This window comes from Lagopus leucura, unplaced genomic scaffold (assembly GCF_019238085.1).
Source record: "Lagopus leucura isolate 7727_CA_CO unplaced genomic scaffold, USGS_WTPT01 Super-Scaffold_100048, whole genome shotgun sequence".
Taxonomy (NCBI): domain Eukaryota; kingdom Metazoa; phylum Chordata; class Aves; order Galliformes; family Phasianidae; genus Lagopus; species Lagopus leucura.
The window spans coordinates 944,413-1,010,812 of record NW_024962294.1 but is presented as its reverse complement, the minus strand read 5'-3'; the positions used below and the strand labels follow the sequence as shown (position 1 = coordinate 1,010,812).

General features: G+C 58.3%; 8 protein-coding genes across 17 annotated transcripts in view; 5 read left to right on the top strand and 3 right to left on the bottom strand.

The window, feature by feature from the left end:
- The window catches only part of SFPQ (splicing factor proline and glutamine rich), a 14,472-nt gene extending 9,239 nt beyond the window's left edge, over nt 1-5,233 (top strand). The window contains exons 10-13 of one of the 8 annotated variants that reach the window (XR_006181334.1): nt 3,938-3,982; nt 4,200-4,272; nt 4,741-4,808; nt 4,929-5,233. Coding sequence is in view for 2 of the 8 variants with exons in the window: in XM_042885017.1 (XP_042740951.1) it covers nt 3,938-3,958 (21 nt within the window). In the remaining 6 variants the exon portion in view is untranslated. Of the gene's footprint in view, nt 1-3,937; nt 3,983-4,156 lie in introns of all 8 variants that reach the window. The other 7 variants (XR_006181336.1, XR_006181335.1, XR_006181333.1 and 4 more) reach the window with 7 other exon arrangements.
- Nucleotides 5,234-7,807: 2,574 nt separating this feature from the next.
- TMEM35B (transmembrane protein 35B) lies at nt 7,808-8,668 on the top strand. The gene is made up of 3 exons (XM_042885233.1): nt 7,808-7,931; nt 8,018-8,198; nt 8,298-8,668. The coding sequence occupies exons 1-3, from the start codon at nt 7,824-7,826 to the stop codon at nt 8,426-8,428; spliced, it is 420 nt and encodes a 139-aa protein (XP_042741167.1). The 5' UTR covers nt 7,808-7,823; the 3' UTR covers nt 8,429-8,668.
- A 1,590-nt stretch (nt 8,669-10,258) lies between these two features.
- LOC122187477 (platelet-activating factor receptor-like) lies at nt 10,259-11,281 on the top strand. Its single transcript, XM_042885002.1, has one exon. It carries the CDS (start codon nt 10,259-10,261, stop codon nt 11,279-11,281), a length of 1,023 nt encoding a protein of 340 aa, XP_042740936.1.
- Nucleotides 11,282-13,392: 2,111 nt separating this feature from the next.
- DLGAP3 (DLG associated protein 3) lies at nt 13,393-37,153 on the top strand. Its single transcript, XM_042885076.1, has 12 exons — nt 13,393-13,447; nt 26,232-26,320; nt 28,869-29,946; nt 30,683-30,888; nt 31,551-31,665; nt 31,783-32,017; nt 32,394-32,734; nt 33,050-33,135; nt 33,789-34,213; nt 34,431-34,522; nt 34,643-34,786; nt 35,157-37,153. The coding sequence occupies exons 3-12, from the start codon at nt 28,927-28,929 to the stop codon at nt 35,373-35,375; spliced, it is 2,883 nt and encodes a 960-aa protein (XP_042741010.1). The 5' UTR covers nt 13,393-13,447; nt 26,232-26,320; nt 28,869-28,926; the 3' UTR covers nt 35,376-37,153.
- Nucleotides 37,154-37,856: 703 nt separating this feature from the next.
- On the top strand, nt 37,857-38,977 carry SMIM12 (small integral membrane protein 12). The gene has a single exon (XM_042885146.1). It carries the CDS (start codon nt 37,951-37,953, stop codon nt 38,230-38,232), a length of 282 nt encoding a protein of 93 aa, XP_042741080.1. The 5' UTR covers nt 37,857-37,950; the 3' UTR covers nt 38,233-38,977.
- A 5,223-nt stretch (nt 38,978-44,200) lies between these two features.
- GJA4 (gap junction protein alpha 4) lies at nt 44,201-47,077 on the bottom strand. 2 transcript variants are annotated; one of them, XM_042885096.1, is made up of 2 exons: nt 46,997-47,077; nt 44,201-46,251 (listed from the first exon to the last, which is right to left on the bottom strand). In XM_042885096.1, the coding sequence occupies exon 2, from the start codon at nt 46,229-46,231 to the stop codon at nt 45,200-45,202; it is 1,032 nt and encodes a 343-aa protein (XP_042741030.1). In that variant the 5' UTR covers nt 46,232-46,251; nt 46,997-47,077; the 3' UTR covers nt 44,201-45,199. The 2 variants fall into 2 exon arrangements, with proteins under 2 accessions (XP_042741030.1, XP_042741031.1); XM_042885097.1 differs by lacking the exon at nt 46,997-47,077 and adding an exon at nt 46,672-46,789.
- Nucleotides 47,078-49,000: 1,923 nt separating this feature from the next.
- Nucleotides 49,001-52,817, bottom strand: GJB3 (gap junction protein beta 3). Its single transcript, XM_042885131.1, has 4 exons — nt 52,710-52,817; nt 52,229-52,388; nt 50,191-50,983; nt 49,001-49,644 (listed from the first exon to the last, which is right to left on the bottom strand). The coding sequence occupies exons 3-4, from the start codon at nt 50,946-50,948 to the stop codon at nt 49,629-49,631; spliced, it is 774 nt and encodes a 257-aa protein (XP_042741065.1). The 5' UTR covers nt 50,949-50,983; nt 52,229-52,388; nt 52,710-52,817; the 3' UTR covers nt 49,001-49,628.
- A 4,195-nt stretch (nt 52,818-57,012) lies between these two features.
- On the bottom strand, nt 57,013-59,398 carry LOC122187577 (gap junction beta-5 protein-like). 2 transcript variants are annotated; one of them, XM_042885199.1, is made up of 2 exons: nt 59,318-59,398; nt 57,013-58,151 (listed from the first exon to the last, which is right to left on the bottom strand). In XM_042885199.1, exon 2 carries the CDS (start codon nt 58,125-58,127, stop codon nt 57,252-57,254), a length of 876 nt encoding a protein of 291 aa, XP_042741133.1. In that variant the 5' UTR covers nt 58,128-58,151; nt 59,318-59,398; the 3' UTR covers nt 57,013-57,251. The 2 variants fall into 2 exon arrangements, with proteins under 2 accessions (XP_042741133.1, XP_042741134.1); XM_042885200.1 differs by lacking the exon at nt 59,318-59,398 and adding an exon at nt 58,244-58,310.
- Between the last annotated feature and the right edge of the window lie 7,002 nt (nt 59,399-66,400).

Sequence of the window (66,400 nt, the reverse complement as noted above, 5' to 3'; positions counted from 1 at the left end):
TAAATCTGGCTTGGTTGTAGCTGTATAAGCAGAATCTCTAAAATGAGCCCTGCTTTGAGTTGCACGTATTCAACAGGCATGACAATTAAATAGCCAACTTCACTTCAAGACCTTTTAAAGGTAGTGTCTTAAAAGCTGGCAAACATGTCAATGTTAAAACGTGATCAAGTTATGAAACGTGGGAGGTGAGAAGCTCATGTTCCTTTGATCTGTTTGATGAGGTTTTGGACTTTTTTCAGCAAATCAGATCGATGTAACTGAATCATGAAAACAACTAAGAAAAGTGCTTGGTTGGTCAGACCTGTTCCTGGCTGGGTCTGCCTTGCATAACCTATTTTTGTACTGGACTTGGAGGACATTGGCTGTTGCAATTTAGCTTTGTTTTAACAAAATTTGAGCCCTTTTTGACACTTGATATCTAAAAACTGCAGCATGTAGAAACTGGTATCTTCATATCTTCACACTTTCTCAAATGAATAGAAAATGATCCCATCTTCTGGTGTAGACACACTAATCATGTATACAGCTGATGAGAACCTGAAACTGCTTTTGAGATTTTGTGGTATTTTTGTGGTAGAAAAATTCTTGGCTTCTCCTTGGCAACCATTTATTGTGGCAGCAAGCTTTTGCTGGAGTTTCTGAGACTGCAATTTACACTTAAAACTAGTGGCCTGCTACATAACTGCACTTAGCCAGCATTTCTGCAGTTCATAACTGTGAGGAACGTAGTACCACAAATGGCAATGGACATTAGGACCCGGATGTAGTATTCCTGCTTGCTCCAAGATTCTCATTGCCGACTGCATACAGGTAGGTAACAAGCAATATAATATAACTTGGTGACTTTCTATGTAATCTTATACTGTGGGTATTCTGACATCACACTTCTGACTGTGGAATTACAGTGCAGCACTCTTCATACCTGTATGTTAAACTTGCATCAAAGCTGCGTGGTTTTCGGTTTTAAGCTTCTGCCTTGTTCAAAGCCAGTAGGCAACGACTTACTGTGGTTCTTAGCAAAGTGCTTTCAGACCCGATTCCTTTGTACGTGTGGCTCGGCCTGTGTGCATTTCTCTCAGTTACGGTGTGACGAAGATGTTCTTGGAGGAGCTCTGTGGGGAAGAGGGAGCGTGGTCTTGCACTCAGTGAACAAGTCGACCCAGTGCTCTCAGTGCATAGAACAGGGCCGTTCAAACTTTCCGCAGTGACAGTGGCCCATTTGCAATGCATCCCTTGATGTAGAGTCTTGGCTCGGTAGGAAATGTGTCAGTAATCGCTGCTGTAGCCCTGTGTGAACTGGTAGCCAAAGCTCAGTAACGTGGTCAGCTTCAGGATGGATTGGGAATGCTTCTCAGGACATACATATGACTGCTTGAGTGAATAGCCCTGTAAAATTTCAGTAGAGCTTATTGGACATCTCAGTTGTCTTTGATTAATCCTCGATTGGCAAACAAAGTACATTTCTCTGCCTTGGACAGCGGTGAGGTTCTATACTTCTGCCTCTCAGTCATCTTGGTAGCGTGATGCTCATCTTCATTTCTCATCTGTCTCGAGGATGTGATTCTAAACTCTTCATTAATAGAAATGCTGAATGTAGCTTTTCAGGATTAACATGTTTACGTTTCCAGACATCCAGACATGCTGATCTCCAGCTCTTTTGCATGAGTTCTTGAACCTGAATTTCAAGGTCCCTTGTTTCAGCACACGACCTGGCTCGTCTGATCAGCTTTTCGGAGGCGCTGTGATGTGTTTTCCTGCTTGATCTGCAAAGTTCTGCTTTGCATACTCGTTTCTGGTATTTTGGACCAATCTGTGTTATGTTCAAGAAAATACTCTTGCTGTCCAACACGCAGTCTGCTGGTCAGCCTTGCCCTGCTGTAGTTAGCTTACAGTGTTCCTCTGAAAGCAGCCAGCTGCACCTTACATCTCAAGACTGCAATGCTAGGCCTTTGCTTAGAGCACAGTGAGTGTAGCTCAAATCTGACCAAACAGGGACACAGTTTGTCACAAAGTCAGTTTGATTTTTATTTATTTATTTTTTTTTTTGGTGGTGGCTTACTCTAAACCTGGGACTGGAATTCAGCAGCAAAACTGCTGACAGTGAGCATGCTGTCATGTAGTAAACTGGAACTGTTAATCTTTAAGCCGATGCTCAGATGGAAGTAGTATTTCCAGTGTGCTCTGGACGCTTGACTTTACCTGCAGGAATGTCGTGGAGGGGTTTTGGGCACATCTGCTCTATTCTACATACTTAAACTTGGTAGGGTTTTGACACTCTTGGAGCAAGCAACCTGTGACTGAACCATAGGTCTCATACCAGCTCTGACTGCCTGCAGTAATGAAACTCGGTGTGGTAGATAACTGAAAAGCCAGTCTGTAACAAGCGCGTACCAACCAATGGCATTGAAGTGCTTGCATTGTGTTTCATCTTGGTTTTCTATCTTGGTGTGAAACACACTTTTTCTCAAAAAGATCATCTGAAGCTCAGAAGTGTGGTGTCAGAATACATATGCGTACCTGTTAGGCCCTCAGGCCAGATTCTGGTGCTGTCAGGAGAGCACAGCATAGCGTGTATGGGGGCTTTACTGTAACATTAAGCATCCAAAGTGTTGATTTGCTTGCAGTTTTCCCCATAGCTAAACACTGAGGCCTGTGAGTAGTTTTAGGACTTCAGCAGTAATGGGGTTGCATGTCTCTGTTAATCATTGCCAGCTGCAGTGACATGATCAGGAAGGCCAGTGTTCTGTTCCATCACGTTAAATAAGGCTAAGCTCGTTAGAAAGGATGCATAAAAAGTATTGCTGCTCTGACTAATTACTTGGCTTCTTCCACTACTAGGAAGTTTGGAATCGGCTAATTAGCTTCAGATTTCTCTCTCTATACCAGCTAGTGGGGCTCTTAAATAGCTACTTACTGGAAAAGGAAAAAAGGGAGGATTGGCCTTCTCCCACTTCTGTCATTGCTGCTAGGTAATGATTGACATGTTAGGACTTGGCTGTGCAATCCCGCAGTGGTCTGTGAAACCCCATCTCTATAAATGTTGCTTCTGAGCACCAGTACTGAAGAGCTAACTGGGAGGGCTGGGAGGAGTGTGGCTATGGAAGTGAATCTGGAGTGTTAAAAGGATGCACAAAGATATAGTATCCCTTATGCATGGTGTTTGTTGCTATGGCATAGAAAACAAAATGTGCATACTCTCTTTCTGCTCCCGAGGGCCATGATAAAACCCAGGTGGTGGGTTGGAGACTAAACTTGAACTTTTCCCTACCTGGTCAAATCCCACTGTGAGCATTGCGATTCGCCTCCCAGCTTGAGGTGTGCACAGAACCTTGTACTGCTACATCCTTAGTTGCTAACCATTGAAGTTTGCCCTCAATTAAGCTGTAAGTAAAAGGGGGGGAGGTCAGAAGGGAAGAAGCTGTCGCTTAGAATAAAAGCAGTAGACTTCCAGTGCTAATCTCTAGTGTCTTCCTTTGGCTTTTGAAGCACTTCTAGGACTATTGAACTGGGGGCTGCTAGGAATAAGGGGCACTGCACTCCTTCACGAAGCAGAAGGAAGAGGGCATTGTACAGGAGACAAACTAGGCTCAAATAGAAGAAGTAGCTTGATTGGAATCCTTAATGCCTTCACATAAGGGATAGTATACCTCTGGCTGCAATCAAACCACATTGTACTCAGACTGGTGATTTACGGTTTGTGCTCTGACAAGGTGCAGTTCTTCAGTCAACTACATGCATTTTCCTTCACTTCTTTACAAGTGCTTAGGCTAGCCTATTTCTGCCCCTTATTCTTCCATTTAATATTTTGGAATAGTTTGTAAGTTCCCCTTCATAACTAATCAGTCCACGTATCTGAAATCTTTGCTTTTTAAGTTAGCTTTGAAATGGTTAGAAGTTTCTGTATGTTATTGTAATAACTTCACTTGTTATCCTTTAGGTGAAGATGCGAGCTGAGTGAAACTGGGGTGCTCATCCATGAGAGGTAAGCACAGCCCTGTCCTGTTCTGAATGGGAGGAATAACAAAATGGGCAGCTGGTGTGCAGTCAGTGGGAAACAAGCAGCGAGTGTGTGAGATGTGGGACTTGGTGTGGGGCTGTGACCTGGGTTTGGCACTTGGGAACAGTGGTCAGAAACACCTTTCTGTTTGTATGACAGATTGCAGACCTGCTGTTGATAAAAGCTGTGATGATTTTTCTAGTTCAGGAGCTGAGCATGAGCACATCCAGCGTGATGTCCCGTGATGTGAGTGGAGCAAGGGAACAAGGCAACAAGTAAGTAGAGAATGCCCTTAGGCTGCTGATCTGTTAGAGCAGCACATCGCAAGGGGATGTGTGGGGTAATTCCTGCCTGAAGCTTCTGTGATTGATCTCATTTTTATATAAAAGCTGTATTTCTTTCGTGGAGCCAAGGTATAACTGTTGGTTTAGGCTTTTCAGCCATGCAGCATCACGCAAAACCGTTTTCTGAACACTGCAGGTGGTCAGGGCAGGAAATGATCATGCCTAAGATTGAGGCTGAAGTGGATGGGCTGGGAATGGGGTGCAGTGATTGTCAGCAAAGGAGGAGAGCAATGAAGCAGATAATTAAGTGTTAAAGTTGCTACAAAAGCTGTGTTTTTGAAATAGTTAACGAACACTGAACTTAACGAGAAGGAGCAGGTAGTGGTTTAGGGAAATAAAGTAACTTGTAGAGCTGGAATTAATGACATCTTCCCTCTAATTTGCTACTTAAACTACAAGGGGAGCTGCAGATTTGTTTAAATCTTGAGTGGAGAGTAACATGCAAAGTTCTGTAACACGAGGGAGGGGTAAGTGACAACCCAGACGTGCTGCAGCTCACCCTGCAAGTCGTGAAGGTGATGAGATTCAATCAGTGAACTGATTGAATCCAATGTGACTTGTCACTGCTGCTCTTGTTTCTTGGGTAGTGAAGCACGAAGCCACTTCAGATCTTTTAAGTTTGAAGTAGAGGACGATGTGGATGCTGTTCATTTCATCTCAAGCCTAACAAGAGACCTTAAGATTCTAGAGAGAGTCTGTCAGGTGCATGACCTTCCTTTGTGATGCACTGATTCCCTTTCTGTGTGGCTGCTTGTGATTTCTGGTGGCGATTTCTATGTTCTGGCTAACGGCACGCTTTGTACTTGCAGAAGAAGACGAAGCCCAAATGCAGTGAAGAGGAGCCAGGAACGTTCCAGGAGTTTTTAAAAATAAAGTATTTGAATTTTCTTAATGCTGCCTTGTTTTGTTGTGGAGTGCATTCAGCAGGTGAGCCGTTACGTTCTGTGTTGAGTAACCGCCTGCAGTGCGAGCCTGTGGGAGGGGAATGCAGGATGTGCTTTGAGCATTGGGTGAGGAAGGGGTTCAGGCACTGGGCTTCACGTGGCAAACACACGAGGCGACCGCCCTGAGCTGAGGGCTGGGACGTGTCTGTTTTTCACCTGCTGTGCCCTTGCCCTGGCCTTGTTCTGCCAGTTGACCTACGCCAGCTGTGGGGTAGCTGTGCTTCCTGACCAGCGTGCAGCCGTGTGGGCTTTTGTGAGAATGACTAGCTTGATTTTTTCCTGGATTCTTTCCCCTGAGGCACTTGAGTTGATGCTGGAAGTTCCACCCGTTCCATCCCCATCTGCAGGGCTCTGTGTGCCTGTTGGATTTCTCAGTGTTTGCACGTTGCTCGATTGGTTTGTCGTCATTTACTCAATGACTGCAGCAGTTAAAGCTGGATGCCAGGGTTGGAGTTCCCTGAAAACCAGAGCAGTGCTTTTTTTTTTCTGCTCTTAAAGCGCGAGTTTCCATGGTTCAAATTGATTTTCTTGGATAGGACAGGTGTGATGCATTAAAGCCACTCTGCATAATTGCACTGGGGAAGGTTGGCGCTGCGCTGGAGCCGTGAGCTGTTGTGTTTCACATCTTGGTGCAGTGAGGTGAAGGATTTGTTGGTGTTTTTGACATCTCTGCATTACTGACAGCTGTCAGATTTCCAGGAGGGGTTCTGTGGTTCCTGAACTGCAGTGCAGTGACTGCAGGAGGTGCAGTGGTGCTGCGTTACGTGCTGTTAGCAGACGAATTTGGTGATTAGGTTCTGCTAATTAGATTCATCAGTACTGTGTGATGTTCAGAAAGTTAAACTACTCCCCTCTTAATTTAGACTTCAGTTCTAACTGAGGAGGAGGAAGCCTGAGGAGAGAACTGGAGCTGCCTTACCTGCAGAGGTGGCTCCTGGTGGTGTTGCAGCGCTGGGGCTGAGCGCCTCCTGCCCTTGGGATCAAGTGCAGCATCTGCTGTGCAGGCAGCACCGCCAGGCTTCCCTCGTGTTTACTGCCCAGCAGAGCACCGCATGCTGGGGGGCGTCCCTTTGGTCAGCCTGGGCCAGCCGTGCATCGTGCTGCTCATCCCCCTGCTGGCAGGGCAGCACGAGAAGGGGAAAGGCCCTCAGCCCTGAGAGCTGCTCTGCAATGGCTCAAACGTCACTGTTCCAACCACTGCTGCTTCTTCAAAGAGCATGAACTGCACTGCTGTCTTGTCTCCATGGCTGCTGTCCTCTCATGCAGCCTTTTTTCCCCTCAAATTCCTGCTGTTTTCCACTAACTTGCCCTAATTCTGCTTCCCCCTCAGTGACATCAGCGTTCACATCTCTCTTCACCTCCTACACCTTTTATAAGCAAACGGTGGTTTTTATATTGGAAATTGATGGATGTGCTTTGGAGGGCTGCACAAAGCCCTCATTTTTTCTCTCCCTGTTGCCCTTCTGCCACCTGAGCCACGACTCGCGCTGCGTTTCCATCAGCGCACGCTGTGCCGGCAGCTGCTTGTTGTTCCCTGCCTGCTGGAGCTGAGGCGTCAGTTCTGCTGTTTCATCAGCCTGATCAACTCTATGTGCAAAGCGTGGGATGGAGGGTGGGCGCCTGTGGTGTTGGGGTCCGTGCTGGACGGAGGGCTGTGCTGGGAGCAGTTGGAGCTGGGATTGCTGGCTGCTGCTGGGAGGGGGATGGGGCGGTGAGATGCAGAACGAACGCGCCTGGGGCAGCTGCTGCTGTCTGGCCTTGTGCTGAATGGGGACGATTCCTTTAAGGCCCGACAAACGATGAACGACTCCTAGAAGGGGGTCCTTGAATCTAAAGAGCGGGATCCCAGGTGGGGCTGGACGAGGGGTTCGGTGGAAGAAGGAGCCGCGTTTTGTCCGCAGCTGCTTCCCGTGAGGTCAGGGCTGCGCGGGGCGCTGTTATTTATTGCTGAGCTCTGAGTCATTGCGGCGATGACGCGCAGCCGAGGGGCAGCGCTGCTCCGCTCCCAGCACAGCGCACTGCCGGGCCCGGGGAGCAGAGGGAAGCAAACAGACGCTGCAATGATTTTGCTCTTCTGCACAAAAAAACTGCAGCCGGCTCCCATCTGTGCCTCAGCCCTGCTGAAGGAAGGCGTTTTTCGCAAGCAAAGGGAAAATTCCTTCCTCTCCGCGCTGCTCTCCCGCAGCTCGCTCCTGTGTGTCCCTGCAGAAGCGCTGGATCCTTTCTGCACTTAATGAAGCACTGCCGCGCGTGCGGGGCCTGGAGCTGCCGACCCCAGCGTTGCAGAGAGGGCCAGCTCTTTTTCTTTCCCCTTTCTCGCGGGCCGCCAGAGCTGCGTGCTGCCATCGGTCGGTGCTCCAGCAGGGCAGGGAACAGCAATGCCAGCAGCGGCTCGGCACCGGCACCGCTGCATCCCGAGCTGCGGGCAGGGATAGGAGCACGGGTAGGGGCAGGGATGGCAGCGGCCGGAGGACGGCAGCAGCCGGAAGGGCCGTCCCGATCCGCTCCGCACCGCCCCATCCCCGCCCCATCCCGGCCATGGCGGCGGCGTTCCGGGCTCTTCGCGTTCTCCTAGGGCTCTTCTTCCTTCTCGCGGGCTCCGTGAAGCTCTCGGAGCGGCTCTCGGCCGACTCGCACCGCCATATGGTGAGGGGGTCCCGGGGGGCGCCGCGCCGCACGGAGCTCCGCGTGGGCAGCGATGCCGGAGCCGTGCCCTGCGCTGCGCCCTCCAGCAGGAGCAGTTCGTGCGATTCGCGGAGGTGTTCCCCCTCAGGGACTTTGGCTTCTCCCCCTCTCCCGGCTCCTACCTGACGGCCGTCGGTGCGGTGGAGGCGGTGGCCGGGCTGCTCCTCGCCTTCGGGCCGCAGCTGCTGCAGGAGATCAGCAACTTCGTGCTCAGCGTCGTCATGATCGGTGCGTGAGAGCCGGCGGGGGGGGGGGGGAGCGGGGAGGGGGTGTCGGGGATGCCCTCCGCCGCCCTTCGCCCCGTGCCAGCGTCCCGTGCCCCCCCAGGTGCCATCTACACGCTGCTGGCGCTGCGGGAGCCGCTGGCCATGTGTGCCCCCGCCACGCTGTGCCTCGGGCTGCTGCTGCTGCTCAACGTCCGCGGGCACGCAGCGCCTGCCAAGGCCAAGGCAGAATGAGCCGGGACGGAGCGAGGACGGCGGTGCTGTGACGGGAGGCCGCGGCCGTTCGGTGCCGTCGGGGCGGTTTTAGCGGTGGCTCTGCTTGCTGTGGAGCGATGTGACCGCGCTGCTGTGTGCTGTCCCGGCTGCGGGATGGATGGTGACCGTGGCACTGCCATCACTGCGGTGCTGGGCTGGCGCTGGGCTCCTGAGGGAGGGGGGTTGTGGTTTTTTGGAATAAAGCCTCTGTTTTTTTCATGCTTTGCCTCCTCCGTTTCTGTCTCCCTCCACGCTGAGCTGCAGGACTGGGGGGTCCCTGAGGTGTGGCAGGGGGTGCTGGGCTGCTGGAGCAGCGCCTGGGGATGATGGCAATGTGGATGTCATGCAGGGGCAGCGTCTGCATGGGATGGGAGCCCTGCGGTCACCCCGCAATGCGCCCAGCTGCTCACTGCACATCCAGGTGGGACAGCAGCCGTGTCCCCAACCCCACCCTATTTCAGCAGAGCTTCTTGAGCACCCTGCTCTGTCAGGGCACATCTGCCCTCCAGGATGCATTCAGTGCCCTGTGGTGAGAGCTGGGCACAACCCCGAGGTCACGTTGGAACCCTGCGCATCAACCATCAAAGAGGCTGGGACACGTTTGGGGCAAACTGATCACAGCACCTCCAGTGGGGGATCCTGACCCAAAACAGCACCCAAGCATTGCTGTGTGAGGCAGCAGGGAGGGGGCTGCCTCCTCTTTGTGGTGCTGGGGGGACCCGGGGCACTACTCCCACTGAATCCCCCTTTGAAGCAAATGAAGGCACAAAGAGGCAGATTCCGGCTTTGATCCCATTTGGTTGCCCCCTCCTCCCCCTCCTTCCCCCCAGCTGTTGAGTGCAGAAATTTGACCTCTGCTGCTTTCATGTGGGGCCTGGGAAATGGGCCTGGAGGTTCCCCCCCGTTCTCCCCAGCCCACGCTGGCGCGGGGGTCTTAGCATGGCTCCAGCGTGGCCTCCCCCATTACAAACACACACAGGTGCCTCCTCTCTCTGGCTGCACTCACTCCTATAGGGGTGGAAATGAAGCACTCCCAACCCACCCAGAGCATTTAAAGCTCCCTGCAGCCCAGCTCTGCCAGACGACTCAGAGCAGCTGGAGGGGACGCGTGGTAAGCAATCAGCTCAGTGTGACTGCAGCATCCTGCTGAGCAGGGATGGGATGGAGCTTGGGACCATGCCCTGAGTGTGGGGTGCAGGGCTGGGTGGGTGCGTCCCCTATTTGCCAGTAAAAGGGAAAAGAAACAGGGATTGTTAAGGGATCTGGGGATCTGCAAGGCAGCTCAGGCCCACTGGATGAACCCTGCATTGATACAGTGTTCGATGCTGCACTGAGTCTGGCCCTGCTGTGCTGAGAGCCTCCCGCTGGGTGACTCAGAGCCATCGCTGAGGTGTGGGCAGCTGTGATGAGAGGTGAAATTGCTGCAGCTCTGTGCTATGGGGATTACAACAGAGAGAGGTTTTCCATGCCCAGAACTGGAGAACGGCGATGAGTCCGTGGGTGCACAGTGCTGGGAGAGCTCTGCAGGGCTGGGGCTACAAACTGCCCCATGCTGTGACCTCTCCCCATCGTGTGCTCCCCTGTGTGCTGACTTCTGGGTGGGATGTGGGGCGATGGGGGCACGGCAGAGCAGGGGGATCAGCGTTACACCCCACAGCACTGAGCTGGAGCCAGTACAGCACCTCCGGGTGCTGCCATCTGCAGCTCAGCCCCATGGCCACAGCACAGCTGTGCCTGCCGCTCTCAGAGTGCGCCGTGCGGGCTGTGTGGGGGGGGGGGGGGGGGGGGGCGGGGGGCAAGAGCGTCTCTATGGAGCCAAGCCAAGCCCTGTGCTGGATTCCATCTCCTCAGGACCCTGGGATGAACATCTCGGCGCCGGCCACGTGCGTGCCCAGCGACCCGGTGCAGTTTGTGCTGCTGCCTGTCGTGTATTGCCTGGTGCTGTGCGTGGGGCTGCCGGGCAACCTGGCGGCCCTGCTGGTCTTCCTGCAGCGCGGCAAAGTGCGCAAAGCCGTCCGCATCTACCTCATCAACCTGACCCTGGCCGACATCCTCTTCAACCTCACGCTGCCTCTCTGGATCCCTTATTACCTGGCTGGGGGGGATTGGATGCTGCCAGAGGCCGCGTGCCGCCTGGCTGGCGCCGCCTATTACCTGGCGACTTACAGCGCCGTCACCTTCATGGCGCTCATCAGCGTGGATCGGCTCAGCGCGGTGCGCCGGGCGCTGCCGTTGGCGGGGCGCCGTGGGGCAGCATTGGCGTGCGGTGCGGCGTGGCTGCTGGGTCTGGGCTGTGCTGCACCCGCCCTCAGCTCCCGGCAAACCTCACCGGCGCGTGCCGGAGCCACCGCCTGCTTTGAGCAGCACACACGGCAGCGGGCCTATGCCTACGCCATGGTGGCTTTCTTTGCTGTCGCCTTCGTGGTGGTGCTGGGTGCTTACGCCTCCATCGCCCGCTCGCTGTCCGACACCGCCGTCCCCTCCTCGGGGTCGCATCGGCAGCAGGCCCGCACCATGGTGCTGGGGATGCTGCTGGTGTTCTCGGTGTGCGTGGCTCCTTATCACCTGATGCTGGCTCCCTGGGTGGGCAGTCGGCCCCCGACGCCGCCCTGCGGGCCCCCGGCCGCCCTGGATGTGCTGCACGTGCTGAGTGTGGCTCTGCTCAGCCTCAACAGCTGCCTCGACCCCCTCGTCTACTGCTTCTGCATCCGACGCTTCCGTGCCGACCTGGGAAGGACGCTGCGTGCGGCCGCTCATTGCCTCCCGCTGTCCCCATCTGCCCCCCACGGCTCGGCTCCTGGTGGCCGTGCCATCTCCTTCACCTCCACATAGGGCCAGGGGGGGTTGAGGAGCTCCGTTCATCGGGGGCTTCTCACCTCACGCCCCCATCTCCATCCGCCCCCGTTGTGCTCTCAGCGCATCCCCACGCAGTGTGGGCGTGTGGTTCCCTTCTCACATGTGCACAGCACAGTGCTGCCATCCCCAGCAGCCACGAGCCACAGTGGGGAGCAAAGTCCGAGGGTTCCATCCCCTCCTGGGGGTCCCTCGGGGATGTGCACCGCTGAATTTACTGCACCGCTTTGAGTTGGGGCCTCCCGGTGGGGCCACGCAAAGCCCCGTCCCTCTCCGTGCCCTCGGCATCACTCCTCGGCCGGATTAAAAAGGAATGAGCCGACAGCTGCCCGCCTCTCTTTGCCGAACGCCGGGACGCAGCCGGGCAGGGGCAGCCCCGGCCCCCCCCTCCCCGTTCTCACCCGTGGGCCTCGAACCCCCCCGCGCCTTCTCCTCTCCCCGGGGAGCCCTCGAGCGGCAGAGGCGGTGCGGGGCCGTGGCGTTGCGGGGAAGGCGGGTGGTGTTTTCCAGCCCTGTTTCGTTCTGTCGCCGCCTCAGCCCCGCGTCCCCGGCACCGCGCGAACGTGAACGGTGGGCGCTGCTCTGCGGCCGGGGGGGCTCCGGGGGAGCGGGAGGATGACGGAGGGGATGGGGGGAGACGATGGCACGGGTTGCCCCACACCTGGGGATCTCAGCCCCCTGGCAGGGCTCTCGGCACGGTCGATGCTTTGGGAGGACGTAAAGCAGCGGGCGGGGGGAGAGGGGCTGCGCGGGGTCCCGCTGCTACAGCATGGCCTCGGCCCCCAGCCGCGCCGTCCGGCACCCCCAAAACCCGTGTCTTTCTCCCCTCACATCCCTCTGGTGACGCTGCTGGGGGCAGAGGGGCTGCGCTGCATGGATGTGGGCACTGCGCTGCGGTGGGGGGGATTTCCACGTGCCGCAAACCGAGGCAGGAACATCCGCAAGGGGCCGGGGTGCGGCTGGGCGCCGTGCTGTGCCCGCAGCTCTGCACGCTGTGCTGCTGCATCTCAGCACGGCCCACTCGCGCCCGTGCCCCACGCCGTGCCGTGACCCAGCCCCATCGGCAGCCCCGTTATTCGCCTTCAGGAGCACGCATGAAATTTTAATTGTTTTATGTAACTTCGTGAGGAGGTCGGCAGAGCGCTGCTGGTCCCCACGTGCACCAGGAGCTGGGGGGTCGAGCATGGAGATGGGGGCAGTGTGCAGGCCGGGGGCTGTGCTGGCGAACCACGGCTCCCTGTGGCCCTATTTGGTGTGGTGGGATACGATGGGACCACTGCTGTAAGCTGTGACAGCACGTGGTAACAGCGGCCTGCGCAAGGACCGCAGTGCTGGGATGTGGGCACAGGGCACGGAATGTGGCTGCTTAAGAAAACAATTTAAGGGGGAAAAAAGCCTCAAAACCAGCTCCAGGAGCTCGCAGGGGCCGTGCCGTTGCCCCACGTCCAGACTGGTGGGTGGCTTTGGGTCAGGGCCGGGCTTTGCCACCATGCCACCGCCGCCACTGCACGCAGCGAGGCGTTCCCCACCCCGTTGTTCTGCTGCACTTGTCCCCTGCGAGTGCTGTAATTATTATTATTAGCAAATTACAGCTCCTGGCACGAGGGCCTCTGCGAGAGGGCGGCTGCCGCCGGCATTGTTGGGAGGGGGAGGGGGCTGAGCCCCTCGGGGCTTCCCGGGAGGGCAAAGGGGGGTCCCGGGAGGAAAGCCCACGGGTGGGAGGGACCCCCAAGGCGCGCAGCTGCCCGTCCCCGTGCGCGGCCCCGCGGGTTCCCCCTCCCGGCCCGGCTGAGCCGCACCGGAGCGGGGGGTCGCGGGGCGCCGGGAGGCGGCGGCAGAGCCGCACCGGAGCCATCTTTGCGCCGCCGCCGCCGCCGCCTCCCGCTCTGATTCCCGGGGAAAATCCACCGCCGCGTCTTGGCTGCGCCTCGGCGGCCGCGCTCCGCTCCGCGCTGCACTGCGGGGCCGCCGCCACTCGCATGCTGCCTCCCGCCGCGCTTCCACGCGCGGGGCGCCGGCCCGGGCCGAGCCGAGCCCAGCCGAGCCGTGCCGAACCGAACCGGGCCGAACCGTGCCCAGCCCCGCAGCGCCGGGCCGTCGGGGGGCCGCCCCGCACCAGCCGCGGGATGTAGGCGGCGGAGAGGGGTAAGGGCGGCGGGCTGCGGGGGCACCGGGTGGTTGCGGAGGGGTATCGGGGTGGGCACCGGGGGGGCTGTCCGGGGTTGGTGCCCGGGCTGCCGACGGATGCTCGCGGTGTTCCCGGCGGCCCCTTTGCCTCTCCTGCCGTTCGCTTCCCGCAGCCGCTCCCTGCGCGGTATCCCGCGGGGGTCGGTGTGAGCGCGGCTGCGGGGTCGGGGAACGCGTTGGGGCTGCGCTGGGGCTGGAGCAGAGCTGGGGGCGGCCGGGTGGGTCGGGGTATTCACAGGCACCGCAGTGGGATGCTCGGTGCCCACCCGAGAGCCGTTCGGTGCCGCTGCGTGGGGGCTGAGATGGGGAGGGCAGGGATGGAGCATCCAGCATCACCCGCCCCCCGGGCACGAGAGGCTGTGCCATCGCTGCAGCCATCCCTTGGATGTGGTCCCGGTGCTCACCTGGTTCCGAGGGCTCAGACTGGGTTTGGGCAGGCCCAGCCCCCCCCAGCTCGGGGGTCTCCCTCCTCAGCAGTCGTGGAGCCGGCAGCACGAGGGCTTTGGGGCTGTGACAGCCGTGTCCCACCAGGTGGGTGCAGGCTGCAGGGCTGTGGCTCTCAGTGTGTTTCCAGGCTTTGTGGTCCAACCTGGCCCCACAGTGGGGGCTTATAGGGGATGGGATCTGGGTCCCTCTCTTCTCTCACAGCCGTCCTTCCCCTGCATGATCAGATTTTGTCCCTTTACCTCGTGCCCAACCTGCAGAGCAAGTTGGCGCTGGGATCGCTCAGCTTTCCCATCCTGTGACACTCAGCCCCGCTTGTCACCTCCCTCATGGGGCTGAGCACAAAACACCAAACGTGCAGGAGGGGCCAGAGCCATGCATGGGCAGCAGCAGCCCCCACCAGAGCCTGAGCCAAGAGCTGAAGGCCTCCCTCACTGTAAATGGGGCAGGATTCGGCCGGCAGCGCAGATTCCCCTTTAGGAAATGGATGTCATTTCCTGTCTATCTCAGTCCCTCGCCTCCCAGCTCTGAGCATCCTGCACACACGGCCATCGAGGACACGCGGCCGCGGGCACTGCTGCTGGGAGCCGGGCACGAGGCAAGCCATCCCTTATCCCAAGTGTTTTGTCAAGTGCTGGCAGAGCTGGAGGGAGAAAATCGCCATCAAAGTGCAGAGCTTCCCAGCTGTGGGGCGGCGTTATTCCTGCCTGCGATGCCCCACTGGTGGCAGATTTTGGAGGGGAGGGTGGAGGATGCTGCGGTGCACAGGGGCTCCTCCTCTGCCTCCCCATTCATTGGCAGCTCGGGGCAGAGCCCGTTTGTGGCTGTGGGTTGTGCCCACCCGTGTGGACAGGATCCGGCCCCATGGGTTCGGTGCCCATGTGCTGCCGTGGGGCTCCAGCTCCAGGTTTTGCAGGCGCTCGTTTCTCTTTGATCTGCTGAGCTGAAACCCTGGATCCCACCGAGGCAGAAATTGGGATCTGGAGCCAAAGGTGACTCTTGGCCCTTGTTTCCATCATGGGCGAAGCTAAAATCTGGAGGAGGGCGATGCGAAGGGCCTGGATTCAGCTTGGGAGCAGAATGCGTGGCATGTGCTCCTTCTGACCATAAAATTGGATTTCCTGAAATAGTACATAGAGGCCCAAACCCCAACAGGGACCGAATGACAGGTCAACAGGGGTGTGGAAGCCCCACCACGATCCTGGCTGCCTGCTCCGAGCCGTTGGCAGCGAGTAATAATAGTAAAATACGGTGCCATCGCCTGGGAGAGCGCAGGGCTGGGAGCTAAGAATAGCAGCAGACGTGCTGCAGGCGGGGGGGCCGGGATGCACAGGTGGATGGGTCCCAGCAATGGGTGGATGGAGGCGGATGGAGCATCCCTTCCACAGCCTGCGGTGTGGGGAAAATGATGGGATGGGGAAACATGGAGCGGCCTTTGGGGCTGTAGAGCAGCACTGTGCCCATTGGAGCATCTTTGGGGTTCTGCAGACCCAGTGCTGACGACGGGGGCACGGTGCAGTGGGGCTGGGCTGTTTGCTGCCAGCTGTGGCAGCCGCACGTGGCAGCAGGGCTGGTGCCCATCAGATTAAAGAGAATTAATTTGTGATTTCCACGTTTCTGCAGGACCGGGGGTGCTCTGGTGTCCCCCCGCCCTGCAAGCAGATGTGCTCCGGCATCTCCCCGTGCATAAAGCCTTCCCTAAATCCCAGTTAGATTTTGCACGTTTCCCCCCACCCCCCTCCAGCTCACTCCTCCCCAAATGCTGGAGTTGGAACGAGCCATGACATGGTTTCTAATCAGCTTCTGAATTCATATTTCTCTTGGCTCTCTTTGGAGGAGGCTTTTCAAAGCCTTTGTCTGATGCTACCCGAGCTCTGCAGTTCTCGATGCCTGAGCAGCTCAGTGCTGCTCATGGGAGCATCCAGGAGACCCTACGCAAACCAAGTGCTGTTTGCAGCAGGGAAGGACGAACCAACAGCACCCAGCGATGCTGCCAAGAGTGGGAGCCGAGGCAGTGCCTTCCCACCACCACCTGCAGCCCCAGGAGCAGCACTGGGCTCCTGGCACTGCTGCTGGCACCGCTCGCCGTGCTGCACTGCTCCTGTGCCCAGCGCCTTGTGCCCGTCCTGGCCTGGCTCTGCTGCGCCCGGTGCACTGCTGCTCTTGGCTCCTTTTCTGGCACCCAACGCCTGTCAGCAGCGAGTTGTGGCTCTGAGCAGAGCCAGGGGATGCAAACACATCCCAGCACTGCCAAACCCCAATTAATAACCGGTGAATCATGGGGCCGCTGGAAGAGCAGATGTTTGCGGCGCGGCTGCCAGCACTCGGCGCTCACCGAGGGGCGGCTCGGCCTCAACCCCGCTGCTCGGTGAGCCGGAGCCACTGGGGCTGGAAGCAGCTGAAGTTTGCGGTGGGCAGAGCAGAGCAGGAGAACAGCCGGCCCGTGGGAGTGCGGGGGTGCCGCGTTGGGAAGCTGGAGGTGCTGAATCCTGGTGGTGGTACCCATCCCCGGTGCTGCGCTGGGGCTGGGACCCTCCGCTGGGGGATGCTGAGCCGGTCCTTGGTGGGGAGCGGCGTCTGCGACGTGGCCGCGGTCAGGGTGGGATGGAGGAACGGCAGGCGGTGTCGGTGTGTCACAGCACGCTCTGCTCAGAGCTCCCTGGGGGTGGTGGGAGGGGTGGGCGTGCGGGGGGAGCTGCCGGGGGCGAGGGCTGCGGGTGGGAAGTGTGGGAGTGCCGGGGGGTGCGGGGTAAAGCCGGGGGCTGCGGTAAGGCTGGGGCGTGCACGGTGCGTGGGGTACTGCTGCATCGCGTGGGGGTGCTGGGGGGTGCACAGCAGCACTGTGGGGGCAGTGGGGTGCACAGCACTGCGTGCCCATCCACCTGCGCAGCGACGCGGCGGTGCGCGCCTGGCCGTGCATCCATCCATCTGTCCGTCCGTCCGTGCATACGGGGCCGCGTGTCCGTCTGTCGCTGCACAGCGATGCTCAGCTCCGGGGGCGTGCGGGGGAGGGCAGCCCTTGGCGAGCACGTGGCCGTGTGCGGGAGGGGGAGGTGTGTCCCCAGCGCGGAGACGCCGACTGCGCTCGGAGGTGCCGCTGTTGGCCGGGAGCGCGGCCACCGCGTTGCTCCGGGTGGCCGTGACCCTGGGGGAGACTCCGGCCTCACCGCGGCATGGGCGGCCCAAAGGGGTTCTGCGGGAGGAAAACGAACCGGGCCGCCGAGGTGCTCCCGTCTGCCTTTTCCCACCGAGAGAGGATGGGCAAGTCTGTGGTTTAGCAGCTGGGATCGGTGAGTGGGGTGCGGGGAGGGAGGAAGGGGTGCTGGATCTGGGTGCTGAGCGGGAGCCCGCGCCCCTGCAGCGCTGCTCCTAACGCTTTCCTGGTCGAATCCCCTTTGCTGGCAGCCGGCTCACCTCGGTGTGCAGCGCGTGGCTCCCGGCCAGCCCTTGCCCAGACAAGCCGGGTTCTCCTCCCTCCCTTCCCCTGCAGCCCTGCGCTGTGCTGGGGCTGTGTGCGTTGGGGCCGGGCTCTGAGCTCACACGTTGTGCTCCCCCCTGCAGACGCGGTGCTCTCCATGAGGATTTTTGTTCAGGTGAGCCCTCCCTGTGCCACACTGTGCTGGGTGTCCTCGTGCTGTGTTGTTGGTGATGCAGGGCAGGAGGGAGGGGGCTGTGCATGTGAGAGGCTGTGCTGCACGTTTGGAGGTGCCGTGGGAGCGGGCGGCACAACGTGTGTTGGGAAGGGGTGTGTTTGCCCACCCATTGCGTCCTGGAGGGGTTTTCCTGCTCCAGCAGCAGATTCCTGTGTCTGGGTGACAGGGCTGCGCTCTGCCATGTGCTCTGGTTGGAACCTCGTGTCTGCCCGCCCGCCAGACTGCCGTGAGCAGCACAGTTGGTGCTGACAGCTGCGCCTCGAGCTCTGCCTGTCTGCACTTCACTCCTCTCGATGGCAGCAAGGTCCCTCTGTGCAACTTTCCCCTGCCACCATGCCTGTACCTCCAGTGTGTGCTCCGCGAAGGGAAACCGAGGCAGGAGGGAGGGATGCAGGAGGGAGGGATGCAGGAGGGGAGAGGAGCAGAGCTCTCTCTCGATCCCCGCCATCCTCAGGCTCAGTCCCAGCCCTCACCCCGGGTTGTTTTTTTCTTGCTAAGCGTGCACCCTGTGATGCTGTGTGAGAGCATCCTGGGACATGGCCTGTGGCAGCGCCCGCACCGGTCCTACCTGAGTGCTCAGGGCCCTGGGGCCGCCTGGCTCCATCTGCAGCCATCCGGAGCCTCCGTGGCCTGGGGTGCAAGAGGGGCTGGTGGGGGCTGAGGGCTGCGATGGGGCTGCAGGGTGGTGTGGTGGCCGTGGTGGCGGCTGTGATGGCGATATCTCAGTGGCTTGGCGGTGGCCGTAGCGGTGGCTTTGTGGTGGCCTGAAGCTGTCTGCTGTGCTGTGCACTGTGTGGCTGAGCTGTGCGGTCATCCGGTCCAATGCTGCGTGGCCAAGAGGGACAAACCACGGTGGGTCTGTGTGCCCCTCCTGGGGGTGTGCTGAGGTTCAGGAGCCCCCCATCTCTGTGAGGATGTCAGGTCCCTGCCTGCCGCTGCCCTTTGATGTGCAGCAGCTCCAGCCGGGCTGGCAGGATGGGCAGCCAGCGCCGTTGTGCCGACACCCACACCCTGTGCACCCACTGCTAATTACCCACTGGGCAGGTTGGACGGGGCTGGGGCGCGGGTTGGGCTGGAAAGCGTGGCAGGGCCACCTGGGGACACGAGACACACAAAGCTCCATCTGTTTTGGAGGCCTGGAGAGGTGCTTTGGTCCCCAGGTGGGTGTCCTGTCCAACATGGTGTGCGTGGGGCCTGGGGATGCTGTGCCACCTCCGAGCCAGGTCCCCGCTCACCGTGACAGTGTCAGCACTCCGGGCACAAAATGTCACACCATGCAAATGAGGCTGCGGGAGCAGCTGATTGAAGGGCCCTGCCCCGCCTCGGAGTTGCAATCAAATATGCAAATGGCTCCCAGGGAGGCTAGCAAGGGCTAATAATAGCGGGGGATGAGGCAGTGCAGCGTTCCTTGGGTGGGTCCTTCTGTCCCCAACCAGACAGGGATGTCACCCCCAGCGAGCACTGGAGCGTGCGGGCAGCTTCAGGTGCTGCCCCTGTGCCCGCTGTCCCCAGGCAGCCTGAGGGGCTCAAGGCATCCCTGCCACAGCCTCCCACCCCTGCTGGCACTTTGGGAGCTGGCAACCACCTGACCTTTGTGAAGAGTAGTGGAAGTAAGGCTGGAGACAACAGTAACTAATTATTCAAAACCTGAACCTGGAATAATTAGCCCAGTTAACAGTCTCAGGTGACGTCGTATCCCATCTGATAACAGCCTGAAGAAGAAGGAAATTAATTAATCCATCAGGCTGACATCTGTGGGTCGCGGTGCCCTCCAGCTGGCAGCGGGGACATTTCAGGCACCCATCCCAATGGGGAGGAGGGGGTCCCACTGCACCCTGGGGGCTCTGTGCAGAGGGGCATGGGGCTGGGGGGAAGATGGATGGGGGCAGTTGGGTGCAGGGAGGGGGTGCCCCAGCCTGAGACTGCAGTGATGGGCAACAGCTGGGGGCTCAGCATCCCCCAGGAAAGCCACCGGTGCAGGTTCGTTAGCGAGGCGGCAGCTGTAGGCCTTTAAGGTTGCTGTGGAAACGGTGGTGCTCGTTATGGAGCAGAGCCTGCTGCATGCCAGGCAACCCCCCCCAGTGCTGCAGGAGGGGGACCCCCGCCTGGACACACAGGGCGCTGTGCTCAAGGGTCTCCCTTTGGGGAGGGTGTGCAGCTCCTGCAGGCCAGGACCCCTCCCCTCATCCTCTGGCATGGATTCCAACAAGCTCCCACCTTGTGCTTGGTGTGAGCAGAGGTACCAGGAATGCATGCACCTCACTGCACATGTGTGCACCTGCATGCACACAGTCACACCTGCGTGCACATATGTGCTTGCAAAGCACGGGGTGCCTGCATGCTCACCTTCTGGGCACTGCAACTGTGCCCTACACCCCTGCGTGTGCCCCCACACACGTGTCCATGCCCATATGTCACCCCAAGCCCTGGCAGACGTGGCCATGCCCTGTTCCTGCACACCCCTTCCTTTGGGTAAACTGGGGCACGTGGGGAACAGCAGCAGCCACCCCCTCCCCACCGCCCCATCCTCGCACCTCCACCAGCACGTGGCGCACGGCCTCAGTGCCTCTCTGAGCTTTTGGAGTTTTAATGAGGTAAATGGTATAAAAGCACCGTTTGCCCTAAATGCCCATCGCTGCGTGAAGCCGCTGCACGCGGTCCAGGCGCTGCCTGGGAGCTGCTGTGGGTGGTGTGGGGTGGGCAGTGCTGGGGCTGTGGGTCTGGGCATGGCACCTGGGGGCAGGAGGAGGAGGAGGGCGTTACAGAGCATTTGAGATCATTTTCCTCCTCCCCTCCAAGTTTACAGCTTACCTCAGCGGCTTATCAGCCTCTAATCTCATTAAATCAGGCAAATTGTAGCATCTGATATTTTATGGAGATTAAGGTGTGCGCCCAGACTCTATAATTATCAGCAAAGATGTATTTACAATACCTTGTTGCTAGTAAACAAAAAATAACTTCAGATCAAAGCACTTTTAGAGGGAAATAAATCTGCCCACAGAGTCCCAGTGTGATATGTGGGGAGAGGTGTGCAGGAGTGGTGCTGCCCTGCATGGGGCCGTGGGGACACACAGGGTGATGGGGACATGCAGGGCCGTGGGGACACGCAATGGGAATGTCCCCAGTCCCATGTGGCTGCCATGGGTCCCATATGCCAAGATGTCTGCGCTCACAGGGATGGGGACGTGGCCATCCCCTGTGCCATCTGTGCCATGTGTCACCCATGGGTGCCCTCTGCTCAGGGCACAGGAGTTACACCCCAGGCTTCACCCCAGCCCTGCTGCCGTGGGGTTGGGATTTATTCATGCCAACACTGGAGCCAACACTGCCATCACCTCTATTTGTCACCACGCTGCGGATTACCGAGGAGGTGACACTGTTTTATTGTTGCCCAGTGTGGATTTATCCACACGGTGGGACCTGGGCTCACCACCCGTGTAAATCACAGCAGCAGCTCTGCATGTGGTGGCTGAGGGCCGTTCAGTCCCTGCTGCCCTGTGGTGTTGTTCCAGGGTTCCCATCCCCAGGGTCCCTGGGGCATTGGGCACGTTCCTTCTCTCTATCTCATCTGCTGCCCACTGAAACGCTAATAAAATGGTGATAATGCTGCAGATGTCCTCTGGAAAGGGCTTTGAGACAGATGAAAAGCCCTACTTAAGAGGGAGGCCATTATTATTAATAACTTGGAGCAAGGCTGTAAATTCAGCTGATGCAGCTATTATGGGAAACGGACCCGCTCCCGTGCTGGCCCCACAGACCAAAGGTGCCCAGTGTGCGATGGGGATGGATGAGTGAGGACCATGTCCCTGTGCCCAGCAGCAGGACCTCTGGCACTGCCTGGCTGCAATGTGTGCATGGGAACAGGCCAGCTTTTATGGGAAGGAGGGACCTGGGGCTGTGTGCGGTGCATGGGGCGTCTCCTTTACACAGAGGGATGTGGCTGGGGTTGGGCGCCGGGCTGAGACCTGGCTGCAGCTCAGGACAGGGGTTGCACAGCCTGTGGGGACCCCATTGGTGGCTGCCTGTCAGGGATCATTGGGGAGCTGTTACACATTCACAAAAGAGACTTGAAATATTACCCCATGCGACTCCAGCAGCCATCAGCCAGCTCAGCAAAAGGAACAGATTCCACTTGGGATCATTTTACATCCCTCATTTCCATCCTGTGCTGCAGCACAACCTGCAGGATCCCATCCAGGGCCCCTGTAGGTGCCAACCCTATGGGCCAGGGGCCAGAGCAGGGGGTGCAGTGGGGTGCACGGGGCTGTGGGCTCATAGTGCTGCCTGCGCCCAGCTTGGAGCTTCTGCGGGGGAACGAGCTTTGATATAAATATCTTTTTGCTCAGCACACGACCTACTTTCCAGACAATGCCATTAGCCTCTCGACTCCCCCATTCATCTTCCACCGTCCTTCCCTCTCTCGTGTCCCTGCGCCGCTCTGCGCACCCACTGAGTGGGGAGGAAGGATGTGCGCACCGGGTGGCACCATGGGGACCCCGTGCTGGGGCCACCAACTGTCCCCTGGGCCGCAGAGGCTGTGTGCCTGGCCCCTGACCTTGATCCTGCTTTGCAGAGGGGTCCTGGTTCTCTTTAGAGCTTTTCCATCCCACCCCAGAGGGTGCTCAGCTCTGATTGTCCCTTGCTCCTGTCCCCAGCTCCAGTCACTGTGCCCTGGATGGCAAACAGCCTCCTCCAGGGACAGCTTCATCAAGGATGAAAGGAAGCATGGCAAAGCAGGAGGCAGCCAAGTGTCATCCCTGAGCTGGCTCACAGGCTGGGGGTCAGGAGGTACCCAGGAGCACCCCGAGCACCAGGGCTGTGCGTGGATGTCATCAGTGTGATCCCTGGGGAATGGCCTCGTGGCTGTCCAGGCTGTGCCCTGCGGCACCCGCTCACCTCCGTGTGCTGCTTGGGCTCAGTCCCCCACAGCTAAAATTAAATATGCAATTTGTATTGCTGGTAAATCCTGTAAATCTCTTTTATCTCTAAGCTCTTGTCGCAGGACTCTCAGGGGTGTAATCTCCGCAGCCCCTCGTGCCGCCCTTTGCAGCTCACTATCTCACTGCTCTCCCCTTCCCTCAGCCATGGTGGGACGCTCAGGGGCTGCAGCACAGCAGGATGCAGGGTGAGCTGAGCACCCCACGCACAGCTCAGCCTGACCCCGTGCCACCCCCACACTGCTCGCAATGGGGATGCTGGTCCCAATGGACCGACCCCATTCTCTTGGCACGGGGCTGTGCTGTGCCTGGTGCTCATGTTCCCCCCAACCCATGTGCTCTGCCCCCACTCTTAAGAGCATTGTGCAGAATTATGTATTTAAATATTTAGGTTTTCATCAGCTTTGCAAATTAAGCCCATCGATTAAAGCGGCAGTTCAGGCCCTTACTGGTGAGCGGTGCTGCGCTCTGCTCAGGGCAATCTGTGTCCATCCAGCCCTCACCCCATCATGGGGCTGCAGCTGAAGATGGGGTACAGTGGCACACGATGTCCTTTGGTGGGGACAGTTGTTGCACATTCGCAGGGGCTGCTTGCTGGAAATGGCATCGTGAGCTGCAGAACAGGGCCGGTGCTGCAAAGTTAATGGTTTTTTTTGGGTGGCATTTGAGGTCGGGGCAGAGGATGGCGTGTGATGGGGGAAGCAGACCAGAGAGCAGCCCCTTGGCACGGCTGCGTGCCCTGAGCTCGTGAAAGCTGCTTTGAAGTGATCCCCAGCTTAAGTCATTACACTGCGTGGTTGGGGAGATAAGTGGCTTTGAAGCAGGCGCAGCACTTCCCTACGCTGGAAATGGGGTGAGCTGCAGCGCAGGTAGAACAGAACTGCTGGAGTTCAACTGGTTCTGCTGCACACTTGTGAGGTTCCCCACATCCATGTCCCTGCAAAGAGCCCCCAGTGCAGGAGGACCACGGGACACAGCCTTCAGAGGGCACCGGGCTGGGTCAGCACGCCGCTGGGGGCACATCCATTGCGTCCCCCCCTTGGCTGTGCATGAATATTGGGCACGTTGGCTGTCCATCCTGCTGGGCCAAGGGAGCAAAGCTCTCTGTGGGCATTAGCAGCGACAGGCACGTGTTGGTGCGTGTGGGAGCCCCGTGCCTTTGGTTTGTTGGTGGCACCGCAGGGCAGTGGCAGCGCCCTGGGAGGGCGCATCCTTCTGCTGTATGGTGAAAGGAGGGCTGAGCTGCAGGATCACCACCACGCACCGCTTCGCTGCACAGGTGCATTTCCTCCCTGGCAGCCCCTGTCCTAATTACTCACTCATCCTTAATTATTCACTCCTCCCAACACCCTGAGGCCTCCGTGCTGGTACCGTTGGTTGATCCATTGAGTGGAGCTGTGTGGCCTTGAGACGTCCCCACTGGGGAGCAGGGTTGTCCCCTGGCCCTCTCTGTCCACTCCTGTATGCGCGGTGGCTCCCGGTGTCCCCATGGGGCGTTTGTCACAGCTGTCTTCTTCCTGCCAGCCCCATCTGCTCTCATTTTTTAGCTGCATGTGAAGCAGCTCGCTCACAAACCGGGGGTCTGCGAGGCTCCCTCCTCCTCCTCCACACTGGGATTCTCCAGCCCCAGCACAAACCTGCCAGCTGCCCCAGGGCTCCAGCAATGGCACGCAGCACCGGTGGGGACCTGGCAGCCCTCTGCCCCCGGCTCCAGCAGCAGCAGCCAGCAGTGGCGGTGGGGATCCCGGTGCTGGCGGCCGTGCGGGATCCCCGGCAGCTGGGGCACGGCACGGCAGTATTTCCTCGCTCTACTCAAGGAGTAATTGCTCAGATGGGGACTTGGGGCAACTCCCATCCCTCTCCCGGCATGGTAATGAGTCAAGAAGCCTCAAAGACAAATGGCTCATTAAGAAGCAGTGCTGCATTGCAGGATTTTTCATCCCACCAACCGCTGCATCAGCAGAGGCAGTACCTCGCGCTCACTCTCCCCAGCGCTGGGAGAAGGAGCTGTCAGGCAACCGGCGCCGGTGCCAAAACTAATCATGTGCTTAATCAACGGCTCCCATCAAACAACCCGTCCTCGGCATCGGGATTGGGTCGGATGGGAAGCACGGTGCTCAGCGCCACTCCTGGGGATCACCCGGTCGGGGTCACCCCGGGGAGGCTGAGCAGCGCTCAGGGCTGGAGCAGCTCCTGCGCTGCTTCGTGGCACCACGTGGATGTGGGCAGCTCCAGCAGTGCTGCCCTGGGGCTGGGCTGAGCGCTGGCTCTGCACGTCCAGCCCCGATGGCTGGCGCTGGCGCCGCTCACATTTGTGGTTCTTCAGCTGATCTTTGTCCTACGTGACTTTTAAAAAAAACACCCTCATTCCTTATTTACAGCCACGTGGTTCCCACCCCTCGCCACCCCTTCCCAGGCAGTTTCTGCTCTCTGCTTGTTGTTTCATTACCGGTAATTTGGTTTCTTGATTGCATTACGTTGGCTGTGATTTTTACATCCTGCTCGCTCTCTATCCCAGGTTGGCTTCTCTTGGGGCTCCTCTGGATGTCCATCCGAGCACTGCTGGGAGCACAGAGCCCTGCACAGAACAAAGCCCCTCTCAGGCAGCCCCAAACCCTGCTCTCCCAGCTGTGCTCGGTGCCGTCCCTCTGCTCCCAGCTCCCAGCCAACCTTTCTCCATCTGCACGTTGCTGCACGACGGATATTGCGCTGCCATCAGGAGCCAGCGCTGCTCCTGCCCTGCTCAGCCAGGCAGGGCCAGTGTGGGCTCTGGGGATGGGAGGTGGTCTGCAGCTCCATGAAGCCAAGCAGGGTCGCTCTCCTCCTTCCTTTCAAAGTAATTACTTCCAGGAACGACAAACTTCTGACTAATTACACTCTCTCTCTCCGGCCTGACGCAACTAATGAAATATCTGTGAGCTGCTTTCAGCTAATTCCACTTATAAGAAAATAATTACTTGATGCAGAATTACGCACTAAATTAGGTGATTCCTTTCCCAGCACTCCCCCTCCCCTTTTTCTTTTTTTTTTTTTTCAGGCTGAGTAAATTTTACTAATACGGCCTAATAAAATAACGGACTAATTAGTAATAAAATAAAATATTTGCTTTCTGCAATCCTTCTCGCTTACAACCGGTTGGGGAAAAAGTAAATAGATGAAAGGCATGGTGGAAGCGACCTGGCGCTATTCCGTATTTATTTTCATCCAACGACTGTAGATCAAATTTGCTCAGCTCTGAAGTGGGAAGAGCGTTATTTTTTTTCAGGCTCCAGCTCGCACGCGGTGCCGGGAGCTCAAGCTGCGTGTTTGTTCTCTCTTACTTTCATCACAAGCCATAAAAATCCCCAGCAGGAACCGCGCTGGCAAACTTGTCGCTAATTTGCAAAGCAGAATGGACCGGGCTCACTGCGCATCTCCGCCGGGCGAGCGGCTGCACAAAACCACTCTGCTCTCGCTGGTGGCAGGAGCAGCCTTTGTGGAGCATATGGACGGCTCCATTGCAAATCAAAGTCAGTGCTGAGGCAGCTGCTGGGCAGCTCCGGCGCCCGCTGGCAGGGAATTGCATAAGAGGATGTGGCTGGGGATGGGTGCAGGGCTGTGCTGGCCGAGGTGGAGGGAAGGATGCGGTGCTAAAAAGCCACAGGGATTTGGGTCAGGCTCTGTTTGGGGACGACCACCTCTTCCTTTCTGTGCTTCATCTCCCTGCAGAACTTTCGCCCTGGGACGCGCTGCTGGAGGGGACGTCGGGCTGTAAGGACATGAGGACGTGAGGACAGCATCCCTCTGAGCGCCGGGCGGTGAGTGCTGGGATGCTGGCTTTTGGGGTTGGACCTGAAAATGTGGGAAAAAAACTCATTCTGTGGTACTAGGGGTCGTGGATCGGTGGGTATGTGTTCAGTGGGTGTAGTGGGTATGGATTCTGTGGGCATAGTGGGCATGGGTCAGCGGTTGGACTTGATCTTAGAGGTCTTTTCCAACCTCAGTGATTCTATGATGCCAACATTGTGTCAGACCTGAGCGTTGCAGTGGTGTTTGCGATCCTGTCCCCTTCCCACTGGGGCTGCAGGGGTCTGGGCTCTGTGGGGACTGCACCACATCCCGGCAGCCCTCGGCATCATCGTGGCATTGCCGAGGCTGAGATCTCACCATGCTGTGCTGGGAAGCAGAACTTGTCTCTGCTAAAGGCCCCGGTGGGAAATCAAGCAGGGAGGTGGAATTTGGGTGAGCCCCACAGTGCCTGGGGTGATGGGTCCCAGTCTGCCGCCGCTGACCCTGGAGTGGGGAGAAATTGCCGCAAAAGCAAAAGTCAGAAGGAGGTTGGTGGCGGGGGAATTGCTGATGGGAGTTTCTCCAGGCTTTGGATGCAATAAAGGCAAGAAGTGAGTTATTTGTAATGGTAATTACGCTCTTCCAGTTTATCCTAGCACATAATTGTGTGGGCGGTAGGTTCCCAATGGTGGTAATTACCCTGGTGTTAAATGGCACAAAATTCAGACGGGTGCTGGGTTTTTTTCCCTCTTCTGAATCTGCGATGGGACGCGGGGATGGGAGCATTCCCTTGGGTCCCTGCATGGGCAGCACAGCAGTGACCCAGACACATGGTCCATGCTGAGACCCACGGGAGTGCTCCATCTCCATCCCCATCCCCATCCCTGTCCCCATCCCACTGCTGGTGGCTGCAGAAAAGCTGTAGCACTGCTTCGGCAGCATGCTGCTTTGTTTAATTCCTCCCATTCCTGAGCACAAAAGCCCACCTGGCTCCTAATAACAGGCTGCTCAGCTGTTTTGACTCCTTCTTCCCAATGCCATGGCAATATTTGCTTCAGCTGAGCACTTCCCTCAATGAACATGAGATGATAACTCAGACCAAGGCAGAGGCGGGGCTGGGAGGGATCCTACAGCCACTACCCATCTGTCTGTCTGTCTGTCTGTCTGTCCGTCCATCTGTCCATCCACCCCTCCGTCCTGCTGCTGACTGCCCACCTGTTCCCACACCCCCCCCAGCTGCTTGCCCGTTCCTCATTCCAGCTCTCCCAGGAGAGCAGAGGCATTTCTTCTTCCAGCAGGCTGCTGCTTCCTTCGTTTAAGATGCAGCAATTAGGGAGCCTCGTTAGAGCTGGAGTGAGACTGTGAGGGCGGGAGGGAGATGAGCAGGGCCATATGATGCAGCCTTGATGTTAGGAAGAAAGACAAGGGGAGAAGCTCGGGGGTGGCTGGGGGATGCTGCCTGTCGCCACCAGTGCCTGCAGCCACCGGACCGTGCTGTACTCAGAGGTGTTGAGTCCCCATGCCCTCCTGGTGTTCCGTGGGCACAGTTTGTATGTCTCAGTGCACCCCAGGGGTTCCTCATTTTCTCTCTCCTGCTCCCCATCCAATTGCTCAATGTGGCCCCCCAGGGCTGCTCGTCCCTGCTGTCCCATGTCCCCAAGTGTTGTCCCCAGGCATGTCACCATGGCTGCTCCACCTCTCCTGAGCCTGATCGCAGAGCTGGGGTGCCCACGGCACCCTCCCTAAGTATGATAACAAGGCTGTTAATTGACGCCTGTTAATTAGCTGAGCTACTCTGGAGAGTAAGTAATTTCCTCGTTTATAGACATACCCAAGGCAGAGCCTTTGAGGGGCTGTAAGGAAGACAAACTCCTGTGGGGCACACATCTCTGGGGGTCTCTGTGGCCCTGCATGGCATCTGGGGACACAGTGAGGACAGAGCCAGCCCTGGGGCTGCCATCAGAGGGGGCTGATGTGATGCCCTGCGTTTTGCTTCAGAAATGATTAAATGAGAGCTATGTGTGTGTGTGGTGGCAACGCGTGGGGATGGCTTTCCTTGCTCCTTGTCTTTGCTGCCAGTGGGCACGTGGTGGTGGAGGATGGCATTGGAGGAATGTGAGGTGTCAATACACAGTGGAATGGTGGGAGGATGGGCGGGTTGGAGATGTCAGCATGGAGCAGCCCCCCCCCCTGCCCCCCGCTTCAGCTCATTAGTGGCTCTGTGAATCGCAACGGCTGGAAAATGCAGCCAGAACTGTTTTCCTAATGGAAAAGCACGTCATAATATTTGGTGCCAGGGAAGAAAACAAGTTTCTTATGATGTCGAAATGTCCTCCCGCATTAAGGATCTGCTTTGAATGCTTTGAGGCAGGCTGCTGCTTTTCCTTAGAAATCCCTGTGGTTTGGCATCCCCTCGGGCAGCCTAGTGCCCTGGGTGGGGTTGGGGGGCCCAGCAAGGCTGGATCCTGCCGTGGGTGCTTCCTGACCCCGTGCAGCCAGAACACTTTACCTGCTTAGCAATGGGGGTTTGGGCAGCTGGATGGGAACATGACAGTTTGCCCTTGCCTGTCCCTGCAGGTGAGCCCGCAGGGAAAGCCCTGCAGGATGCCGAGGCTACGGGGCAGGTGCTGACACCATGAAGGGCTATCATGGGGAGCGTAGCCAGACACAGCACTCCTCCGGCCACCGCTGCCGCTGCATCCCAGAGGACTGCGAGCATCCCGCCGACTACATCCCCCACGGCCCCGACGGCCACCCGCCTTACCTGCTCAGCCCCAGCGAGCCGTGTTCCCTGGAGCATCCCTTCTGCCCTGTGCGGAGCCCCGGCACGGCCGGCGAGTGCGGTCCCCTGAGCGATCCGCCCTCCGGCAGCGCCAGCAGCACCTTCCCGAGGATGCACCACGCGCAGCAGCATCAGCCCTACGACTCCTGCGACGAATGCATGGCGACCGCCCACCCCTCCAGCAAGATCAACCGCCTGCCCCCAACGCTGCTGGACCAGTTCGAGAAGCAGCTGCCGCTGCACCACGACGGCTTCCACACTCTGCAGTACCCGCGGGCCGGCGGCGCCGAGCCGCGCAGCGAGAGCCCCAGCCGCATCCGCCACCTCGTCCACTCCGTGCAGAAGCTCTTTGCCAAGTCGCACTCCCTGGAGGCGCCCGCCAAGCGGGATTACAACGACACCAAGATGGACGGCCGCGGGGACGGCTACCACCACCACCATCACCATCACCACCACCACCACCACCAGTCCCGCCACGGCAAGCGTAGCAAGAGCAAGGATCGCAAGGTGGATTCCCGGCACCGGTCCAAGATGATGGGCTGGTGGAGCTCCGACGACAACCTGGACAGCGACAGCAGCTACATGGTGTCTGGCCGGCACGCCATCGACCAGGGCACCCAGTACTGCGTGGACGCTCCCGAAAGTGCCTTCAGAGACTTGACCTTGAAGAATCTAAAGAGCGGCGGGGAAGGGAAATGCTTGGCGTGTGCTGGGATGTCCATGTCTCTGGATGGACAGACGGTCAAGAGGAGCGCCTGGCACACCATGACCGTCAGCCAAGCCCGCGAAGCCTACCCCAGCGCCAGCGGCACGGAGAAAACCTTGATGCTTCAGGAGACAAAGGCCAAAGACAGAGCCTACCAGTACCTGCAGGTGAGGAGGACAGGCAGGGCAGGTGCTGCTGTCCCACAGGACTGTGGTTGGTGATGCCATAGAGATGCCGTGGGGTGAGCTGGGACCGTGTCTCTGCATCCTGATGGTTTGGGGTGGTGTGGGGCCATGCCAGCTCCACGGGTTGCTGCTGTCCTCAATCCTTGCAGGGTTCCTTGCAGGTGGCACTAAGTTCCTCTGCCGTCTTCTGGTCCATGGGTTGGGGTCAAGGCAGCTCTAGCTGCGCAGGCTCCTCGCAGCCCTCTGCCCTCTCCCTCTTTTGGGCTTTTATCTTTCCTGCGCCTGGCCCAGTGCCACCGCCAGTCCCATCACGTCACCAGGCTCCCTTCTAGGTCACCTCCCTTCTAATTAAAAGCTAATTAACTCTTCGCTCCCTTTCCCGGGGGAAGGAGACAGGGAGAAACAACACTGGGGTGGCTGGCAGCAGGGGGTATCAGGACAGAGTGCCGGCATCCTGCATGGCCTGGGGACAACATTGTGCCACAGCAGCTTGGTAAGGGCCTGTGGCAGCAGCACAGCCACACTGACATGGGTGGGATTTGGCCTGGCCGTGACTGCCAGGGGGGCCACAAGGTGGGAAGAGGCAAGCAGGGGACGCAGCTGGGACTGCCAGCAGGGATCTACCCTCCTGGTTTTGCGGCAGGGAGGGTGGAAGAGTGGTGCTGGGCTCGGGCTGTTGTGTGCCACTGTGCATACCCACACACCCCCCCAACCCCAGGTGCCGCAGGACGAGTGGAGTGGGTACCCGGCGGTGGGCAAGGACGGGGAGATCCCCTGCCGGAGGATGCGCAGTGGCAGCTACATCAAGGCCATGGGCGACGAGGACAGCGCCGATTCAGATGCCAGCGCCAAAGTGTCGCCCCGGGCGGCCACACGGAGAGACAGCTACCGCCGCTCCTCCAGCGCCGACCAGGCCAGGAGCAAGTAAGGGTGCTGCTGGGCTGCGGGAGGGAGCCAGGCTGCAGCTACGTACAGAGAAAGGGCACAATGGCAGGGAGATTCCCAAATACCAGCAGTGTCCTTGTCCCCACTGCACGTAGCATGGAATTTACGCTCTCCTGATGGCTCTGTACCAGTGGCACCCAGGATGGATTTTTGGGTTGGTGATGACCCTGTGCTGGGCACCTGCTGTCTCTGCAATGTGCCGGGTGCCAGGAGCTCTGGCTGCAGCTGCACTCTGCCTGCATGGGTGCAGAACCCCAGTGGGGACCTTGCATGCGCCTTGCTGCCACTGCTTGTGCACGGAGCCCTGCACGGCAGCACCCTGCCAGGGGCTGCTCCACCTCGGGGCCGGCACAGGGAGCCTCCTCTGAGCATCTCCATGCCAAACCCGAGCGGAGGGCAAAGCGCCAGGCAGGCACATGGAGCACGACTATTTTGGAGAGCTGTGTTCAGCCCCACCTGCGGCAGCTCTGGGGAGCCCCCAGCCCTGCCAGGAGAGTAGGGGCAGTGGGAAGGGCTCTGTGCAAGAGCTGCAGTGGACAAGTGGGGCTTGTGGGACCATTGCTGCGGCTGCATTTCCAAATGCTCGGCTTGACTGTGTTGCTTTTGGTGCCATCCCTTCTATTCCCACTGTCTCTCATTAGGTTTGCAAGTAGGCACTATTCTGATTCATATATCTGTAACTGTCCCAGCTGCGGTGTGCCACCTCGAATGCTCCCTCGGGGGCAGGGCTACGGGCGCTCCTTCACCACTGGCCAGGTAGGGTCCCCGTCCCAGCCGGCACCTGGCACTGTGCTGGGACCACGGATCTGTCCCCACACCGGGGCAGAGAGTGGATGCTGTGGATGCCACCCCATCACCCACTGCTCTCTGCAGATCAATGATGAGCTCAACCACCAATTTGAGGCTGTGTGTGAGTCTGTTTTTGGTGAGGTGGAGTCGCAAGCCGTGGAGGCTCTGGACCTGCCTGGCTGCTTCCGCATGCGGAGCCACAGCTACCTGCGGGCCATCCAGGCGGGCTGCTCCCAGGACGACGACTGCCTCTCGCTCTTCTCCATGTCAGCCCCCGCCGGGCCGCCCATCACCAGCAGCATCCTGAAGCCTGGCACCTGTGAGTCCTGGGGGTGGTGAGGGATTGGTAGCAGGAGGGTCCCCATGCAGCCCCACCTCGCTCATGGCTCGGCCGCACCATGGGATGCCCCCCACCGTGCCCCCAGCATCCTTCTGCTGTCTTTCTTTCCCTGTTCTTTGCTTCCCTTTGCTGCCCCTTGCTGCATGAATGGGTCTGGGCCACTTTCCAGTCCCTTTCTGGGGCTAAATTGGCCAGATGACTGCTCAGTGTCCTGCAGGGCTGCCCCAAATTGGTGTCTGGGCTCCTTGTTGCGGAGGGGGTGGGTGCTGCTCCCCAGGGTGCCGCTCGCGGTAGGAAATGAGCAAATTTTCTCTGTTTTCACGCACCTTTTCATCCTGCGCCTCTCCCACAACAGCCTTCAGTTACAGAAAAGCTCCACCTCCCATCCCTCCAGGAACCAAAGCCAAGCCCCTCATCTCCGTCACCGCGCAGAGCAGCACCGAGTCTGCTCACGAGAGCTACCTGCCCAGCGAGGTCACCCGTGGCCCCGCCTGGTCCAAAGATGCCGCGGCCCGCTGCAATTCAGCAGAGAGCCTGGAGAGCTCCAAGGTGACGGCCGTGTCCCTTGAACTGCCACCGGTGCAGCCCCGCACAGCCCCCAAGCCCTCCACGCTCATCATCAAGGCCATCCCCGGGCGGGAGGAGCTGCGCAGCTTGGCTCGGCAGAGGAAGTGGCGGCCGTCCATTGGTGTCCAGGTGGGCTTCATTCCTCCAGATGGGCTGAGATCTGGAGATCAGTCTGTCCGAGCCATGCTGAGTGTCTACCACTTGTCCCTTTGCTTCCAGTGTGCCTCTCTGATGGCCCTAATGCCAACAGCATGCTCACCACAGTGGCCCTAAAGCCACCTCAGTGTCCTCTGTGTGGCCTTAATGCCACCCCCTGTGCCACCATAGCGGCCCTAATGCCACCCCTGTGCCCACCCACTCTCCTAACAGTGCAGCGTTCTCTGGGCACTGGATGCCTATGGTATGGGGCCACCCTCCAGCATGCTCTCCCTCTGCCCCTGGCAGGTTGAGGCTGTCTCTGATTCGGACACGGAGAGCCGGAGCCAGAGGGAGTTCCACTCCATCGGGGTGCAGGTGGAGGAAGACAAAAGGTATGCCTTGCCAAGCTCCTTGGCCAGTGGCTTTCCCCAGTTGGATCCCTCCTGGGCTTTCTGAACTGACCCAGTTCCTGCCTGCATCACTTTCTCTCATCTGATGCTCCCAGAGCTCAGCACCATCCCTATCCTGAGCCTTCTGCCCCCATAAGGAGCAGAATCTGGCCTTGGTGCTCATACTTCATTGCTTGTAATGGACAGCCTGGGGAAGGGGATACCCTGCTCCCACACTGTGTTGGGGTCTCGTTTACTGGGGTTCAGCTCGAAACCTGCACAGATGTGGGTGAAAATTCTGGGCTTTTCTGCAACAAAACATGAATTTTTGCATGGGTGGGCGTGCTGTGTGCTGGGACCTGCATGGTGCATGAGCAGATGAGCACTGGGAGTGTGCCCACCCACCCTGGTGCACACTGCTCTGCATCCTCCAGCATCGTCCAGCACTGGTAGCCATGGAAACGGGCTAAGAGCACGGGAAATGAGGGACAGGAAAGATGCAGCTGCTCAGGGCTGTCCCTGCAGCCCCAAATACTGGCTGTCCCCAACCCCAGGACGGTGCCCACAGGGGGACAGGAATGGTAGGGATGTCCTCGCTGGCCCCGTGGCTCCCAGCATCCTCACCACAACGACCCCACACGCTCTCTCTGTCCCAGGCGCGCCCGCTTCAAGCGTTCCAACAGCGTGACGGCGGGTGTGCAGGCAGACCTGGAGCTGGAGGGCTTTGCCGGGCTGGCTGTGGCCACTGAGGACAAAGCTCTGCAGTTTGGCCGCCCCTTCCAGCGGCACTCCTCGGAGCCCGAGTCCGGCCGGCAGTACGCAGTGTACAAAACAGTGCACACGCAGGGCCAGTGGGCGTACCGGGAGGACTACCAGATGCAGTACGATGCAGTGGAGGTGCCACGCCGTGATGCGTGGATGGAGCGGGGCTCCCGCAGCCTGCCTGACTCTGGCCGTGCCTCCCCCTGCCACCGCGATGGGGAATGGTTCATCAAACTGCTGCAGGCTGAGGTGGAGAAGATGGAGGGCTGGTGCCAGCAGATGGAGCGGGAGGCCGAGGACTACGACCTGCCGGAGGAGAGTGAGTGGGGCCGGGTACCCAGGGCTGCACCGCGCTGCTCTCACTTGGAGCATCTCGGTGGTGCCACCTGGCTCAGGGAGGGTCGAGAGGTTGGGATCAGTGTAGACGTCTCTGGGGATCCCAAATGGTGGAGCGGGGCCCTCGCTGAGTGGTGGGGAGGGGATGCCCGTGTCCCCGTAGGAGATATGACTGTCTGCTTTCTGCCCGGCACCGCCAGTCCTAGAGAAGATCCGGAGTGCCGTGGGCAGTGCTCAGCTCCTCATGTCCCAGAAGGTGCAGCAGTTTTACCGACTCTGCCAGCAGAACATGGTGAGTGCCTGAACACCATCCTGGGGTGTGCTGAGCCTGCGGCTGCTGGGGTGATGCCAGCACAGCGGGTGTCCTGCACGTGAAATGTGACCCACGTGGTCTCCCTCAATGTCCCCACAGGATCCCAACGCATTCCCAGTGCCCACCTTCCAAGACCTGGCCGGCTTCTGGGACCTGCTGCAGCTCTCCATTGAGGATGTCAGCATGAAGTTTGCAGAGCTCCAGCAGCTCAAGGCCAACGGGTGGAAGATCATTGAGCCCAAGGTAAGGGCAGGGCTCGCTAGGGTTGCGCAGGGCTGGTGCTGTGCACGTCCCTCCTTTCATTTCATCCCCAAGCACATCTGTGGCCAAACCACTGCTGTAGAGTTACCGCCAGCAGAGCCAGCGGGTGCTTTTAGCAAACACTTGAAAAACAAAGAACAGGAAAAAATGAGGCCATTCCTCTGCTGTGATATTGCAGCTGGATTCTGGGCAGTGCCGTGTGCCAAGGGCCAGGCACGATTCTGCACACGTGCAGCTGCAAGGAGGGATGCACAGCACAGCCTCATCTCATCGCTCTGACATTGGCAGGGGGGGAAAGGAGGCTCAGGGCCGGTCCCACGCTCACCCTGAGGCTCTCCCACTGTCTGTGCAGGAGGAGAAGAAGGTGCCTCCCCCGATACCAAAGAAGCCGCCGCGCTCCAAGGTGCACCCGGTGAAGGAGCGCTCCCTGGACTCGGTGGACCGGCAGCGGCAGGAGGCACGCAAGCGGCTCCTGGCAGCCAAACGCGCCGCCTCCTTCCGCCAGAACTCGGCCACTGAGAGCGCAGACAGCATTGAGATCTACATCCCCGAGGCGCAGACCCGGCTGTGACCGCGGCCTCGGCTTTTCTACCCGGACTGGACGGCGCGTCCATCGCTCACTGTGATCAGGGGCCGTGGAGACACCCTGGGGGCAGCGCTTGGCCCGCTCACAGCTTCTCTCTTTTCTATCGTAGACGTTTCATGGATCCGACGGTGAATGAGCACCAACCCGGTTCTGCCCCATCCCGTTGCCCCCTGCTCGCATGCCCCTGCCCGTCTCTCCCAGGGTCCAGGGCTCTTCCTTCCCCCTGCCCTCTTTGGGGCCGTGTCTCAGCTCTTCTATCCTTGATCCCTCCTTGGTTCCTATCCCATCCAAAGGAGAGGTGACCCCAGCCCCCGGCCCTGCCGGGTGGGAGGGGATGGGGCCGCAGGCAGGCCCCCCCACTTCTCTGTAACTCAGTGCAATCCCACGGCTGCGGGGATGAACCCCCGAGCCCCCAGCCCCATGCCCAGCTGGAGCCCTGCTCCACTCCCTGCCTCCTGCCCCGGTGCTGTGGGGAACCCAGGAGTCCTCAACCTATATTCATATATAAATATTACCTAAGGAATAAAACAGAAACTACACATGACCAGAGCTGTGTTCTGGAGGGCGGGATGGACCAGAGCAGCAGGTCCCCTGGTCCCAGTGAGCTGAACCTGCATCTCTCACACTGAGCAGCAGCACTGTGTTCTCCAAGCCCTTCCTGCCACTTTTCCCAGACAGTTGCATGGGAACACCATGGGGACAGGGCAGTTGGTTCCCTTGCATCTTGCAGCCTGGGCACAGGTGTGTGAGCAAGGCAGCAGTGCTGGGGAGACCTTCCTATGCTTATGCAGGACCTTAGTGCAGGGACAGAGCAGGTATGGTGCTGCTGGCCGGGGCTGGCCTCGGTGTCCCCTGCACATGGGGACCGGGCTGTAGGTGTGGGGCAGGAGCTTCCCCCTGAGTGTGGGGCTGCTGGAAATCCCTCACAGGGTTATGCCTTGTCCCTGAGCTGCCATTGCCCTGCAAGGATGGGACACCACGGATGGGGTTGTTGAGCCCTTGTTGCCCCATGGGGACAGGGGGCAGCCTGGGATGCAGCATTTATGCTACAGGAATTCCTTGAAGCCACGAATTCCTTGACGGCAGCTTCCATAGGGGATCTGGAGATGAGGCTGCATCCATCCCATCCCCATTCTAAGCACAGCCCATACAGGGCAGGTGCACAGCACATCTGTGCTGCTTGCCCTCGGCAAGGGGCTGCCATGGGGAGCAGCCCCAGCTGCCTGCTCCCACCACCCCCACGCCCAGGGAATCTGCCTGCACTGTGACCCCTCCAAGGGCTCCCATCCCCAAGTCCCCTTCTTCCCATGGGTGGGTGGCAGAGGGAGTGGACATCGGTGCCTCGAGTTCCTATAGGTGCCAGGCACCTCCCCAAACCCACAGCCAGCTCTTCAGGATTTGGGAGCGGGGGGCTTCAGCTTGTGTCCCCTCACAGTGGAGGCTTGGGAGGGTCTCAAGAGCAGGGCAATGATTCTGGGGGGGGGCTTTGTGCCCTGGTGAGAAGCGGCGCTAAAGGTCCAGATGTCACTTCTTTGGGGGGCAGTAGGAATCAGGCATTGTGAAGGATGATGGAGAAAGGGCGTAGGGATGGAGCTCCCAGCCCTTCACCCCACAGCCCAATCCTGCCACCACCACACCGTAGCTTTAGAGCTGTGCCTGCACAGGGACACCCTGAACTCCCCCGAGACCTCCGGCCCTTCCAGCACTGTACAGTGACCGTGACACGTGGCTCCGTTTTTATTGTAACAAACCTCCAGAATTAATAAAAAGACCACTTTGGTTACTCCGGGGCAGCAGCCACCTCCCCATGGGGACATGGCTGGCGCCCGGCTCGCCTTTCCCTGCTCTGTGTGGTGCCCTTCGTGTGCGTGGGGCGGGCACGGGGGGGGTTAAGGGATGGGCATGGGGGGGGGGGGGGGTTCATGATCCGTGGGGGCGAGAAATCACAGACTTACAGAACTTACAGTAGGGATTGGAAGGGACCTCTAAAGGAGGCTGACTGCTCTGCCTGGGGCAGGGGCGGGCAGCAGAGGGGCACCCCAGCGCGGGCTGCCCGCGTCTCTGTGCGCAGCTCTTCCCTCCAGGTCTCCCGGCACGGTTTCACCCCACGTGCCGCCCACCCCCGTCTCTCCCTCTGCGCGGAGCTCCCCCCGCTGCCATCCCACGTCTCACCCCACGTCTCACCGCACGCCTCTCCCCCCACGGCTCTCCCTTCGGCTCTCCTGCCGCATCTTTCTTCCCACCCGCGTCTCCCCGCTTCTCTCTCCGTTTCTCCCCCTTTCCCCTCGTTTCCCACCCCGCTCCCCGCTCTGCCCGCTAGGTGGCAGCACACACCGCCATGCGCCGCTCTGGCCCCGGTACCGGAAGTAGCGGTGGCGGCGGCGGCGGCCGGGCCCGGGTGAGTGCGGCCCGCACGGAGCTCCGTGTCCCGCAGCCGCTGCGGGGCACCGGTGAGCGCCCGCTCCGGGGTGCGGGGTGTGGGGAGGCCGCCGGGCTCCGGGCACCGCGGTGTAGGCCCAAGCGGGGCTCGTTGGGCTCGGCCGCTCGTCTCGGTGCCGCCATGTGGTCCGTGCTGTGGAGCGCCGTGCGAACCCACGCGCCTTACGTCACCTTCCCCGTGGCCTTCGTGGTGGGTGCCGTTGGATACCACCTGGAGTGGTTCATCCGCGGCCCCAGCCCGCCGCCGGCCGAGGAGGAGGAGAAAAGCATCTCTGAACGGAGGGAGGATCGAAAACTACAGGAGATTGCGGGCAAGGACCTGACCGAGGTGGTGAGCCTCAAGGAGAAGTTGGAGTTTGCCCCTCGGGCGGTGCTGAACAGGAACCGGCCCGAGAAGAGTTGATGGAGCTGTCGGTTCTGCCGGCGCGGCTGAAGCTGAGGACTCCCAGCTGGCCCTGGGCTGTGCACAGCAGCACTGTGCTGGGGCTCCTCTGCACCTGCACACCTCTGCCCACCACCCCGTCCTGCACCTGGCTGTGCTCGGGCTGTTCTCTGCCTCTATGTCACCTTCCCTGGGCTCTGCAGACCTGTCAGGGTTTGCCCACCCTGTGAATGTCTCCAGGACTACAGCCAGACTCTGTCCTCCACAGCTGATGGGGAACGGGGCAATGGTTTGGAGATGGAATGTGTGAAACTCACCAGCTCTCAACCCATTCTGGCCTTGGCAGCACGAAACCTTCATGGCTTTATCCGCCACACGTGTCGCTTTAGGTTTGATTTCTTTGTGGGCATGGAAACAGAAGAGATCTGCTCTCTACTGTACGTTTGGACCTGAGTGATATGGGGTAGGGTGGGCTGACTGCAGGGCGAGGAGGACCTGCCCTCCTACTTCCATCTCCTCTTGCTCTTTGTGAACCCAGACTGGTTTGCTAGAGACCTCAGCACCTCACCAACATGTTATCACCATGAGAGCCTGAGTACAGTGGGGATCTGGAAGCTCTCTGCACCATCCTGGGGCTTTGCAGCAGAGAAATGGACCAGGAGGCAGACATCCCGGCCCTGCATCCATTGTGGAGCTCAGAGGTGTAGAGAATGAGAACTCTTGCTTTGTACAGGCACAGCCAGATTAAACTTCTGTGAGTCCTGGGCCTCAGTGTCTTCTTCTGCATTGTCAACAGTCCGAAAACCTGATTCAGAGCATGTTTCTGCTCCTGGTGTTTTCAAGAAACCCCACTTGGCATGGCTGGGGAGGTGTGATGGTCAGAAGGGTGGAGGAAGCACTGAAATGCCAGGCTGTGTTGCTGTGTGCCTCCCTCCCAGCCCCCCCCGTGCCACGTCACCGCTTCCCCTCAGCGTCCTTATCTAAACCAGAAGGGTGGTGACAGCGCTGGGTGGGGGCCCGAGGGACAGGAGCAGGAATGTTTTGTGCCAGGGGGCGAGCGCTGGGGTACCTGAAACCAGGCCAGGGCCAGTGGTGTCCCCTCGTGCCACAGGAGTGTTACCAGCACAGTGGGACGAAACTCTGAGCAGCATCAGCCCCACTCTGTGCTGTTACTCTGCCTGCAGCATGGGGTTATCGCTCCCTCCCGGCTTGTTTTTCCCTGGTCACGCAGCTAGCCTTCTCACCCTGCCCCAGCCTGGCCTTCCCCTCTCGGGGCCGATAAATCTGTTGTGTCTCATGCAAAGCCCTGATGTCAGCAGCCAGTTCAGCTTTTTGCATTGCTCTGTCCCGCTTCCTTCTGCCCCGCTGACAGCTTTACTGCCCGGGCCATGTTTACCTCCCGACCTGCTCTCCTCGGGCTGGCTTGCTGCCTGCTGGCTGAGCTCTCCACCAGGAACTTGCCATCTGAGGCTGTTTGTGAGAGAAATGAGGCAGGCAGGGCCAAGAGGAGCTGCGTGTGCTGTGTGGTGGCTGTGCTCAGCACTGCTTGGACCTGAAGGTGCAGGAAGACACTTGTGGCAATGCCCCAAGCCCAGTCCTGCTGTCTCCCCATGTTCTGGAGTTCAAATGCCTCTCTGTCCCCCTTGCTGAGAGGCCCTTGTACTCAATCTCTGCCTTTCCCAGCTCAGCTGGGAGCGATGCTGGGCTCACTGTTGTGCTCTGGAGGTGGGAATGAACACTTCCCCCACCTGGGACCAGTCGGACCCAGCTCGGAAACCTCTTCTGAAATTCCTTTGTTCACCCTGCGACGGAGCGTCTCCCGTGGCTGTTTATAGCCCATTGATCTGCCTGTTCTCAGGCCCGCAGGGCACAATCGTGCTTTGTTGGGGCTTTGTTGGCCCATTTCCTGCCCCCAAGCCCACACAGCCTCTCCGCTTGCTGAAACAATGTGTGCAGAAGGATGGGCCACGAGCAGCATCTGTGTGGGTACCACGAGCTCCGCAGTGCATCCCCAACCTCTGCAGCCATCTATACCTGCTACCTGACCAGTGCTTCCACGTTTCCAGCTGGTTTCTGCACCAGCAGACCACTAGAGGTGAGCCATGGGCTCCCCAGGGCATTGGGGGCTTTCTGCAGACCGGTTACAAACGAGGGAAAGTGCCACAATTCTCCTAAACCCTTGGTGCTGCAAACCCACCCTTCCTCCCATTGAATCTCAACAATGTGCTGCCTGGGAATCACTCTCTGGACAAGAATAGGAGTCGGCAAGAACTCAGAGCTGGGAAAAATAGCCATGATATCTCACTAGGAGCGAGAGGAAGCATTGCTGAATGCACCATTATGGTAAAAGTCAGCTTCCAGCTCTGGTGCACCACAGCTCATGGGCAAGACATTGCTGTGGTCCAGCACAGGGGCTGCTGCTTTGTGGAAGGATGCTCTCCTTCATCAGCACAGGACCCATCTGGTTTTGAGGAAGCCCATGTGGCAGTGGGCTGTGCTCTGAGCAGGGATTAAATCCAGCACTGCCAAAATGTCACTGTGCTTGGGGTGCATGCTGTGCACAATGCTGTGCAGCCAGGGCTCAGCTCCTGAGACAGGACTGCACGATATCTGTGTCTGCTGGTGTTCCACAGGCATTTCATCCCTTCTTTCAGAGCAAAGGACTCCAGACTGAGCTCTCAGGGTCTGCAGCAGCCACCATCCATGGTCTGGTGTCCACAGGCCACAGTGGCACTGGGGCCACTGGCTGTGCTGGGACTGTCCCTGCCAGACCTGTGGTTTCCTCCCTACCAGCTCCAGGGGCAGCTGTGCTCCCTGCAGAGCCATGCTCTGGCTGTGGCTGTGTTTGCTGTTGGGGGTCCCTCACAGGTGCGAGGAACAGATTTTGGTTTCCGGAGGCAGGATGCAGGGATGGAGCCAGTCTGCTCTGCTGCCCTCCCCACTCTGCTTCCCAGCTCACACTGCTGGGGGGGAACGGAGACCCCAGAGCCCCCTCAGCTGCTCTGCACAGCTCACCACACCTGGGCAGCTGCAGAGGATGTCCGGTGAGCTCAGTGTGGTGACACGCCAGCTGTAGATCTGGGACTCTATGACCATGTAGTGGCACCAGGGCTGCTTGGAGCAGCAGGGCCATGAGTGACGTGGCTCTGCAGAGCAGTGCAGGGACCCACGGGGACTCCCACTCACATTTCCTGTCCTGGGGCAGCACTGTTACCCCAGGGCACTCGGGACGTGCCGACAGCCCCGAGATGCAGAGGTGTGTTCACCCCAGAGGTGCTGGCTAACGAATGGTTTGTGTCCCCCAGCGTGTCCCCGCATTCCTTGGGGACCTCTGCTCCCTGCCCTGGTGAACCCAGGCTGTTTTCCCAGGCTCCCATCTTGTCCTTTCCCAGTGTCTCAGTCCCTCTGCAGGACCCACGGTCCCACAGCATAGCTGCATTGCTGCTGCCGGCTCCAGCAAAAGCCCTGCAGAGCCTTTAGAGAAGAGCAGCTCCACTTTAAACAAGATCCAAGGCAAGGGACAGCAACAGGGGACACATCCCACTCAGTGTCAACTCTTCATGCAGCCACAGCTCCCGGACACCATCCTGGGGTGGGCATTGGGGTGCGGGTGCTGCTGCATCCCCACTGCCTGAACACGAGGAAGCGGCTGGAGGGGAGCGACAATGTCAGGATGCGGGAAGCCGTCGAGGCTATTGAGCGCGTTTCCTCCTGCCTGTGGTTCTCACGCGGGTCTCAGGGGCCACATTGTCTGCTGTGCCCACACGTGGAGGCTTAAATATAACCCTGCAGGGAGCTGCATGGGGTTGGCTGCATTGGTCCTCCTTAGGGACTGGGCTGATAGAGGCAGGGTTGTGCCACGGTTAGTGATGCCATCATGCTACTGCTGGGGTTCAGAGATGCATCATTGCTGTGGTCCCAGCTGGCATCGCCCTGCCCAGCCTCTGCCCTTCCTCCTTTCTCAGCTGCAGTTTTGCTCCCGCTGCCGCCGCTGCTCTTCCTGCGAACAAATCAGATTTAGCAGCTTGCTCTTTTCTCTGCGCTGGGAAAGCTTAAAAATAAACTCCTTGGTGCTCGGCCAGCTCCTTGGACAGAGTCTTGTGGTGGGACGAGCTGCAGCAGTCTGTACTGCTCCTGCCTCCAGCCTGGGCTGTACTGTGCAGAACCCAGTGCAGGCTGGTGCTAACTGGTGGTCCTGGGACAGTGGTTGGTGTTTGGGCAATGGCCCCAGCAGGAACTGGCGTCCTGGGCAACGTGTCGCCCCTGTAGGACCAGCTGAGCACCCCTAAACCCTTCCTGGATGAGGAGGTGCTCCGAGTGGACACCCAAAAGCTGTGCCCAAGGGATGCCTCTGCCTGGGATCCCTGAGCTCCACATTGTTTGGGTGCACATCCACCTGCCGGTGCTCCTCCCTCCCTGTTTCTTTCACACCTTGAAGACATCACATCACTCTCTTGGCACTCACTTTCTTCCAGGAGCTATGGGTGTAGGAACAGCAGCAAGTTGTTGCTTGCACTCCATTAAAGAAAACATGCACATGGGGCACGGCATAGGCAGGCTCACGATGAGATTGTTTTAGGGGCTGCACCCTTGAAAAAACCTCCAGCCTTGGACAGAGAAAAACCCCATAGGCTCTGCCGTGGGGCTTCCCCATCCCAGGGGAGGCAGTGGGGGGCAGCGCCCAGAAAAATGCCCGTCCTGGGGTGCCCACGGGGAGCTGCAGGACTCAGCACCACGGCACAGGGCCGGGCTTTGGGACAGCGAGTGCTGTTCCCAGAAGGGGACCGGAGGGGGCTGTTTATTCAGGAGGCAACCCAGAGGTGTGAGAAAGGCCGTGAATGTCTGTCCCTCTGCTATCTGTCCAAAAGGGCTCCTACGGGCCAGCCAGCACGCTTATCAGCTGCAAACTTTTATTTGTCTTAGGGCTGCCCGCCCGCCTTCAGGGGGTCCCACGCCTGCCCCATCCCCGCTGCCGCGGTGCAGGTGAGCTCTGGCTGTTGTTGTTGGCGCGTGCCGACGAAGGTCCCGGCGGCGCGGGGTCACAGCAGCCACCATTGTCACAACACGGGAACAATAGCGGTGTGCGGGGCCGTGTTGTTGCAGCACGTGGGGGCCGGGCACGCGTGGCTCCGCTGGCTCCATCAAGGGGGCTTGCGGTCGTCTTGTTTTCCACCTTGCAGGGAAAAGCGTGATGATCTCCTGGTGCCAACAAAAATATCAGCCTGGGACAGCGAGGAGAGCAAACAGCGGCTGCCCGGTGGTAAACACTATGGGGCTGCGCCGGTCCCCTTCCTACTGGCATTTCCTCCCCGCAGAGCATGGGGCCGCAGAGCTCTGCTGGTGCCTGACGGGAGCCAGCCAAGGGGCACCTCCTGGGAAGGTCCCTGCAGAGGGTCTGTCCTGGTTCCCCACAGCACCCCAGCATGGGGGTTTGGGGATGCTCCAGGCATGCGTTCCCATCCCCATGGAGGGAGGGAAAGCAGGGAGTGGCTTGGGCACAGCTGTGGCTCTGCACAGTGCCTCCCTCTCTGCTTCCTCTGGCAGCGATACGGCCCCGTATCACCCATATTTCATTGCCTGTGGGGTATTTTTAGCCTGTCCCACCCTCGCTGAAGAGGCCCTCAGCAGAGAGCAGCAGGCTCTGCCCTGGGCTCAGGCCGCCAGGGAAACCAAACAGGGCCCCGAGGCACATTGTGCTCCTTTATCTGCAGCTCACTTCCACCTATTATGCAGCAGCTCCGTGGCTTCCACCAGGTTTATCTGCAGCAGAGCTGGGGCAGGCGGATGAGAGGCCCCAGTGATGGGGGCACCCAAAATTCTGTTTTGTGCCACAGTGGCCCCATAATGGACCCTGCAGAGGCAGCAGGTGGGTTTGCACTTGCAGTGATGAGCAGCATCACCAGAACTCACACTGTGCCCATGCACACACCTCAGCCCCACCACCCATAGGACAGCAGCAAGGTGGTACAAACACGCTCTCACCACAGCACACCTTTAACTCATCCAACTTTATTCAATGCAATACAGCGCTCAGTCTGGCAGGGAGGAAAAGGAAACAGAACAGAGGAGCAAAGCCCACACCCTGCGCTCACGCTCTGTGGATGCACATGGTCCACGAGCAGCAGACGGAGCAGGATCCCGCAGCCCCTTCCATCTCACAGCTTTGGTGGGCAGTGGTCCATTCCTCTGCCCCATCACCAGCACTGCAGCCCACAGCAGGAGATGACTAGTGCAAAGTATTAAAAACAACGGCTCCTCAAACTGGTTACTGCTAGGCTAATTCCTCCCCCAAGCCACTGGGCTCAAGGGCTGGTGGCCTGGGATGGACATGGCTCCCTGGTCCCCTGCACAACGGCACCTTTAAGGCAGAAAGCTGCGTGCTTGGGTCGGCACGTTAAAAATAACTTAGAGACATCACATGGGAAAGAGTCCAGGGACAGGACAAGGGGGGGTCCTGGGGCACTTAGGGCGATGGGACGTGCGGTGTGACAGATGTCCCAGCGCAGGGTTAACTCCACTGTGGTCCACAGGGACAGGGGCAGCTCTGGCAGCAAAGCCCCCGCATGGAGCAATGCCAGCTGTCTGCTGGGTCACAGGAAGGGGACGCAGCCCACGGCCAGGACAAGCGGCTTCCCATGGCTTCACAGTGCTCCCACACTGGCAGTGGGACTTCATCGTGTCCCAGGGGCCAGCTGCATGGACAGGACCCCTTGCCACAGCCCTGGGACAGCCCATTCCCAGCCCTGGGGATTTGCTCCCTTTCCCACAGTGATGCCAAGTCCCTCTGCCTTGCACACACCATCCCATGTAGTTTCCATGTAGTTTCCTTCCTTGCAAGGCCCATGGGGAAAATAGCAGAGAACAGAGGCTGTGCTCAGGAGCCGGTGAGTTTGTGAGCATCAGCTCCCAATAGCAGGCACCACATCTTCGGAGAGGGCACAAGGGACAGTCTGGACACAAAGGGACCGGGGATGGCCCCACCCTGGCCCTAGACGTATTGCTTCTTGGATGCAGAGCTGCTGGGCCGGCTGCACAGCTTCTCCTCAGGGACTGGGGCATCTGGAACCCTGGGGGCGTAGGGGTCCGATAGGGGCCTGGTGCTGCTGCCCAATGCCAGGTTCTCCTCGTTGCGGAAGTTGGCCCAGTTCTGCTCACTGGAGAGCTTGTTGTAGGCCTGGTAGGGCGGCGTGTGGCTCTCGGCCATGGGCAGGAAAGGGTAATGCTTGGCCGGGTAAGGACCCGAGCCCATGTCATCAGCAAAGGCACCCTGGCTCGGGCCAGCCGGCACCGGCACCTTCTTGATGTTGCTGAGCAGGCTCTTGCAGCAGAGGTGGAAGAGCTCCAAGAGGTTGAGGATTAAGGAGACGAGGCCCATCACCAGCATGAAGATGATGAAGATGGTCTTCTCGGTGGGGCGGGAGATGAAGCAGTCCACCTGGTGTGGGCAGGGGTCCCTCCTGCACACGTAGCGGGGCACCATGGAGAAGCCATACAGGTACCACTGGCCAACAAGGAACCCTGCCTCAAAGATGCTCTTGCAGATCACGCTGACGATGTACGTCCACATCAGCGCCCCTCGGATCTTGAGCCGCCCATCCTCCGTCATGTAGATCTTGGACATCTTCTTCTCTACAGCTGCCAATGCTTGCTCAATCTTCGGGTCCTTGCTGTGGATAGCCCGGAGCTCATTCTCCTGCTGTTTCAGTTTCTCCTCCTTCCGTGAGAGATAGACAACGTGGCCCAGGTAAATGAGGGTTGGGGTGCTTACGAAGAGGAACTGCAGCACCCAGTAGCGGATGTGGGAGATGGGAAAGGCTTTGTCGTAGCAGACGTTGGTGCAGCCCGGCTGCTTGGTGTTGCACACGAAGTCTGACTGCTCGTCCCCCCACACGGACTCACCAGCCAAGCCCAGGATGAGGATACGGAAGATGAAGAGGACGGTGAGCCAGATCTTCCCGATCACAGTCGAGTGTTCCTGGACTTGGTCCAGCAGTTTTTCCAGGAATCCCCAGTCGCCCATCTTCTAGGAGCCTCGTGCCTCTGGCAGCAGAGGGAAGAGAGGGGGATTGAGTCAATCCCCCATTCGCACACTGCGTCCCCAAGCTTTCTCAGGACACAACCACTCTTTAGAAGGTCCCAACAAACCCACTGTGAGGGCATGGCTGGCAGCTTGCAGGGGCAGCCTAAACTCACCCCTCCTACAGCCCAGCCCCACCAAAGGGCAGCAAGCAATGTGACAGTAGCACAAAGCCCTGAGCACAGCTGTCACTCTGGCAGTGCTGTCCCCAAACTGAGTGCAAAATCAGAGAATCATTAAAGTTAGAAAAGGCCACTGAGCTCAGCTAGCCCAACCTGCAATCCACAGCCAGCTCCCTTGCTGTGGGTCAATACCACTCCAGTCCGAAATTGTTCCCCCCATGCCCTTGTAACCCCCAGCTTAGGGACCCCAAAGCCACTCACTGCACGCAGACTTGGCACTGCTCATGGGACCCCGGCTGTCCCACTGTCACCCCAGCCAGCCGGGCAGCCTGCCTGCATCCTCCCTCATAGCACAGCCCTGCAGCCCAGCTGGGAAAGAGGAAGCAGCCACAGCCCTGACTCCTAATTAACGTTTGCTAATTAAGCGCAGCTGGACCATTTAAGGGACACGTCTCCCAGTAGGATGGAGAAGTGCCCCGAAGCAGAAAAGCGGGTGCATGCAGAGAGCAGTGATCCCATCACAAAGCAGAAAATGATGCGGTGCCGGGGGTCCCGGGGGTCCCGGGGGTCCCGTTCACTCACTCACCGCCCGCCTGGCAGCGCCGGGCACGTCCCTTCTGCCTCGGGCCGTGCAGGGTGTGAGCGGCCGGGCCGGGTCGGGCTGCGGGGGCCGTGCGGGGCCCGGGGGACTCGGAGGAGGAGCGCGGACAGGAAGCCGGGGCCGGGGCTTAGCGAAACGCCGCAGGTGCGGGGAGCCGGGCCGGGGCCGCCCGCTCCCACCCCGTCGGGGCGGGCCGGGGGCGGTGGGGCCGCCAGCACCGCCCGGGAGGCTCCCGGTGACGGCGGGAGGCGGGGAGAGAAAAGTTGTGCGCGACCCAAACGCGAATCGTTGCTCCAGGGCCGTCCGTCGGAGTCGAAGCAGTACGGGACGGGCTGGGGGAGAGGAGCTGGGGGGGGGGCCCCCGGCCCCCCGGGGGGGGGAGACGGGGACAGAAAGCGGTGGGAATGACCGTGCCCCGTTGTCCCCCGCAGTCCTGCGGGGAGAGCCCGGCGGCTGAGCGTCCCGCACCCGTTCAAAGCTCCTCTGCGGCCGGGGGCACCGCGAGCATCGCGAGGCGACGGGGACGGCCGCGGGGACACCCGATGGGAGATGTTGCCCGTACCCGGAGGATGCTGCCCTCGGGGCCGGTCCGTTCCGGATATATTTTGGGATCTTTCGCTCCTCCAGGCGCTTGTGGAGCTGGGCCGTGCGCGGCGTGGGCGCTGGGTGGTGCTGGAGCCACGTCGCAGGCTGAGCGCTAGCGATGGCACGGGGCCGCGGCCGCCGATGGGTCTGAACAGAGCCCGGCTGAGATAAGGGAGGTTTGGGACAGCGGGAGGCTGTGGAGCGGCACTGAGAGGCCGCGGTGCGGATGCCCTGGGTAGTTTTGCTCTTAGTGAGGGGAGTTGGGACTGATACAGGAAAGCAGTGCAAGCGGATGCTGATATTTTATGCACAGGGTTAAGTGCAGATACTCTGGAGGACAAAAACCCCCATTTGTGTCCTCCCAGCTGCAGTGGGACGGCACACAGCACAGGCTGCATGAGAGCGGCAGATCTTGGGCAATCCAAGCAGAAACTGGGCCAGGAAACTGCTGCCTCTCCACACCAGGACGTGGCATTTCCTCCTCACAGACAGGTCTGAGCAGAGGTGGAGCCAGAACAGCCTTGTTACGTTTCATATAAATTAATTACATTGGGTAACATCCACGTGCTGTGGCACCAGGTGTCACCCATCTCCCAGCCAGCTCAGCAGGGTCACTGCTTCCCCCTTCCCACCAGCCCAAAGTTGTGGCTGCTGCTGTGACGTGTCCCCTCATTGCATCTGTCCCCAGTGATGCTCTGCAGCCAGTCCCTGATGGGCGGAAATGATCACCTCTGGGCAGCAGCCCCAAAACCACAAAGGAAATGGAGCTGTCCCCACTTGTGGATGGACCAGCTCCCACATTGCTTCACTCACACCGGCCACAGGTCTCCAGTAAGCCACGAGGGCGCCTCAATACAGACTCCAAACTGGTTGCAGAGGCGCATCCTGATCAGAAACCCATGATATCTCTCCTCTGGTGTCGGGTGCCCAAGTCTGGCACCACAGATGGCATAAGTGACAAGGTGCTGAGCAGCAGAGATGCGTCACCGTGCCACGTGGGCATCACTGTCACTGCCTTTCAGTGCAGCATGAGCCCCAGCCGTGGCAGCACCTGCTGCACGACGTGTGTGGATTTGAAAAAGCATGGGTTGTGCAGACCCTCCGCATACAGCTGCTTAGGGAGAGATTAAGTGGAAATCATTTCTATTTATTGTAATATTTATCAAGGTTTAGTAAATGATTGATGCTGATCTCGCCTTGATTTCCTTGGGGGCCACAGCGTGCAGTTCTGGTGAATTAAAGTTTAACGACGTGTGACAAGTGGGAGGGGAGGGGGCAGGTGGATACCAGGCATGAGGCCAGGGGGCTGAACCCACCAGGGGCACCTGAGGAAGCAACACAAATCCGTTTTTTCAGCCCTCACCTCCCCCCTGCAATTTCCAGCAAGCAGAGCAGATCCCAATGTCTACAATGAAACGTTTATTGACACCTTGGATTCATTGCTAATGTGAATGACACATCCGTCTGAGGCAAGGGGTGGGTGCAGAGGGAAGCAGCAGAGCCAGAAAAGCCACTTGGGCAGGACGTCAGCGAGGTGCTTGCGTGAGCAGAGAGAGAGAAACTGTTCCTGCCTGTCCTGGGCCAAGGCAGCAGCACCATATGATGGGCACCAGCAGCCTGGGCTGGGCACTACTCAGTGCATTTGTACCCAGCATAGGAGCAGCAGCACAGGAAACTCAAGAGGAGCTGCTGGAGCCTTTGGCTGCTCCCTCCTGCTGGTCCCAGTCCTGTGTGCCCTCCCAGCACAATGGCTTTGTCCCCACTGGAGGCAGCTTGGTGGCTGCTTAGCAGAGCTTGTGATTGGTGTCCATGTGCCAGCATGATGTCCAAGCACCACTGGGTGCAGCCAGCAGAGCTCAGGGGCTGCCCTTCCCTTACCTGTGTCTTCTCAGTCACCCCATAATCTTCTCTCAGGGGACTTTGTTGGGTTTAATAATTTTTCACAGAGGTCAAATATCCAGAGTTTGGGAACTTCGTAGGCTTGAAAAGCTCATGGTCCGAAGGGAAGGCAAGCTGGCTGGAGCAGGGGAGGTTACAGCTCCTCTCCTCTGTGGAAAGAACAGACACTCATAGTTACAGCGTGCCTGTGGGCAGCTCCACTGGGCCACTGCCAGGCATGCCCTCACTGCTGGGACACCCTGGGGATATGCATGTGGTCGTCAGTCCTGGCACTATTAGTCCTCAGAGTCCCCACATCTCATGCTGTGGGTCCCTAAGAAGGTCTTGTCTGGTGGTGGGATGGGATTCCTCTGTGTCCCAGCTTGGTCTGTGCCCACTCTGTACCTGCCCTGTCCTGCCCGTCACAAGCTGCAGAGGTTACAACCACCCCAGCCCATCATCATCACGTCACTCATGTTCCCATGACATACAATTGCCCTTAGAGGCACCAAGAAGATTTCCCCTGGATGTTTTTCCCTCCCCTGCAGAGCCAGTGAAGTCCCAGCTGAAGGCTCTGGTGGTGGCATTGCTGGTGGTCACCTCCAGGGCAGCCGTCCCCAGCACGTGCCAGGACCCTTATCCTTCCCTCTTCCCCTTCCATGACCCCATCCGATGGAGGTCAGGATGGGAGCCATGGCCTTTAGGCTGCCACACACCTATTCAGGGCCTTGTTCTCCCTCTCCTCCGCCTTGAGGTGGCACTGGCAGGTGGAGGCTTTGCTGTAGCTCATAGAGCGCTTGATGGACTTATTCCACTTGCGTGTGCTCCGGACAACGCGCTTGAAGATGAGGTAGAAGATCTCACAGACAGTGAGGACGATGCAGATGGAAGAAGCCCCGACCATGAAATAAGTGAAGACTCTCTTCTCGGTTGGCCGAGCGATGTAGCAGTCCACAGTGTTGGGACAGGGCTCCACGTTGGTGCACTGGACCAGCCGTGGCAAGTCGAAGCTGTCCCACATCTTGTGGAGGAGGTAGAGGAACAGGATCTCTATGATGAGCTTGAAGAAGAGGCTGAGCAGGTAAGTCCACCACAGCCCACCGTGCTTCTTGCCTGTGTTGCTGTACAGCTTGGGGCAATTCTCCCCGTTCTTCTCCCTGTTCTTTTTCTCGCGGTCCTCCCGGTAGGCCACGTGCATGATGACCAGCAGGGAGGGACAAGTGACAAAGATGAGCTGCAGAGCCCAGAGGCGGATGTGGGAGATGGGGAAGAAGTGGTCATAGCAAACGTTGGTGCAGCCTGGCTGGCGCGTATTGCAGTCAAAGTCCTTCTGCTCATCCCCCCAGACGCGCTCGGCTGCCACCACGTAGACCAGGACACGGAAGACGAAGACCACGGAGAGCCAGATACGACCGAAGGCTGTGGAGTATTTGTTGACCCCACTGAGCAGCCCCTGCAGTGTCTTCCAATCCATGATGAGTGGTGATAGCTGCAGTCCGAATCAGACACCTGGAGAAACATCGATGGGTGGGGAGATTCAACAGGACACGACAGCAGGGCAGCTCATCTCCTCCAGCACTGCAGCGCTGTATGGACCCTCCTAACCCAGCTGACCTCCTCCCGTCCATCACACTCAGCTGGGGACACGGCATGACCACATAGAGCAGAGCCTGGGCTGATGGAGACACGGCTGACCCTGGGTTCTTACAGCGACGTTCAGAGGTGATTCAGCCCTTCCAGGCTTCCCTCTATCAGAGCCTTTGCCATAAGGAAAGAGCTGCCTGGAGCACTCCTGCCAACCACAGTCCTTGACTGCATGCATCAGTATAAACTGGCAACAAAATCCCCTGGATAAACAGAGAGGCTGTGCCCTGGGAGGATGTCAGGGCTGCATGACGTGCTGGGTATTGCAGCAAAGCAAACCCTTCAGTGAAAAGCAGCCTCGTGACCTGGCAGCACCCCTGGGATGGGGGCAAGAGGGGACCCTGCTGCACATTTCCATCCCCCCTTCAGTCCCCAGAGTTCCAGCACGTGTGCTGCTGGCCACTGCAGTGCATTGCCAGGCCCTGTTTGGTCTGCTGGGTACTCACACATCAACCCACTGTGTGACTACTCAGGGCATGTCACTTCATGTGCTGAGACACATCAGAGCTGTGGTATGATGGAAGGGAGGCTTTGGGGAGCCTGTGGCTGCCGTTAATCACCTAGCGGGTGAAGCTCCTCAGCAGGACCAGGCTGGCAGGGCTCTCCATGGGGCACAGCACCAGGTGTGCATGGTCTCCACTCCTCCAGCCCCAGGCTCACCTCTCCAGGAATTCATATCCATCAGCTGCACTCCCCTGCACGCTCTGCACAGCCCTGGGGCTGTGGGAGTGCTGGGCAGCCCCTGTGCGCATCCATCAGTTTTGGTGACTGATGGGATCTTTATCATTAGGAAATGTCAGGCTCTGACTCTGCCCACCCCAGCCCCACTCAGGCCTGAGTTTCCACATGGGTAAATTGGGCTGAATGGCTCCTGCTCACTGAGAGCCCAAAGGGGTTTGCAGGAAAAAAGTTTTCTCCCTTGTAGGTGACACAAGGGATCCTGGGCCCAGGTGGGGGCAGAATCACCCATGTATGTCACCCTGGCTGTCACTCCTCTCCCAGGTTCCAGTGCAGACACTTCTCAGTATCACCATCCTCAGCATTCCCACACTCCACATTCCCATGCTGAACAAGCTCTGCCTGTACCAACCCAGCACCTCTGAGACGTACCTGCAAGAGGCTCCGGTTCCTTCCCTGCTCACCGAGGGCTGCGGGGTGGGAAGATCCCAGTTTGGGGCATGGCTGGCAGCACAATCACAGCGCAGTGCTCGGGATCCCCTCACTGCTTGGTTCTACGTGGCGTGGCACCTTGGTTCTACGTGTCCTGTGGCTGTGCGGAAGGAACAGATCCTCAAGTGCTGCCCAGAGCCCACAGAGCTGGAGAGCTCAGCCCTGCTGGAGTGTGAGCAAGCCCAGCACTTCCTACACATCTGCTGTGAGATCAGGAGCAAAGAGCTGCCACATACCCATCCTCAACCAAAAGTTGGTGAGCGAAGCCTGGAGCCTGTAACTGCTGCGTATCCCATGAGGACCACTGGCTTTTCACCATCCCCCCGACAGCCACCTGTAAATCCCCCATGTCCTCATCCCTGAGGGCTCCATGGGCGATACTGCACAGCCCCCCCCTCCTCCCCCTGCACCCAGCGCTCACCTCAGCCTGCTGCAGCTCCTGTCCATGTGTCTGCAGTGGGGCAGGAAGGGAGCTGAGCTGGGAGCCGAGCACCACGCCCCGCGTTGTGCAAGCCCCGCGGCTGGGTGATGCTGGCTGTTGGCCAGGGGCAGCTCCAGGTGCGCTGGGCTCTGCCTCCTGCAAAGCACCCGGCACCGCTGCGTGCCAACCTGCTGCGTCAGCCCCAGGTCCTGCCCTGCGTAGGTGCAGGGCGGTGGGACTGAAAGCACCCGGCTCCCACCTGGGGTGCAAATGTAACAGAGCTAGGAGCAGGGATGGGGTGGTCGTGCCCGTTGCATTGCCCCATGCTGTGGGGGCACGTGCCATGCACAGCCCTGTGGATCAAGTCTGTGGGGTCCTGGCATGGCATCAGGGTTCCCAACTTCAGCCACTGCAGCATAGCACGGCAGCCAGAGCTGTGACACCCACACCCCCTTAACACTGCAGGATCCATCCCACCTCATCCAGCACAGCCCATGGCTGTAAACTCCAACCCCAGGCCCAGCAAAGTACCTGCCCTGCACTGAGGGAAGCAGGGTGGGTCTGGGTAGCTCTGGGAGCAGGGAAACCCATTCCTGGCTGCAGCACTCCTGTATGCTTGGGTCCCAGCTGCAGTGTGTCATGAAGGGAAGGTTTGTTCTGTTCCGAGTAACTGGGTGAGTCTGGCAAACAGATCCGTGTGGTTATTGTCTGTGCACATGCACATACATGCTTGGGTTGAACAACAAAGGCAGGTCGAATCCTGCAGCCAGAGCAATAGATCCAGATTCCTCCACCAGAAACAGCAGCTTCTCCAGGTGATGCTCTGTGCCCCGGGGCCTCTGAGCACCGAATCCAGCAGCAAACCCAGCCCAGTGCTGATGGGGCTCTCACCATCAGCCCCATCCACACCGGGAGTGAGCCAGGCAACAGCAACAGTTAAGAGTCACAGGTTATACAATTATGACCCATTTCTAATACAGTTTGCCTTACTAATGCTTTGGCAACGGAACATAAATGTCTCCAACCTACAGCACCCCACAGACACCACCCTGCTCTGGGTGCTGCTGGGTGAGACCTTTCCCAACACACAGCACCAACCCAGCAACACAACCGTGCCCCGCTGACCGCGTCCTGCCCCATCCTCATGGGACCCAGAACGCATCCCTAAGTGGGCAACACCCCTGTCCTATGGGATGCTGGGTCAGACCCTCCCTGTGTGGGCAGCCAAGTGTCAGCGAGCGTCCCTGCTCCACCTCAGCCCCATTTCACGCCTCTGCCAACATGGCCGGGGCAGGATTGCATTTCCTCTTGCCTGTGGTTTACCGGCCCCGTGATTCCTGATGGCACCACTCCAGCACAGCGCAGCTCTGGGGCCCCCAGGGCACGGTGCTGGGACCCCTCCCAGTGCAGGGCATGGCGGGTGCTCACCGTGCTGTGCTCAGGGCACTCGAGGCACACAAGGAGCCGCTCCCTGAGGCGATGGAGCCTTGCTGCATTTTTTCACTCCAGGTCAAGAAGATTTGGTGCTGTGCCAGACTGGGGGCACAGTGGAGAGCGGGAGAGCCCAAGCGAAACCTTGCGTGGTTCCCAGGCATCTCTCCTGTTCTGCTCAGAGAAAACACAGCAGTTCCCAGTGCCAAATCTGGGCCCTTCCTATTTCTATCCCCCCTTAACAGGAGTGCGAGCCAGGGTGATGCTATGCCAGGCACCCACCTCCCCACTGCAAGCAAAGCCAGGGCCCCTGGAGCCCTTCCCTGGCCCTTGGCACCTATCAGCAGGATCAGGAATTTGAGCTATTTTGTAGCAAGCCATGAGTGGCGGCAGGAATCTGGGGGCTGTGGCCTAAGAGATAGAAAAAGCAAAGGGAGGAGACGCCGAAAGCCGCCCAGCTGGTCTGGTTTGATCCCCAGGCAGCAACAAAACCTGTGGTCCCAGCAGCCCCTCTGCTGCAATTGGGGCACTTGAGCAGGGGCCGCGTGCCCCACGGCTCTGACACACGGGGAGAAAGTTCAGTGCCTTTTGACATGGGCAGAAGTTTTTGCCCACGGCAGTTGGGTGGGGAAGGAGCACAGCCCTGTGTTGTGCTGCGCTCCGCTGGGTATTTGGGCAGCCACGCCAAAAGCATAGCTCCCATCTGCGGCTGTGCTTGGCCTTCGGATTGCTCTTACTCCTTAGCAGGAAGCAGCCCTGTGTTGTGAATTCGTGCCCACGTGGGAGTGGGATGCTTGGAGTGCCCCCCCAAATCCATCGGCATCCCTGGGAATGCCCCATCCTACAATCAGTACAACACGAATGCAAAAAGCACTCAGTGACTTCCAGTGCGCTGACCCTGGGGCCTCCATAAGGAAGCAATCGAGCTGTGGAGCACGCAGCCTTCAAACACCACCGGAAAAAAACAGATCTCCAAGTCTCCTTAAAAGGGTTTTCAATGGGGTTTGCAAGGCGGAGGTGCCGGGTCACGCAGTTGGGGCCAGGTCCTGGTGCTGCCTTTGATCCAACCCAGCCCCGACCTCACTGCAGCGTGGGAGTCACCAGGGGCGTGGGAGCGGGGAATTGGCCACAAATCAGAGGTTTTGTCCTCAATTCCCAGCAATCAGGCGGGTTTCTGACAGTGACCCTGCTGGGAAGGATGGGCTGCCCCAAGTGGCACCTAAGTCCCACTGCATCCCCAGCTGGGCTGGCATTGGCAATGCTTTAGTTTTAAATGCTGCCTTCCAAAAATTCAGGAGGCTTCTGGGCATCCCACGCAATAGAGTCCCTGGATGAGGATGATGCAAAGTCTAGAAAATAGCCTTTATGATAACATCCCCTGACACCAAGTGCTCTGAGCCCCATGGGAGCACCACTGTCCCTCATTCCCAATTCCTGCAGCACCATTTGGGGCAATCTCAGCTCCCTTTGGTGCAGAGCACAGACACACAGCTGAAGGAACAAGATAATCACACCGATGTCCTTCCAGCCACCACCAAACCCCAGCCTGGATGGTGCAAGGTTTTGCAGAGCTGCTGCAATGCTTGCTCTAGGCAAGATAACGCAGCACAACAACAGCAGCACCTGGACAGTCAGGTCCTGCACTAGGTGACTGCTGCTTTGATGCGTGGAAGTGGGGCAAAGATGTTTGGATGCGGGCTGGGTTGAGCTGGATGTGTCCCATCCCAGCAGGGATTATGGCTTTCAGCTGGGAAACACCTCTGGCTTTTGCTCTGAGAGGACAGCCTTGATCAACAGCAGCCAACCGTGCTGCAAATCGAACAGCCCAGCCCTGTGCTCCAAAGGAGAGGTGAGGGCTTAGCACAAGGAGCAGCTTGAATCCTCTGGCATAAAGATCTCAGCAAGGAACATTATCCACAGCAAAGAGAAGACAGAGATCAAACCAGCTCCACTTAAAAGAGATGGAAGGAATCCACTCGTACACACCATCTGCCACCATCACCCCAAGGGTGTCCAAACTGTTTGTGCCACGTGCCAGCAGGGACCCAGGAGGCAGAGACCCCCCTGTGCTCCTCCATCACCCCCATCCTCACAGGGCAACCCACACATCATCCCCACGGGGGGAACACAGCTTCTCCTGCCCCCTGCACATCACAGCTCAGCTCTGCAGAGCTGTGGGCTCAGGGTTAATGAGCTCAGACCTGCTGCAAAGTGGAAGCAGCTGCACAGAGAGGTGGCCGAGCAGAGCCCTGCAGTGCAGGGCTGGGCAGGAGAGCCCCCTGTGTGCCTTTTCTCTGCAGCAAACACAGCAAGCACTGGGGCTTTCTGTGCACACGGAAAAAATAATAATTGCACCCTCTAAATACAGCGAAACCAGTAACAGATCGAGCTGCTTGTTCAATGTTAATGTTACTTATAAGTGCATTCGCCATGAAATTATTGTTAATTATTCATTCCAGCTAATGTTCAGTTACTGTTGATGGCCTTAGAAATTGCAGAGCAGCCTGAGTCACGGCAGAACGCGACATATTACAGCAATAAACGAGATCATACTCTGCCATTTAATGTTATTGTTTAATCAATGGCTGGGGTGTTTTTCCTCTCCTTTATTTGGCTGCTTTGCTCGGGTGTTTTTCTCCAGCCCACAGCAGGCTCCTCGCCCTTGTGCTTCGTGGCTGTAGCTGCTGTACCAAGAGCAGCATTGCTCACAACCGGCTCCAGAGCTGCTCGGTGCCTTTCCAGGGGCAGCACAGCCTTCGTGCCCCTTCTTGGCATGAGATCTCCCCTGCAGTTTTGCGCCCAAAAAGCAGGAGAACATCACTTAGAGACAGAAATATTTATTTGCTGCAAAGATACACTCAGGACCCAATGAGGCACTGAGCTGAGACAGGCTCAGTGCATGGCACAGAGCTGCTTGCCCCTCAACTTGTGGTACCCGCTGGTTCATCTTGCAGCACCTGCTCTTACCCTAAATCCACCAGAACGATGCGAACTGCCTTGCCTTGAGGAGGGGAGAGGCTCCACGGTTGAGCCACCCCAGTGCTCCCACGATGGGGACTTGGGATGGTCCCATCTGGAGCAGGATCTTGGGCAGACAGTGCTCCAGAAGCCCTAGGAAGGACTCTTCTCCTGCTCGGGCAGTGTGGTGGGGTTGGAGGTTGTAGGGATGGAGGCTGTGGGGATGGAGGTTGTGGGGATGGAGGTTGTAGGGATGGAGGTGGTAGGGATGGAGGCACTGGGGGCTTTGTATCCCACCCCATGGAACACCTGTCCCTCTGTGCTTGCAGGCTCGGCACAGTCATGGCTGTTCCGGTGGCTCTCCCTGGTGCCAGCCTGCAGGCGCTCCCGACACCGCTTCCCAATCAGGTAGGCAGCCTCCACCAGGCTGAGCACGATGCAGATGCAGGTGGTGACCACCATGAAGAGGGTGAATATAGTCTTCTCAGTGGGCCGGGAGATGAAGCAGTCCACGACGTTGGGGCAGGGGGGCAGCTGGCACTTCACCAAGCGGGGCAGGGTGTAGTTCCTATAGAAGCGGTAGAAGATGTAGAGGAAAACCAGGTCCACGCCAGCCTTGATGATGAGGCTGAACAGGTACGTCCACCACAGCCCGCCTCGCTTCTTGCCGGGGTTGGGGAAGCGGGAGCGGTATCCGTCCCCCCGCTCGGCGCGGTGCTGCTGAGCCTTGGCCTCGCGGTAAGCCACGTGCATGATGACCAGCAGCGAGGGACAGGTGACCAGGATGAGCTGCAGGGCCCACAGGCGGATGTGGGAGACGGGGAAGAAGTGGTCGTAGCAGACATTGGTGCAGCCCGGCTGCCGCGTGTTGCAGTCAAAGTCTTTGTGGTCGTCGCTCCAGACGCGCTCGGCTGCCACTACGTAGACCAGAAGGCGGAAGATGAAGACGAGGGAGAGCCAAATGCGGCCGAAGGCTGTGGAGTACTTGTTGACCCCGCTGAGCAGCCCCTCGAACACTGACCAGTTCATGGTCTCCCGGTCCTGTTAGCTGCTCTGGGAAGAGAGAGGAGACACAGTGAGGGGCCGTCTCTGCAGCACCGGGAGCTCCCCACCGTGTGCCCCGTGGCACTGAGCCGTGCTCCCACCTGGGTGCCCTCAGGGACAGCCACTGCTCTTTGCTCGCTCTGAAGTATCCTCTGCCAAACACCATCCCCACCTGCGGGGTCTGAGGACCCAGCAAAGCCTCAGGAGCAGCATCCTCCAGCCACTGCTCACCGCGATCTGTGCCCGGTTCAGCCTGTCCCCATCCCACTCTGCCCTCCCCATTTCTCACCTCATCACCCAGGTATTTGTTATTATTTTTTTCTTACGCTACCAGGCTTGGCACAACAAATAGGAGCAGGCTGGGGTGTGACTCATCCGCGGCTCCACCGCTGTGTCCTCTCCCACCGCTGGAATCCGACGTCTCCTCCACTCCCCCCACCCCAAAGCACAGGAGGAGCCTGACATCAACTCAGCAGTGCTACCCACGCACCAGGGCAGGCAGCTCCTGTGAGCTGGTGTGGCACGGCATACCATGGGATGGCACGGCATGGGACAGAGCCTTATGGCACGACATGGTATGGCACATTCTGCCATGGCGAGTGGACACCATGCAGTGGGCTTGGAGGGGCTGCTCAGCCCCTGGCAATGCAGAGTCACTGCTCTGGTGGTCTGGGTGCTCATCATCACCAGTTGGCATCAACTCAGCCCATTCCATCCCCAGGACCCAGAGCAGTTCTGTTTGACCCCGGCTTGCATCGAGCCCAATATGCACATCCCACATGGAAGGGCACAATTCCCAGTGCTGCTTTTGGGACTGACTCTCCTTAAACACTTCATTTATCAACAAAATAAGAACATTTCCCTTTGCTGGCAAAGCAACACAGGCTCCACTGCTCTGTGTGGTCTATGCTGCCCTACCAGTGCTCCCCGTGCCCATACCTCCCATGGGAGCCAGAGCTCCCTGCATCCCCCCATGGGGTTGCCTGAAGGCACGGATGCAGGACTGAGGATACACAACAACACCCAGTTTTTGCCTTTCCCAAGCAAACTGACAGCAGCAGCCCAGGGTGCACAGTCACACACTGCAGTGTGGGGCTCAGCTGCATGCACCCACACTGAGAGCATTCCCCCATCCCACACCACCAGAGCCCCCAGCACCCGGGGCTGCCCCTTACCTGGGGACGTCCCGCAGAGGCCGGGTCGGTGCTCGCAGCGCAGGAGCGCATGGCAGGGTGTGCGGGGTGTGAGTCATCGCGGGGCTCCTGGGAGCGAGGAGGAGATTCCCGGGGGCAGGGGTTGGCTTCGAGGCAGCTCCCTGCGTGCTGCGTTGGGTCACACTCTGCCTGCACTGCAGGAAGGGCTGGAACACTGCAGGGATGTGCTCAGGGCGCCTGGATATCCTGGGGACATTGGGGTGTCCCAGTGCAACCAGTGCTGCTGTTCCACCACGTGGTCCTTACTGCTGCCCCTGCCTTCTCTTGCTCGGACCCCCAGGGGCTGCTCCAAAATCCTCCCCAGATGGGGACCGGATCCCACGGCAGTGCAGGGGCTGCCTGGGTGCTGCATGCAGTGCCAGAGCACAGGTAGGGCCGACATCATTTGAAGAGCAAATAGATGTTTCATTTGCAATTCCGCTGGGTGTTAAAAAAAAAAAAAGGAAGAAAGAAAGAAAAAAAAAAAAGTAGAGAAACAAATCTAAACAGCTGTAAAGTAAATTACCACTGTTTGCCGATGGCTCCAGGGAAGAGTTCTGCAGTTTGAAATCAAACAAGCCCTTTTTTTCTTTTTTCAAAGCATCAGAGTGACAGCTGTGATGGGAGGGGGGTTTCCAGGTTCCCCTTTAGTGATGGAGGCAATCCAAAGGGGCTCTCACAGCTTGCCATTTTGGGGCCCAAATCATCCTTTTTTGGGTACATCGGGGTGACGCATGCTCCCCGCTGCCTCTCCCACTTCCATTTGCCAAAGAGTTCAGACTTGCAGAGGCACAGAGGTGCCAGAGGCTGCACCCAGCCCATGGGGAGCAGCTCGCCCAGGCGGGTCGGCACACAGAGGTGTGTTAATGGCAGCACTCCGTCTTGCAGGAAAAAGCCCCATTAGAACACTTTCACTACAACGTGAAATATTAATAATGCTTTGCATTTATATAGTGCCATTCATCTCAGAGTCACTCGCCGAGCTCCTGACATGAATCACACCGCAGAGTGAGCTCTGCAGGAAGATGGCTGGATGGGGCTGTGCCCGTTTCCCTGCTGCACGCACTGAGGACGGCTCTTCCCCAGCCCTGTGCAGCTCTCCAGCTTTGCAGAGCTCCTCAATGCCATCTTTTTGCTGCCTGGGTTTTCCATCTGAAAAGCTTGATTTTTTTTTTATTTTTGCATAGTAAAGTCAAGCTGGGGTGGTGAGGAGGGGCTGCTGCATCAGGGCTGCGGGGGAACCCACAGCAAAAGAGCATCTCCAACATGACCAGAGTGTTCCTATGGCACAAACCGTGGCAGAATGCTGAGAAGGAGAGGCTACTTTCATCATATTAAAGAGCCTTATATTTAAAACCCTTCTTCAGATCCATAGCACAAGATGATTGCAAAGGCTTTTAGACACTAACGCAGCAGGAATCACTCCTGCTTTCAGAGATGTTGATGCAGATGCTGTTTAGTAGGGCAGAATCCCATTATTGATGCTGGATAAATACAGCAAAGGAGCTCTGGGAGCAGTGATGGAGCTGCTGTGCACGGCGTCAGGCTCGGTGCTCGTGGTGTTCTCTGCTCCCCAGCAGCCAGCAGGAGGGGAGCTGTGGTGGGGAACAAGGGCTGTGTTCTGCTTTGGAAGCCCAGGTCCTGGGAGCAGAGAGCGGGCATGACTCCATGCAGCAGCGCTGCCTGTGCCCAACATGTTTGCTATGCAAAGAAGAAGGCACTTTGTTTGCAGACAATTAAAAAACCAAACAGATTAGTGCAAACCAAACAAACTGAGCAGGCTGGGTGTTGGCTGAACTCCTGGGAAAGTCACTCGAGTATCCAGAGCTGTTGCAGGTAACACAAACAGCAGTGTGCCCTGTGCCCAGCCCTGTGCTGGGATGCTCACCCCCCTCTTGGTGCATGGGAAGCACCAGGGCAGCCCCAGCTCTGCAGGAAGGGACACCTGGGCTTCCCACCCCATGTAACAGGTTCTGTTCTGCTCAGATCTGGGGAAGGAGGAATCCTGCAATTAAAGGAAGGATGGTGAGAAGGGGGCACTGCTAATGAGACCAACAGCAATTAAAGCATCTTCTGGAGCAGCAGTGGGGTGAGGGCACTGTGCTAATGAGGAGGGGCAGAGGCACGAAGGTGCAGGGGTTCAATGAGCAGCATTTTGCAGCTGTGCTGTGGCCCCATTTCTGCAATGGTAAATGCCAGGGCACAGCCTGGTAGCGGCCGTTCAACGTGGCCAGTTCCCATTAATCTGCTAATATTTATAAGCGTGGCTGGAGGGAGTAACCTCATTTCTAGCAAGAGCTTAATTAATCATGGAATCAAACTGACTGAATGGGATGGTGTGGAGATAAATCTGCATGGTTGCTTGTAGCCAAGGATGGAAGACAGGACCTGAATCACAGCAGCTGATAGCGATGAGTGCAGAGGAGGGCACGATGGTGAGGAAGAAAGGGGCCATGGACAGCCATCAAATCCCAAAACCCAAGTGGAGAGGAATTAGAGGCCTGGGATGCTCTCCAAACAGGGGCAACGCGTAGCACTGAGGAACATGGTGCAGCTGGCATGGTGAGATTGGGTCGATGGGTGGACACGATGATCTTAGTGATCTTCTCTAACCTTAATAATTCTATGAATCTAACTCAGCCTTCAGATCCTGCTGCTTGCCACAGAGGGGCTGGGTTATTTCTGTGTTGGGTCTTTTGGCAAAATAATCATCATGCCAGTAATATCTCTGCCCTTGCTGCTGACCTTGGCAGTGTTCGGATGGATGACCCGCAGATCAAAGTCTTTATATCCTATTACCAGCCTCCTGAGTCATGCCTGTCCCCTGGCAAGTCATATTATTTTGAAATGGCAGCTAAATGGGAAAGAGGTCGTGCTCCCAATACAGTGACAATAGGACATGACAGCAGTTTTCTGAGTGATTAAGCCTCAGGTGATGTTGGGGCTCCCAGACAAGTGGCTGAAAACTGAAAGATTTTAATCACCCCGGACGTGTCATTGTATCCTCACAATCCATCCTGCCGGGGTGGGCTTGTATGGCAAAATGGAAGCAATAGAAAAAATAATCAAGCCTAACCTGTGCACCAACCAGTTAGTTACCCAGGCTGCAGGTACTGCCATTAATAACCAGCCGGAGCAGCCTGCTGGCCCTCAGAGAGCATTCAGCAATAAATCAGTGCTGGTGCCATGGTGCAGAGCGCAGGGACTGGCTGTGCAGACACTAGATGGCATTGGAAGAACGCGCCGTGCGGTGCCGACAGCTTCCCTGGAACAATCTGGCAAAGCAGAGCAGAAAACTCAGGATGACGGAGCAGAAAATGTCTGTGCCTGGGCAGGGATGGCAGCTCACCTCCAGCCCTTGCACCAACCTTGCGACGGCGCGGCTGTCCGGGGAGCTGTGCTGCATGCTTTGATGCTGAGCTAACACAGCACCCGTTCCTGGCATTCTTTATTCTCCCAGGAGCTGCAGGTTAGACCCTGCACAGTTGTTGCCCCCCACCTGCTGTCTGGGGGCTCTGTTGGTTTCCACAGGCTCTTCATTGGGGATGTTACTCCAGATCTCTCTGCTCCAAGTGTACTGCAGCCCCTGCACTGGAGGGGCCACTGCAGACCTCATCCATGGGCTCAATGCCCACACGTCTGCTTGCAGCCCTGCTTCCATCCCAGGGTCCGGGGGTGGTTCTGGGCACCGCCTGCACAAACCTCTGTGTGTGGGACAAGGGCAGCAGGCACACAGCCCTGTGCATGAGCCCTATGTGCCAGCATCGCCATTTCCAACAGCTGGGAGCAGTCAGGCTCTTTCCCCTTCCAACTGCTTCCCATCACCTGTCAGCCTCCTCCCGCACTGAGCAATCAAAGGGACAACGTCTCCTCTCCTACACTCCCCCAAATCAACTCCTGAATCCCCGCTGAGCTGAGCTGACTTTTGCATTTTGTCTCCTAAATTATGCATCGCACAGGAAGTCGAACAGCCACAATATGCCTCTTGATTGCAGCTCGCTCTCTTCCAGCCGACCCAGTGCTCTCAGCCCATCTCCCCAGCACAGTGGCAGCAGGCAGATGGCTCAGCCCCACTCACAGCCCAGCAGCTGCCTTCAAATCCCCTCCCATAAGTGCTCCAAAGGCCCCTGGCCTTCTGGAAAGGGGCTGCTTCAAAGCAGGCTCCTGGTGAGAGCTGTTAGGGCAATGTCATAGCATTCTTCCAAAGGCTGAAAGCTTGCTCACCCTCAAAAGAAAATACCAGACCAAAATCCCCTTCACCCCCACTTGGCTTGCCAAGCCCCCTGGACAGCAAAATTCATGAACTGAACTCTGAAAAGGGCCCAGACTTGGCTCGAAGCAAGAGATTGTGCACCACCGTGTCTTAAAATGTCAGCACTTTAATTAGCCGCCATCTGAAGCTGGCGTGGGTTTGTCTGGAAAATAGCTAGCAAACTGTTTTGCCCCTTTCCGGTTTTAGTCTGGGCTGAGAAATTTGTTCAAGCTGACCTTTTGCCTGCTGGATCTTCCAGATTCCCATTTCATATTGGCATTTCCTAAAATTAGGTGAAAATAGCCCCCCAGAATATCACTAGCCAAAGGGTTTCTTTTTTTTTTCCTTTCAGCTCTTTTGGATGCTGCTACCAGGTCACCTTCACGTAAAAGGAAAAGCCACAGTTAAAGTTATCCAGATGGAGGTGTTGCCTCCTTGCAGGCTTTTAGTGCTCCAGATAAATCTCCAGCCTTACCCACCCTTTATATTTTGGGCTTTTTATTTTTTTTTTCTTTTGTACCTGTAAGGCTGCCAGAGTCATTACTTCCACTCCAGGATAATTTCTTGCTCTGAAGGATACTGAATTCCTTCACAATTTGCTGACCAGCAGCGCATGCTCTCCAGGTGGGTTCTGTATTGGATTTCCACTGCTGGAGCTTTGAGCCTCCCTTACAATTGCACATGTGGCAAATCAATGAAGTCAAAGCCAGAGGAAGCGCCTGAAAAACCACATGGAAGTCAGAGCCCCATAGTGGCTGCTGGCTTTGGAACTCCTGGTGCTGAGGCAGCACAAAGCCTCCAGGCGCTCTGATGGCACAGTGATCCAGGACACACACCACCAAAAGCACTGCCTATGGCTCTGAGCCATCCCTAATTACTGAGGCAATTACCACCTGGCATGAAGTAGCTCAACATGGCTCTTGTGGTGATTGCCCCCATTGAAGGGCCGCCACCAACATGCTGGGTGCTGCTGAAGGCTCTGGGGTGTTGGGTTTTGGTCTGCATTTGGCCTGGATCTCACTGAGCATCTTTCTTATCAGGTTGGATGTCAAGAAAAGGTTCTTCACCAGAGGGCATCGGCATGGAACAGGCTCCCCAGGGCAGTGGTCATGGCAGAATTCAAGAACTGTCTGGACAACGCTCTGAAACACATGGTCTGATTTTTGTGTGGTTCTGTGCGGAGCCAGGAGTTGGACTCGGTGCTCCTTATGGATCCCATCCAACTCAGGATGTGGCATGGTTCCGTGATTCAATGGTGCATCACCAGCCCCAGGTGCTGCGCTGCCTCAGACCCTCTCAGAATGGCAGAGCCTCAGTTGGTCCCGCACAGAGCGAGTGGAAGCTGGAGCCGAAGCAACGCTAACGGCAGCCTGGTAGTAATTCTTGAGCGCGGCAGAGGAAGAAGAGCAGGATCAAAGCATCCTCCCTGCCTCCCCGCTCATTGACAGAGAGCCCCGAGTCCTGGCCTCGCCGTGCTCCGGGCTTTGGTGGAGTGTGACAGTCGTCTGCGGCGTGGCAGGCAATTATGGCAGGAAGAAAGCGGGGGCAGATCGCCCTGGGTGTGGGAAGAATTGAGCCGGCCGCCTTTCATCCGCACCCCACCGGCCACCGCCTGCCGCTCGTTATTCTTCTCCCTCCTGATCAAGGCGAAGCGATTCCTCCGCCTGCCATTGAAGGTGGGCACGTGGGGCACCGCGGTGCTGGGGCACGACCCTACAGCGGCGGCTCTGAGGGTTGGGGGCACCGCATGGAGATGGGGCCGCGCGTGCGGAGTGCGCGGTGCTCCACTGCAAAGGAAAGTCAGCGTCGGTGCACGCTCAGTGTAGGAAGCGCCGGAGCTCAGCTGGTTGGGGCTGTGCTGCGGCTGTGTTTGTTCCAGAGTTGTGCCAGAAGGAAACTGTGGTCATTGGGGTTTAAAAATCCCCTCCAGTTCTCGTAGGAGAGGATGGCGCTGTTTTGTTGTTGGGCATCTTTGTCCCAAAGCCTGGGAGTTACAGTGCTGGATGTCCCCAGGGCTGCAGGTTCGTGTCCTGCAGGGAGGTGCACACTGCTCGCCCCAGGGGTCTGCAGCTCCACAGCCATGGGTGCTGGCACCTTCTGTGAGCTGAAAGTGGGGCTGCCTTGGTGGCAAGAAGAAAAGGAGTCCCCAGGAGGGCAGGTCCTGCTCAGCCCCTTGGGAGAGGTTGATGTCCAGGGCAGGCAGTGTATTGTGAGCTCAACAAGGGAAGAAGACGGCTGGGTCTGTCCTTGCTGTTGGAGCTGCATAAACAGAGCTGTACTGAGGCCTGAGGAAGCTTGAGGAGTGAGCAAGGAGACAGCAAACTCACCTGGAGGCGCTCCAGCTCCCATCTGCTCCAGGAAGAGCACGTGTGGACATGGCTGTCTTCAGTTCTGACAAACTCTTCCTGGAATGAACCAAACCTGCATGTCTAGGGACAGAGGGGCTGATGTCCTGCAGGGCACACAGCCCAGCCCACATCGGTGGCATTGGCCAGGTGAACAGGAGGCCACGTGTGATTAAATGGATGGAAGGGGCACTGTCATTCCCAGGTTCCTTTCTACCACATTCTTTGTGTCGGTTTGATAGGGCTGCAAGAAATCAGCCTCATTCTTTCGAAGGATCCAGGTGCTCTGCCCAGAGGTGGAACTCAGAAGCAGCCCTAAAGGCTCCTGCAGAGAAACACACAGTGAAAGTTCATTCCTGACTCGTGCAGGGGGCTGCACAGCCCTTTCTGTGGCTCACACCTCCCTGCAATCAAGGGAATTAACCCCCTTCCACCTCTTTTGCACACAAACACAGTTGTTGGAATGCT

What these genes read in the sequence shown, in the direction of transcription:
- TMEM35B (XM_042885233.1), top strand. Translation starts at nt 7,824, where the DNA reads ATGGCGGCGGCGTTCCGGGCTCTTCGCGTTCTCCTAGGGCTCTTCTTC. An exon ending in CCGACTCGCACCGCCATATG is followed by an intron (nt 7,932 to 8,017) that starts GTGAGGGGGTCC and finishes TGCGCCCTCCAG; the next exon opens with CAGGAGCAGTTCGTGCGATT. An exon ending in GCTCAGCGTCGTCATGATCG is followed by an intron (nt 8,199 to 8,297) that starts GTGCGTGAGAGC and finishes GTGCCCCCCCAG; the next exon opens with GTGCCATCTACACGCTGCTG.
- LOC122187477 (XM_042885002.1), top strand. Translation starts at nt 10,259, where the DNA reads ATGGAGCCAAGCCAAGCCCTGTGCTGGATTCCATCTCCTCAGGACCCT.
- DLGAP3 (XM_042885076.1), top strand. Translation starts at nt 28,927, where the DNA reads ATGAAGGGCTATCATGGGGAGCGTAGCCAGACACAGCACTCCTCCGGC. An exon ending in GCCGACCAGGCCAGGAGCAA is followed by an intron (nt 30,889 to 31,550) that starts GTAAGGGTGCTG and finishes GTCTCTCATTAG; the next exon opens with GTTTGCAAGTAGGCACTATT. An exon ending in CATCCTGAAGCCTGGCACCT is followed by an intron (nt 32,018 to 32,393) that starts GTGAGTCCTGGG and finishes CTCCCACAACAG; the next exon opens with CCTTCAGTTACAGAAAAGCT.
- SMIM12 (XM_042885146.1), top strand. Translation starts at nt 37,951, where the DNA reads ATGTGGTCCGTGCTGTGGAGCGCCGTGCGAACCCACGCGCCTTACGTC.
- GJA4 (XM_042885096.1), bottom strand. Translation starts at nt 46,231, where the DNA reads ATGGGCGACTGGGGATTCCTGGAAAAACTGCTGGACCAAGTCCAGGAA.
- GJB3 (XM_042885131.1), bottom strand. Translation starts at nt 50,948, where the DNA reads ATGGATTGGAAGACACTGCAGGGGCTGCTCAGTGGGGTCAACAAATAC.
- LOC122187577 (XM_042885199.1), bottom strand. Translation starts at nt 58,127, where the DNA reads ATGAACTGGTCAGTGTTCGAGGGGCTGCTCAGCGGGGTCAACAAGTAC.